The 72,089-nt window shown below is 44.2% G+C and overlaps 1 long non-coding RNA gene across 1 annotated transcript; it reads left to right on the top strand.

Moving 5' to 3' along the window:
- Positions 1 to 42,462: 42,462 nt before the first annotated feature.
- On the top strand, positions 42,463 to 56,939 carry LOC114911886 (uncharacterized). The gene is made up of 3 exons (XR_003798003.1): positions 42,463 to 42,524; positions 45,874 to 45,980; positions 56,104 to 56,939. It is a non-coding gene; the product is annotated as an uncharacterized LOC114911886 (long non-coding RNA).
- The last annotated feature ends 15,150 nt before the right edge of the window (positions 56,940 to 72,089 follow it).

Here is a 72,089-nt window from a genome sequence, read left to right as displayed (position 1 = left end):
TCAGCGACTGCTGTTCTCTTGTTTAATTTCGAATTAATTGTGTATTTGTAATATGTCTCTATTTATATGCTTGAAATATTACTGTGTGATGTGGCATTAGGTCAATTTATGCTACACATGAACCTGCAAAAACAATATTTAATTTCTGTAGAATGCCTGAAGCCTCCCCAGGAAAAACCAAACAGTAACTTACACAATGCTAACCTTACATAAAAATGACTAATACCTGCAAGCAGAAAGTTTGACTATCTGCATAGTTTTCATGGTAAGGGGGAGCATAAAAAGTACACAAGCCTTTGGACTATGGTCTGGGTTAGATTTAGGAATAGGTTAAACTGTAGGTCCAGGGTTAGTATGTGGTTTAGGATTATATTAAAGATTAGTGTTACTTTACATTTATTTATTCACCAGACGCTTTTCTCCAAATCAACTTCCTATTAACTCTATGTAGTATTATTATCCCACACACCTCATTCACCCAAGGTGACTTACACTGCTAGATACACTACTTATAATGGGTCACACATCCATACATCAGTGGAACACACACACACACTCTCTGTCACTCACACACTATGGGTGAACCTGAAGCACATGTCTTTGGACTGTGGGAGGAAGCCCATGCAGACACGGGGAGAACACGCAAACTCCACACAGATTGAGCAGGGAATGAACCCACACCTTCTCGCACCACGCAGGCACTGTGAGACAGCAGTGCTACTCGCTGTGCGACCAAGGTTAGGGCTGTTTTACTCTCCATGTATCATATATGCAGGCCAATATATGTGTTGAGACCCAACTCACAGTCCTGTAAAGGAGGGACTTTTTTCCCAAAGGATCTTGTATCCACATGTCACATCACAGTCCTGCATGCAAACTCACTACAGCTCAAGATGTAGAGATCTGGAACTGCAGTGTACATACAGGACTGTGTACATGAGACGCGGACACAAGATCCCAACTTCGAGTGCCACCTGCTGTTTTGTAGTTGTGGGAAAGTACATGATGGATGGCTGCGAGTTGTGTAGGCAGGACAAGGCAGATTAAATGGCCTCCATACGCCAAGGCCAATTGCTGGACCTCCAAAAAGAACATCTCCTTGAATCTCTAACCCACCTTACCACAAAATGACTGCAGTAGAACACATGGGGGTGGGATGGGGGAGGGTCAGAGGTGAAGTGATGTCTGGGGACAGGCAGTCTTAAACTGATTTTGAAACTTTCTCTCAGCAGGATTTGATGCTGAAGAACACACTACCATGAAAAAGAGGCCATTAGCATGGGATGAACGGGATTTGAACACATTACTTCGGCCTCATGGGAACCAGTGCCAAGGTTTACTGGCTGGGCAGCAACATAGCTGAGGAATAACAATGGGGAATACCCTCTGAGTTCATTTCGTGAAGCAATTTTTTTTTCTTCTTTTGGCATTCATTTAAGGAATGAGCTGAAAGTGACACACAGCATATATGTTCCCTAATACCAACCTTCAGGAGCTCACCGCCAGTCCAAAATGCAAGTTCTTTTCAGGTTGATTGCAATATTGAAATGCTTTCCCTTTAACTTAATTATACTTTCCCTGAACCCTCAATACCAGATGTCTTATCCGTTGTATTTTGTGAAGTTATGATCATTATTGTACTTTGCAATTTGAGCTGTGGGTGTTGGGAAGGTGAGGGCCATTGGTGTGGGTTTGATTTATTTGAGCTGCATGGCACTGTTGAGAGTTTCACCTAAAGAAAGTTTCTGTAATTGCGTCATTACCTTGACAGGTGGGCTATGAAAACAGTTTATATATTTATACATATACAGACAGCTATTCAGTGCCCATCTTTGATTAAATATTCTGTATAAATAATTTAAACAGCATATCCTCTTAAAACTCAAGGAATCATTCAAACATTTTATTTCTTCATTAAAATAGTAGCTCTTCCAGAAGCAGGGCGTTTTGGTTTAATTTATGTATTTATGCACTGTTTTTTTTCTCCAACTGTCACTGTCACTGCAGCATTTTTTAATTGTCCGATATTGTCAGGGGTGCAGACAGAATTTGGGGAAATTTATCCATGTTTTAACAGTGTAAGTGTCATTTTGCTAAATTAAATGCACCTTCTGCAATAGATTAATTTCTTTTGTAATACATACATTTTACCCCTTTTTTGCCTCCTCATTCACTGTTACTCCATTCTTGTGCTTCCTCCATGAAGTGTCACTTTGCTGAGAGCAACCAGGAGAAGAGAAACTCAAAGGTGTTATCCACGCAAAAATCACAACTCGGATTTGAACTTTGGTTTCGTACTGGAAAGCATGTCCAAAAGCATTAAGTGTCATAATGTTTAGAAGTGTCACCTTTCAATAAAGCCTGTAATCTGAATCCCTGCTGCTACTGTACCCTTGATGTACTGCACTTACATTTACATTTACTCACTTAGCAGATGCTTTTTCTCCAAAACAACTTACAATGGTTTCTATGTAGTGTTACTAGCCCACACACCTTATTCACCAAGGTGATTTACACTGCTAGATACACTACTTACCATGGGAGATACACTACTTACACTTACCCTGAACTAAAAAAATAAAATGACCCTAATTCTTAAATCTGTAAATCAGTTTCAGTAGCTTAATGTACAAACCTCACAGTGTGAAGAATTGGATATTTAATTTGGTGGTACTAACCTCTTGGCTGACTGGTACTGCAGTGAGCTGTCTTATACTTTTTGAAAATATGCTTGCTTGCTATCTATCCTGACTAATAATTTCCCAGTGTGCTTCTGTGTGCTAAACTGCTAAGACAAGTTAACGGTGTTTATGTGAGTCTTTCAATTTCTGCTGCATCAGTTCGTTTGCAGTACGTCTGTGCAGCTGCCTTTAACTGGAGATGTTGGCTCCCACTAAACTTATATGAACTGCAAACAAGAAACGTAACCCCTGCGACCCCAGACATTTTCATCCAGCCCTGAGCAGCTTCTATTGCCCAAGTCATGATTGCTGTAACTTCCAATATACTTTTCACCTTGTGTCATTAATCATTCTGAAGCAGGAAAAAAGAAATGTTGCCTTAATGGAGTGCACCCAAATTCCTCTTGCACAGGAAAATTTACCTGTGATCAATGGCGGATTGCCTCAAACTGCTTGACAGAATTTTCATTTTATAGGGAGGAAGTTGTTCTTTCCTGTCTGCACATTCCATCTTGGATCAATCAGATGGGAGGAATCCTGATATGGCGCTGAACCCAACGATGCAATTATAATTGATATTGCTTTTTTATAAGCATCCAATTACAAGTTTCTTTTGAGTTCAATAGAATGAAAAGTGTGTAAATAACAGATTTTTTCTTTTCTTTCCTGAAATGCAATAGTGAGAACATCATAAATCGAAACACCAAAGTTTCAAAAAAGCCAAATCCTTCACTTGCTGCATTTTGGATTTTTTTAATTGTATTTTGTTTTTTTGTTGTTTTACATCTTTGTTGTTTTTTCTGTTGTAACACTTCAAACGGCATCTCGTTACACTGGAAGTGATACTGTCATGCCCCCGGGAACGAGCAAAGTGGCAACACCTGTGGCCAATTAAGAAGACCCGGGAAAAAAGGAGCCCTGTGCCCACATGTCACTGCAGATTCTTACGATTGCCTTGTGCCCTTGCAGTCTCAGTGGCTTTGCTCTTTGTGCCTTGCCTGTTTTTTTTTTTCTTTGACTGCCAAGTTTGGATTGCCTACATTGTGACGTTCATGCCTAGAAATGCCTTCACCTGTTCCTGACCTTGATCTTGTCTTGTCCTTCAAACGTGGTTGCTAGAATAAAAACAACCTGCGATTGGGTCCTCTACTGACCTGTCTTCAGTGCCCATGCCTGACAGATATGATGCTTATTCTTCTTTGTTTGAAGCATTGATCAGAGTGGCTGTTTCATTCTGTTTCTGTGTAAAAGTCTACAAGCAGCTGCTCATTGTTTCCGACAGGGTTTTTGGAAGGTCCAGTATTTCTCAGAATCCTTCTGGGAAGCTAGTTTCTCCTCATGGACTCATCATTGCACTGGGCCTCTGTGTAGACAGGAATCATGTTTTGCTGGTGAAAGCAACTGATCTCTTAAACGATGAACCTCGGTGCAGCAAGTGGTAGGTAACGAACTAGGTTTACTTGAGAGTCACATGTCTGCAGCTATTTCTCTTTCTCTTAATGTAATGCATAAATTGTACTTTTGCTGAGATGTATGTTGTTTTGGACAAAAGTGTCTGCTAAATAAATAAATGTAAATGTTAAAGCACATAGAGGTGCAGCTCAGGGTTGTCTCCGTCTGTCCTGGGGGTTGTCTTGATAGGAACTTGATGATGCAGCAAGTATCTTGGAACTGGGGGCATGTGTGGGTGTGGTGCTACTCAAACCTGTTTCTCCACAGAAACACGCACATGCTGATGGAAACCGCTTGTCCTGAGAGGGGTCGCGGTGTACCAGAGCACAGACCAAACCCGCTGCACCACCATGCCCCCCTCTCCACAGAAACAGCAAAAATAATTACACACACACACACACACACACACACACACACACACTCAGAACCACTTGTCCCATACGGGGTCGCGGGGAACCGGAGCCTACCCGGCAACAAATGGCGTAAGGCCAGGGGACACACCCAGGACGGGACGCCAGTCCGTCGCAAGGCACCCCAAGCGGGACTCGAACCCCAGACCCACCGGAGAGCAGGACTGTGGTCCAACCCACCGCACCCCCAAAAATAATTACAAAAAAAACATTATTTCATACAAAAAATTATCAGCCTTTCTCCATATACTGCTGGGGTTTGAAGTCACAAAAAATTTAAATAAAAGAAAAACAACTCAGTTGCCAGATATACACAAACACACACACACATTTTCTGAAACCGCTTGTCCCAGACGGGGTCGCGGGGAACCGGAGCCTACCCGGCAACACAGGGCGTAAGGCCGGAGGGGGAGGGGACACACCCAGGACAGGACGCCAGTCCGCCACAAGGCACCCCAAGCGGGACTCAAACCCCAGACCCACCAGAGAGCAGGATCCGGTCAATGCCAGGTATATTTAATAGTTATTCTTATTATTATTATTATTATTACTACTACTACTGCCAAAAATATTTTCATAGAAAGAGTGTTTATTAACATTTAAAGTGGAATGATAAGCAGTGTGATTAGAATAAAGAGTGTGCACGGGAAGGAATTTCTAACGTATTGGAAAGCATTTAACATGTGTCAGTGCTGCAGCGTAACCACACTTCTTGCAAAAACTGGGAATTTAAAGTCTGCATACAGAAAGCACAGAGTTAAGCATCTGCCTCAAAACATGTACAGGAGAGAAGCCTTCACCTACACCATCCTTCTGGTTTTCCAGCCACAAAGACCTGAATTGACAAATTAAATTTAGCTTTTATTCATTGTATCTTCTCGGTCCACCAGTTTGACTTTATTTCTCACTTCATATTAATCAGTCCAAAAATTCAATATCTTGCCTTCTTTGATTTTACAATTTCATTAAGCATCCTGTGATCTCAACAGGTAAATTAAAGCCTAAAAATATTTTATAACATGTGGGCTGCTGGGAAAACAAGGTGGAAAAAAAAAATTACAGATGCATTCAATCAGCAGCAGAGCTGTGTCCGTGGAGCTGGTCTTTGTAGCTGAGGGGCAGAGAGTTGCACAAACCGTGGTTTCACTTGCAGTTCATTAAAAACATATTACATTAATTTCAAAATTACAATTATACTCACTGCACACAAAATTTCATGAGTGTGATTATTTATTTCCTTATTTTTTTGTCATCCATCACTTTCTGGCATTTTCCACACTAACTTTTAACCCTCTTAGGGCCAAATTAATACTAGCAGTAGGAAAAATCTGTACCAGCTGATGCTTATTTGCAATGACTGCCTGGAGAGGGTTAAAACTGTGTGATGTTAACTTATTTTTCTTGCTAATACTTTTAATTGTTTCACATCTGCTTGAAATATTTCTGCATATTGTTATGCACTTTCCAGCTACTGCTTTTGGGGTAGATTTTGTACATTATATGGGCAATATTAATGATTGCTTTATGTCCTGCAGAAAGAAGGTTATCACATGATTTAGAGAAAATTATGCACAGATTATGCATTACCCATCTGGTTTTTAAAGTAGTTTTAAATATGAAGTAAGTTAAAATTTAGAGAGAACATAGTCCTTATATTAGTTTTTGTTATTAGAAAGCTGATGATAAAAATGGCCAGAAACATTTCTATTTTGAATGAAGGAGCATGGAAATAGCTGTTATTGCTACATTTTTCCAGCCTGACATTTATGTGCTGCTTAATGAAAAGTGTGTCTAAAATTATTGGAATTTCACTGTTGAGCAAGTGGCCATTCTACAACATTATACCAGTTAACACTTCATCTGCTCGGCCCATTCAGAGAGCACCCAACTGAGCCCCGGGGTCTTCATTGCCCAGGATCTCAATCTTTCATTGTGATCACCTCGGGACCACCTCTATTGTTATGGTCCAAGTGCCAGTTCACAGTTTTTCTGCACTCTGTAATCACGCTGCAGCATCACTAACACAGAACAGGTGTTGAGTTCGGGTAATTATCTCATCCACCTTATCCACGACTGCGTTCTGAAGCTTTAATGTGCCAGGAGAAAGTCCCAGCATTACCATCATTATAATCCATTGGTCTTGTCTTACCTCAAATTTTGCTCACGTCTCCTCACCCTTGAAATAAAAACCACATATGTTAGTCATCTTCTAATTATTACCCACAGTCTGTCTGATTTAGTGTACTTATGAATTATTTGACCCTTCATGTTTTTTTTTTTCTTTTTTTGCCTCTTTATTTTTGGCATGGTCCTGTCAGGCCGAGGGGGAATGAACATGCCGAATATGGGTAATGCCAGGTCTTTTCAGTGCCTGATGCCTTGCAAGTGCAAAGTGAATGAAAAAAAACTGGGAAAAAGGCTGGTTGTCTGCTCTGTAAAGCCTAAAATTGAAAATGGCATTAACAGAGTCCATGCAGATCCATTACATTAATCAACATTATTTGGAGCTTCTTATTTAAAAAATGGAATGGTTAGCAAGAAAGAAATAATACTGTATACATGACAAAAAACACAGAAAATTCAAACCTAATCCAATGACAAGGAATGAAAATTTACATTTACATTTTTTTATTTAGCAGACACTTTTCTCCAAAATGACTTCCAATGAACTCCATGTAGTGTTATCAGCCCACACACCTTATTCACAAAGGCGACTTACACTGCTAGATACATTACTTACCATGGGTTACTCATCCAAAACTGACTCTGTTTTACAACTGAACAAGCATGAAAGTAAGATTGAACAAGCATGAAAGTAAGATTACATCCTGAAAATAAAGTTATAAAACACATGAGACAAAATGAAGAAATAAAAGATAGTAATGAGTGAATAAGGTATAAATACAAATAAGAAGCAGCACAATATTTGTAAGGGGATGGTAGATATTACTGTCTAAGAAGTTCTAAAAAAGTGACCACATTTTCCAGAGTTCATCAAAGTTATGACAAAGGCCAAATGTTAGCTTTTCCAGTGGAACAAAGTTAGATGCTTAAGTCATGCACACATTTATAGATGTAGCTTTTGCTGGGGCCCATAGCAATAAGTTGCATATTTTTAAAATTATGTCAGTAATAGAAACTAGATAATGCATAAAAGTAATCATTTCATGTCTGCAGCATTTGAAACTGTCAACCACTGGATTCTACTCTCCTCTCTTAGTCAGCTAGGGATCAAAGGAGCAGCACTAAGATGGTTTGAGTCCTACTGGTCCTCTTCTCTTCTCAATCTAGACCTCCTGCCTCAGCCCGGTCATAGCCTCCCATGGATTCAAATACCACTGGCCTCAAATACCACCTCCTCGGCGAAGATTCTGGGAGTGATGATTGATTCAAGTCTATTTTTCTCTCAGTACATCGAAGCCGCAACCCGGTCCTGCAGGTACACACACACACACACACATTTTCAGAACCGCTTGTCCCTTACGGGGTCACGGGGAACCAGAGCCTACCCAGCAACACAGGGTGTAAGGCCGGAGGGGGAAGGGGACACACCCAGGACGGGACGCCAGTCCGCCGCAAGGCACCCCAAGCGGGACTTGAACCCCAGACCCACCGGAGAGCAGGACTGCGGTCCAACCCACTGCGCCACCGCACCCCCGTCCTGCAGGTACATCCTGCATAATATTCGCAGGATCTGTCCTTACCTCACAACTGACTCTGCCCAACTACTTGTCCAGGCCATGATAACATCCCCTCTGGACTACTGCAACTCTCTCCTGTGTGGCCTTCCTGCTACTGCCATCAAACCTCATACTGCTGTCACATACCACAGGCGATAAAGTTGGCGAAGATAAAAAACAGTAAATTTCTAGTGCTCTAGGGGGTAGGAGTGAATTCCAGGAGGGGTCTATGGTGTGTAAAGAATCTCTCAGCTGTAGGTTAACCTGGATGACTGAAACAGATGCCACTTGCAGCTCCAAAGGTTCACACGGATTATGGAGATGCTGCTGCCTTGGCCTCTGCAACACCTAATGCCAGAGAACCAGCCCTTTGATGGAAAAAAATGGAAAAAATACAAAGACAGTGCTGTTCGAACTCCCAGACATCACTAATCCTCATTTCTGGAACGCTCTTCCACTTGCAGTCGTCATCCTGTTGCATTAGCCTACAATAGATACAACTGTTCACTTTCCACGTGGGAGCTTCAAGCGGAGAAAATAAAGAAGGACAGGGGAAAAAAATCTCAGGGCCCAGAACAAGGATTTATTACTTCCAGCATCATTTGCATAATTGTATGCATCTCGTGCAGATTGAAAACATAGTGTCTGCATGGATGATCAGTTCTTATCTCAGAACTGCACCACACAGATAACAAAGCAGCTGAAAAAAAGCACAGATAAAAGTCATCTCAGTTCCTACTGCGTGTGTCAAATTATTTAGGACCTAATGCTCTTTAAAGCTTTTGCAACAGTAGCATACCAGTACTTTGCAATTCTGTCATGATGGTAACCTTACAGAGATCAAGTCGAATTAAAGGAAATAAAGCAGAATTGTGACAGTCTTCCTGTTTTATTGGTTCATTTTTTACTGTTTGCGCTTTCTTTCGCCCACTGTGTTCCACGACACCGTGTTCTGTGCGTTGAAGAGGCATGTGGTCTGATGGATGCATGTGGTCAATGATGCGCATGAGGGATTCAGACTGCGCAGCTAAAACGGGGCATGCGGAGCAGAAATTATTTCTCCCAGACGCTGTGATTTTTTTGGAGTTTTTTTAATAGGAATTATGGAAATGTATGTCTTTTAAATATTTGAAAGAAAACTTGTAATTTTTCTCTGTCACAAGTTAACGTAAAAGGGAGAGCTCCTTCCTCCAAGGCACCTCCTCCATCCCTGCACTTGCCATATCCTTGCGGCCGTGTTTCAAACAGAACCACCATTTTGCTGCATGTGTGTTTGTTTAATCGCTGCTAGTCCCTTGATCTGCGCCCATGCTGGCCTTTCCCCATTGTTAGTCCTGTGTGTGATGGTATTTGTGACATCTGTGGCATTTTTCAGAGTGATCTCTGTCATACCTGTGGTGAGTGCTTGTGACATTGAAATGATGTCAAAAAGGAAAGCAATGATGAGGCCGCTGCTGCAATGCTCTAATCCTGCAAACATATCGAATCACAGAGTTTCAGAGCCAAACTGTTGGCTGTCTCTCTTAGATGTTTATGGGCAGATTTATTGGACCAATGCAAAATGTGTACCCATCAGTAAAAGATATTAATCTGAAATAGAATAACATTATATGCAACTAAAAACCTGAACAAGCCCCAAAATTTTCCACTGTTCACCCTTTCCTTGAAATTATAGTATTGTTGACATTATAGCTGTACTTATAATCTTCATTTCATTATTTAAATGATCTGATTGTATGTTTGAAAAGTGCAAAAAAGTGCCAAAATTGTATTTTGAAAAGGGATTGAAAGAATTGCCTGAATCTCCCATGTGCTTAATAAATACGCACTGTTATCTGTATTTAAAACAAAGAAAACTACACACAGCTACTCGTACTCCTGGTTCATAAGGTGAAATGGGATGGACTGCACTCTGGAATCACATATCTGCATCCAGATTTTTCACTCTGTTGGTGTATTGGACTTTTTGTATTATTTTCTGAGATATGCTTTGTTCTGGAAAAAAGCGACTCCTGAGTGAATAAATTTAAAGTCACTATTTATAGGTTGTACATAAAGGCAAATATTTGGTTTTTTGACACAGGTTTAAATTATCTACAGAGCTAGAGTGTGTCACGTCCACACCTGATGACACATCGGGAACACCTGCATATGATCAAGCGGGATAAAAGGATAACCCAGAAGCCCCAGAAATGTGGAACCTCATAGAGAAATTACAGCTCTCTGTCCTCGTGGTTGGTCCCTTGTCATGACTTTCCTGGTTTTTCGATTTGTTTGCTTTGTTCTACCGATTTCGACTTTGTGTATTCTTCCTGGGCAACAGTTCCGGCTCACCGTGACCCCGCTCAGAACAAGCGGTTTCAGCCTGTGTGTGTTTGTGTGTATGTATACGTGTGTACGTGTACGTGTACTGCTAACACCTGTGTAGTTAATGAAACACAAGTAATATTTTAACAATGTCCATATTTGAATCTCATTCATATAGCAATAAGTAATTCACAGTCATCAGTTGTACCATTTCAGCAGGAGGAATAAGGAGATGTGTGTTTGTGTAAATATTTAAAAAATTGGCTCCCTTTGCAAAAAACTGAATAAGTTGTTTTACATGTTGATGGATTTTCAACACGCATGTTTACCTCCAGTTCTGCTTTGAGCAGTTATTATGTATTTTATTATGTATTTTATTATTTTTTAGTAAAGGGTTATAGGGGATTCTGGGTTATTTTAAGATTTCTGGAGAAAGCCTTTGATGTGCCTGTTTAGTTCAGAGTATCACTATTAGATTGTGATGTACTGTATTTAAAATTCTTCTTGAACTTTCAAAGGTCAGTTTTATATTTGTTTCCAGTGCCAGTGCCTGTTGGTGCAGGGTATATAATGTTAAGTTTTACGCTGGCAATGAAAGTCCAGCTAGGTGAAATGGAAGGAATAAAACACACATTAATCAGTTTTTCTTCACATTAGAAGACAGAATGTGTCCAAGTTCTGCTGTATTTCTCTGCTAGAAGAAGGTCACCCTGGAAACATTATTAATAAACGGCTCAAAAGAAATATCCAGGTCAAATTTAACACCAAGAGCCCCAACTACTAGGGAATAAATCTGTCATCTTGTTTCAAAATAAAATTGATACTGCACACATGAGATTATCGTCAGGCAATGGTTCTGCAAAGTGAGCAAGGATCTGGAAACCGGGCACTGCAAATTCTCTGGATGGGGTCCCAGGAGGGGGGAGCTGCCACTGTACCTTTGACTGTCATATCCACTCAGCGAACTCTAATGAGTAAATGGGTAAAACTGTAACCTACATATAGAACTTTAGTCTTCTAAGCAAGTTAGTGTTACTCCATAAGTTTTCCCCTTTTTCTCATAAATTAGAGGGTTTTATTGGAACCAGTTATGATCCTGAAACCATAGTTACTGGCCTGGTGTGTGGGGAAAATGAATCTATGGAAATTATAAATGCAAACCTGAAACATTTGAGTCTTAGTTACATAAAGGTAATTGAATGTATCCATCTTTATTCATCTTATACTGGAACCCTTGGGACATATAAAGGCAACTTGATATAAAGCACATCACATTGTGATGTCTTGCTTTGATTTTCTACATGCTATTGTGATGTTAACACATAGTAGCATTTTCACTACCACACAGTGGTCTGCATCAGAAAGAACTATTTGAAATATAAAATGTAAAAAAGGCACAATGTTCCTACTTATATGGGGTAACAGCGAAAAAACAAACACGGCCTTTTGGAGTCCCGATGCATTGAGCTCCACGTTACAGAAGGATGCTATCTACACTTCAGATGAAGAAATTGCATGTACAAAGCAACATGTGGCACCCACATATGTTAAAGTAACAGTGCATAGTAATGTTTAATTTCATAGCAGCACATACACTCATACATACACATATACTCACACACAATCATACAGCACCATGCCTCAGAGGTAAAGGCTGGTTTGGAATCTGACAACTGGCAGTTTCTTGTTTGGTTCCGTTCATACACTGATGCTGAATGCCACCCGTGCCACAGTACAAATGAGCTCTGTGTTCATAAATTATGTCTTCAGACACAAAGGATCTACACCCATTCTTTGGTTTACAGACATTCAGATTATGAATTCTCACTTTTGGAAACCTAAATCTTTCTATGTTTAATTCTGAGCTGAGTATTTTTGCAGATGCAAACATTTCAGTTCACACACACACACTTTCAGAACCGCTTGTCCCATACAGGGTCACGGAGAACCGGAGCCAACCCGGCAACAGAGGGCATAAGGCCAGAGGGGGAAGGGACACACCCAGGACAGGACGCCAGTCCATTGCAAGGCACCCCAAGTGGGACTCGAACCCCAGACCCATCAAAGAGGAGGACTGTGGTCCAACCCACTGCACCACCACACCACCGCACCCCCATTTCAGTTCACATATGAGGAAACCTTCTGGTCAGTGCCACATTTTGGGCTCACAATCAGAAGTCCAGTGTTTACACCTTTCTGGGGCTCAGTATTGTGGGAAGGACCAACATAGAAATTTACATTAATTCACCACTCAGGGTGGTGTCTGGTCAATTCTTTTAAAACTAGCTAAGAAATGAGAAATTGGTTCATGCTTTTGTTTCCAGCAAGCTGGATTACTGTAATGCTTTATTGTCGGGTTGTCCATACCAGACTGTATCCACGCTACAGTTGGTACAAAATGCTGCTGTGAGAATTGTTACTAGAACTAGGAAGTACGACCATATAACACCGGTACTTAAATCCTTGCATTGGCTCCCGGTCTCTAATAGAGTTGATTATAAAATCCTACTTTTGACCTATAAGGCAATACATGGCATTGCTCCGGCTTACCTTTGTGAGATCATTAATTTTTATATCCCAGGACGATATCTCCATTCATTAGATGCAAGTTACCTTAAAGTACCTGTGATCAATAAGACCTCAGTAGGTGGTCGTGCCTTTAGTTATAGAGCGCCTAAACTGTGGAATAGTCTACCAGTTACTCTCAGAAATGCCCCGTCTATTTCTGTTTTCAAATCCCGACTAAAGGCTTACATGTTCACTCAGGCATTTCACCTCGTAACGTAATTCAACCTGCCTTGGTTGTTTATTTTATCACCTTTACAAAAATGCATTTTAAATTTTCTTAAGTAAGAAATTACTAACTCTGTCTTATCTTCTTGTTGAGCACTACCTCGCTACATAAGACCTGAGGAGGCCAGCCAGTGGTGACAGACGAATCCTGTGCTGACAGAGGATGATGTCCATCTGCCATGCTGATCGAGACGTTCCATGCCGAGCTGAGGATCCAAGATGCCATTTACCAACATTATAATTACTTGTTAAACACTGGCTTACAAATTGTTACTTTCTAGAATGTCCAGGAGGGGTGGGCAACCACTGGCCAGTGGACCCCCAGAGGTTTTTTCTCCCTCAACCTTCAGTTGGGAGTTTTTGTTCCTTTCCCCGTTGGCCAGTAGGTATACTTATAGCTCTATAATAAGTTCTTCATTATGGTAGCCATTAGTTGACTCTCTTCTTTGTTTGTATCAATTTTTCTTGCTGTATGCCTGTGTTAAAGTGCTCTGTGTCACTGCGTGAGAAGAGCGCTCCATAAAAATAAAAATAATAATAAAACTTAACTTCACTGTTTATAGCATATAAGGGGTGCGGTGGTGCAGTGGGTTGGACCGCAGTCCTACTCTCCGGTGGGTCTGGGGTTCGAGTCCCGCTTGGGGTGCTTTGTGACGGACTGGCGTCCCGTCCTGGGTGTGTCCCCTTCCCCCTCTGGCCTTACGCCCTGTGTTGCCGGGTAGGCTCTGGTTCCCCGTGACCCCGTAAGGGACAAGCGGTTCTGAAAATGTGTGTGTGTGTGTGTGTGTGTGTGTGTGTTTATAGCATAGAGGCGCACGCCCTGGCTCAGCCTTACGCCCTGAGTTGCTAGGTTAGGCTCTGGTTCCCTGCGACCCCATATGGGGCAGTCTGCCGTAAGGCACCCCAAGCGGGACTCGAACCCCAGACCCACGGGAGAGCAGGACCCAATCCAACCCACTGCGCCCCCCCCCCCAAGCTTGGGGTCCAAAAGGCAGCAATTCTAACAGTAAAGCTACCAGGTGCTTTGAGTAGTAAAGGACACTAATGGATATGAGTTCATTCTTATTTTTTTTTTTTAAGAATTGTTGTATTAAGTTTATTTCTATCAATAATTGTATATTTTTCATAAACATGTTGATAATTTTATGTGCTATTATTAACTTCTGTAAATTCAATCTTATAGCATCATAGCCCATAAGATTTTTTGAGTGAAAAAGTTGTGTGCTATTATTGTCAAATGTTAGAATTACATCAGTATTTCATCAATTGCGTATGGCTTTCACCTAAGAGATCATCCTGTGTTCAGTCCAAATGAGATACCATGTGATGCAAAGACTATGATATGGAAACAAGTAACCCTCTGTAGCGTTGATTTATTTATTTTTTAAAGCCGTTTTTGTTTTTTTATTTTTTGTATTCTGAAGAGACTGCAAGACAAAATTTAGATGTGTGGTTTAGTTTAAATCCATTACCAAACCTAAATACTTTTTGGTAACATGTGATGGGTTTTTCCAGCATTATTAGAAATGCTAAAATAGAATAAACAATAATAATTGAAATAAATAAGAAGAAAAAACATGAAATGAAGACCACAGCGTAGGATTCAGATGAGGGAAATTCACATACAAAGACAGAGGCACGCACGCACACGTGCACAGAGACTGGCTGAAGCCTCTTGTCCCGAGTGGGGTTGTGACAACCTGGAGCCTAACCCAGCAACACAGGGCACAAGGCTGGAAGGGGAGGGGACATACCTAGAATGGGTCACCAGTCCATCGCAAGGCACCCCAAGCAAGGCTTGAATCCCAGAGCCAGCAGAGAGCAAGACCCAGCCAAACCTGCTCCGCCACCGCACCCCCATCTTATACAAAGATAAAATAAAAATAAAGATTTCATCAGCTACTGTAAACAGCATCAGTGTTAGAGCTTCATTGAGCTTAATTAGGGGGTGTGGTGGCGCAGAGGGTTCGACAGGGTCCTGCTCTCACGTGCGCTTGGGGTTCGAGCCCTGCTTGGGGTGCATTGATATGGTTTGGCATCCCATCCTGGGTGTGTCCCCTCCCCCTCCAGCCCTGTCTTGCTGGGGTAGGCTTTGGATTGCTGTGACCTCCACTTGCAACAAGTGGTTTCAGACAGTGTGTTTGTGAGCTCAGTTAAAACTTTTTGCAGCCCTAAATGATTTAAACAAACTCTGACTTTGTTTTCTAACAAGTTTATGGCTTTTTAGTATAGACACAAAGCCCTGCATGCTAACAGATGCAATGTGGTTATGCTCTGAGTGGGAATGTGTCTCTGCTGGCTTATTGCTAAGAGAGCACACACACACACACACACACACACACATTTTCAGGACCGCTTGTCCCATACGGGGTCACGGGGAACCGGAGCCTATCCGGTAACACAGGGCGTAAGGCCGGAGGGGGAAGGGGACACACCAAGGACGGGACGCCAGTCCGCCACAAGGCACCCCAAGCAGGACTCGAACCCCAGACCCACCGGAGAGCAGGACTGTGGTCCAACCCACGCTAAGAGAGCATTGCTTTTGAAATATCCTCCAGAATGAACGGACAGCAGGGGGGGCGTGGTGGCGCAGTGGCGCAGTGGGTTGGACCAGGTCCTGCTCTCTAATGGGTCTGTGGTTCAAGTCCTGCTTGGGGTGCCTTGCGACAGACTGGTGTCCTGCCCTGGTTGTGTCCCCTCCCCCTCTGGCCTTATGCCCTGTGTTGCCGGGTAGGCTCTGGTTCCCCGCAACCCTGTATGGGGCAAGTGTGTGTGTGAACAGACAGCTCAACCAGGTGGCTGACCTGTGGTCTTTATTCAGTCACAGACCAGTGCTGTACCTGGAATCTCATCTTAATTCAACTCAGCCAAAATGAAGTGACTGAGAGGAGCTTTTGTGTTTCAAGAAAGCGGGCTGGTGGTGTTTCTGTTCATTCCAGATCAGCAGGCGTTGGCATCAGTTGACAGCCATGTTCCCAGTCTTTGGAGCATACAAAGGGTGCTGCACCCTGGTGGCTCCACACAGAGACATCTTTCTGAAATTTACATGCATTTTTTGTATTTGTAAGGAAAAAATAATAATTGCGTAATGTGCTGTAACAAATATTGGGACCCCGGAATTAAAAGTTTTTTCTCTCATTTCGTTAAGAAAAAATTTGATTTTAAAAAGAAATAGTGATTTGGTGTCAGATGTTTCCTCATAGTCTGGTACACTTTGTGGGAATGAACCTGTGGTTCCAGATATTCAGGACAAGGGACACAACTGAAATGCTTGTGCATGAGCCCTGGCAATTCGAGTTGAATGAAAACAGTACGGGACATTTGCTTTGGGTTTGGCCGACAAGGAACGAGGAGCAAGATAACAGGAAATGGCATCTGTCACAAGATGACTACCCACACCTTTGCTGGAATACTAATTCCACCCCTGCCAGACCATCTGCCTGGCATTTGCGGGCTCCAAGTAAGTAATAATTAATTAGCTGACATGCAGAAATTGCCGTGTTGCTGTTTCCATAGCTAAGTGTGTAAATCTATTTGCTGTTGCCTAATGAATCGCATAAGCAGTTGTAGATGGGCCTACAGTACATACCTCGTACGCACAAATTACTCGCAGATAACAAGTCCTCCAGGAGGGATGGCACTTGCGCTAAAGAGGAGCCACATTCAAGTGTTTATTCCACAGATTCAAGAGCTGAATTCCTCTCCCAACATTTTTAATTTAATGGAATGAGTGCATAATTAAAAGAAGCTGAATTTAATCCCAAAGGCACGGTGAAAATAATTCATGTGTCGATCTTGAAAGGCAATGTCACAGGTCACAGTTAAACTGCAGCTTGTATCCCAATTGCACTCCACGAAACAATGCCACACCTTCTCAGTGCTTCAAATTCACTGCATAAAAATTGTTCTTAAATTGCTGGGGATTTTTTTTGTTTGACAGCTGGCCGTCAGTGGAAGGATTGCAGCTCAAACACTGGAGGGAAAAGTCGATATCCGGATTATACCCAAATGCACAAGGATTTGAGCAGAAGAGTGTTCAGTCCCACCTGGGTTGAATGTCTTGTGCAAATGAACCATTTCCCAGAAATGCGGGAGAGACATCTACTGCCAGGCGGCTACTCTAAACAATTAAGTAAAAAAAAAACTTTTTCCCAGAAGCCCTGGGTGATGGTTTCTCAGCTTTGAGGATCATATGCTACCTCTAGCTGAGCCAAATTACTATCTCCTCCCAAAGCAGGATGAAAAAAGAATGACCGTCTTCTAGGTTGAGCCCATTGTCAATAGTAGATAGTTTATGCAAGTTCCAATTTTCCATCCTAATCAATTTCTTCAGAAGAAAAAAGCACCTCTTTCATATTTCAGTACGGAATGTGGTGGTGCAGCTGGGTTGGTGTGTGCATGCTCTCCGGTGGGTCTGGGGTCCCACTTGGGGTGTCTTGCAACGGACTGGCGTCCCATCCTGGGTGTGTCCCCTCCCCCTCCAGCCTTATGCCCTGTGTTGTCGAGTTAGGCTCTGGTTCACCGCGACCCCGCTTGGGACAAGCGGTTTCAGACAATGTGTGCGTGTGTCATATTTCGGTTTACGAAAGAATTAAGGAGTATCTGAAAGGTCCGCTGACTGACACACGCTGGAAAATGGATGGGAGTTATATGAATTTCAAGTAATTATGTATATAACTTTTTAATTCATCTATCCATCCATCTGCTATTTTACTGGATTAAACACACATTGTTCGCTCTCTAATTGTTTTTATCAATTTTTAATCACAGCGAGCTGCGCTCCAAATTGTTAAGGCCTCTCATTATTATATGCACATTAACTCGATCAGCTGTGGCCCAGCAAGAGAGGCATGTTTGTCCTTTGCCATTGAATTGGACTTGGGCTGGAGAAACTCTATTAACCACACCAATTAGCTAGCTGGGATGTTAATAACTAGTCAGCCTGTCACGCTGGACTCCAAAAATGGTGCATGTAGTCAGCACATGTGAAGTTCCCCTCTGCAGTTTTTCTTTTTTTTTAAGAAAGAGGCAGTGGAGCATGAGTAGTGGGGCCCCCAGCATTCACTGTCCATCCTTATTTACAGGGGTCTTCTATCAGGTTGGGGATTAGGGGATGATTGTGCTCTGAGCTGTTGTCCACAGGGAGAGAGTAATGGAGAGGACAGGAGAGAGGGAGAGAGAGACCGTTAGTAGTTGTGTCAGCAGTGGGAGGAATAGGTAATCGCTCCTGAACTCACTCCAGAGGAGGGAAGTGGGACTTTTCCTAATAACTACCCAAGTATTTGAGAGCTCATTGAGCTGCTGAAGACTGATGCCACACCAAAGGCAGCCGGAGAAGAGGGGGCTGGTCCGTTCTCCTCCTGGGAGTACGTTGACTCAGTGCCCTACCCCATATTCATCAGTGCCAGCTTCCTGTGCTGCCCTTGACAATACAGATAATTACCTAGCAGTGCATTGCCTGTAGAATTCATCTCTGCAAAAGATTATGCCTCTGAGATGCACTGACTCTGAACATACAGAGCTGAGGCCAACAACGACAGATGAACAATGACAGCTTACAATTGTTACTTGTTAGAATGCCCAGGAGGGGTGAGCAACCACTGGCCCGTGGACCCCCAGAGGTTTTTTTCTCCCTAAACCTTCAGTTGGGAGTTTTTGTTCCTTTTCCTGTTGGCCAGTAGGTATACTTATAGCTCTATAATAAATTCTTCATTATGGTAGCCATTAGTCAACTGTCTTCTTTGTTTGTATCTGTTTTTCTTGCTTTATGCCTGTGCTAAAGTGCTCTGTGTCACTGTGTGAGAAGAGTGCTCTATAAAAATAAATTGAAATCGAAATTGAAGAAAACTCATGGGTGGACCTGAATGTCTCCTTACATTGCACAGTTCTTAAGAAAACACAAACAAATTTCTTGATGGGCATGCCTCTCGTCATCCCGGCAGCTGTCAGCACGTGACATGGTTATGTTTATAAGTAAGACATGGTAAATGGTTGACAACTTCAATTGTCATACATGAGATGTATGAAGGACTTCCCATCTGCTCACCTTACCTTGTTTCTGGAGCAGGTGGGCTAGGGTTAGGGTTAGCAGTTCTAATCCACCATGTCCTCTCTAAATGGCCAATGTGATTAGTGGGGTGGGAATGTTAGGGAAGGAAGGTGAATGGGGTAATTGTAATAACCCCAGAGGGTTTGTATAGAAACCAAAAGAAAAACTAGTGACACAGAGGAACAATAAGCACATTGTGGGAAGAGGTAAGGTTCACATGCCTGTGCCTCTTGTTTAATATCAGCATGGCTGCAGAGAACACAGGATCCATACTAATGTAAAGTAACAAATACCATCACAAAGGATTCGCCAAGAAAAAAACTCTTTACTTAATAGTTTATTTTCTGTCTGCATTTGCTTAAGTCAAGATCAACATTTTCCAGCAGAAATGGTAGAAAATTACTCTGGATGGAAATACAAAGTCTCTGGGAAATATGAAACAATCAATTCAAGCTCATGCATTATTCTAAGTGATTTTCCCAAACACAAAACAACCCCATTCCAGAACTGGTGCCTTTCAACCAAAAAGGGGCTTTGTATAAAGTTTTTTACTTACTCCCTCACACTTACGGCACTACTGGAAATCAGAGAATCTCGGACTGCCTTTGAAACTCTCCTCACATGAGATCTGGAAAGTTTTCACTGACATTGGTTCACAATAAATGGTACAATACCTCAAGACCGAGACTCATGGTCACATCATCTCCTTTGGACCTACAAGTGACTGAACGACCTCTACTGAGTGGTCTTGCAAGATGAGCTGCTCTCCAGGAGGCTGGCACATTCCTGCAAAGACACATTGACAGACGCACTGAGCAGAATGTTGAATTCTTCTGCTGTCACACTTTAAGAATGAAAGACAGTGGGATTCAATTTCCAGAATTTCAAGAATCCTGAAGGTCTGCTACCATTTTTGGGTGAAATATTTGTGCAGCTCATCTTTGTGAATCAATTACATTGACCTTCATTCTCTGCATACCAAGTCACGTTTCTATCTGCTCACACTTATGTGATCAACAGCGTTGTGACAGCTTCAGATGTCAGTCTGACTCTTGGTTGCAAAGATAAATAAGAGCGCTAACAACAAATCAGGTCATGTCCATCAGTCCAGGAAAAGGGTGTCCTCAGTACTTAACATGCCCTAATCACAGCATAAATTAAATAATAGGAACCCATGAGCCCTTTTTTATTCAATCAAAACACACACACACACACTTTCAGAGCCGCTTGTCCCATACGGGGTCATGGGGAACCGGAGCCTACCCGGTAACACAGGGCGTAAGGCCAGAGGGGGAAGGGACACACCCAGGACGGGACGCCAGTCCGTCACAAGGCACCCCAAGCGGGACTCAAACCCCAGACACACTAGAGCAGGACTGCGGTCCAACCCACTGCGCCACCGCACCCCCCCATTAGGGTATCCATTAAATGTATAACTGATGTGTTCTGTAACTGCTGCAGAAAACCCATTGTGTGAGAAGCAGGAATGTACTGAAACTGCACCCCCCCAACTCTAAGAGGTAACCAGCACTGGTTGGTACTGAAAAATCAAGAACAAAATTATGTTGACAGGTTGAGAGATAAGCTGAAAGGAGGGTGCCTGCTATATGATCTGCATACCTTATTTCAGCCTACAGGAAATGTAGTAGATAAGTAAGTAACAAATTAGAGGCATGCATGAGCTGGGCATGCCTTCATCATCCAGAAAGAAAGTCAATGACAAACTTTACCATATATGTAGCATGCGCTTTTAGAACTATATAATATGTGTGTATTGGATGCTCAAGGAGACTCCCTAGACTGTGACACAGAAAACAGGGGACTCTCCCTCCAGCTGGAATGAAATAAAGTAAGATACTCTATCTTGGGTCCTTCGTTTGAGTAATCTCGAATTTCTTCCACAAACACCATTCGAAAGATATATATATATAAGTTTTGAGGGTCTTTGGAAAAGTCTGGATGTAGCTTATGATGGTTATGGTGGTTAGAAGACCTTTTGAAAAATCTGAATTTAGTTAGAGGTCGCAGAGGCCTAGAAACCATCAAGGTATCAACCTGGTTTTCAAAGACTGAGCATGACCCTGATGAATGGAGGCAACGTTCCAGTCCCAACACTAAACAAGTCTGGCAGGAGCAGAACAAATATGACTCTGCAGGGTGGAAAGTCACTAAAGACATCCATAGCATTAAAATCTTGGAAGAAAAACTTAACCTCGATCCATGAATTGAGTGGGTGACCTGAAAGTTTTTAATATCAATTGACAAGCGGGAGATTTCTTCATCTCATCTAGGTTAGCTGGCTGTGAAGTGGCTGCATGAGGATGGCGATGTTGGTTAATAAAATAATGATGTCTCACCGTTTGTCACTGATCTGCTTGAGAGTTTTCACTGAGAAGATTGAGTGCTACTGATCCCACACATGGTAGATTTCAAACAAAACATACTCATTGGTGAAACACAGAGGTAACACAAATTGATTACAATTCAAGCCAGCTGTGTTGTTGTTGTTGAACAAAGGTCACTCTTGGCAGCACATTTTGCTAGTTTTACTATAAAATGCAATCTTCTCTAGAGACAATTGCCTTATGGTGCAAGATGAAATATACTTTCAAATCAGAGATCAAAAACAGGTTCTTTTTTTTCCCCCCCCCTACAAAGCCGCAGTGAGAGATTCTATCCTTATGGGTTTCTTCATGATACATAGTGGTCATCCTTCATTCTGGTCATGCTATGCAGGGGTAAGAGGTCAGGTGAGCTGCCTCATTAATATTTGTTGCACTGTTGAAAAATGTCTAGTTGAACTGGTACTTGTTTAAGGCATTGTGTGAATCAAAATTTGGAGTGGCCAGGAAAAGAGAACAAGAGTAATGGCTAGAGTTCCTGAGTGTGTGGACATGGTCCATCTCACTAAAATGATGAAGCATCACACAAACATGCACACAACACTGGTGGAATCATGCCCTCTGTGCTGGGTGCTCGTGGTGTGCAAAGGTCATGGTGACGAAGGGAATGCTTTGAGGGCACCCATGTCCTAGCAGGCATAGGAGTGTTTATTAGTTTTTGAACACCTGTCTCATGCGACCTCACTGGCTAGGTGCAATTAACAAGAATTTACACCGCTGCCTGAGATCCCGCTTCCTGCCATTACCAAAATCAGAGTGGCTGGTTTCAGTTATATTATGGCATTTTCTGGACCCATGGACATGTTAATAACACAAATAGACTTGATTAAAAAACATGGACTGATCCATGTTTGCACATGGTAATTAAGATGGTTGATGACATAAATTCATGTCCTCCAGTCAATTAACTCACAACAGACCTATTGATGTCTGAAAATATTATGGCAGCTCAGCCAGCTATATTTCAGCACTGATATCAATGTGGTAAGGTAATTCACTTAAAAAAATACATTTATCTATTGTTTCTTTTCAAAGCAACAATGTTAAGCTACTTAGAATTATTTACACTATAATTTTACTGGAGCAATTTTAGGGTAAGTATGGGCAGCATGGTAGTAAAAAAAGTAGTGTTGGTGTCTCACAGTGTCTGGGTTTTGCAAGAGGATGTGGGTTTGACCCCCGCTCAGTCTGTGTGGAGTTTGCATGTTCTCCCCGTGTCTGTGTTGATTTCCTCCCACAGTCCTTAGACATGCTGTTCAGGTGGACTGGAGACTGTAAAAACACCTAGTGTGTGTGTTTGTGTGTTTGTGTGTGTGTGTGTGTGTGTGTGTGTGTGTGTGTGTGTTTGTGTGTGTGTTAAAGTGTTTCATCGGTAAATGGATGAGTGACTCATTGTAAGTAATATCTAGTGTTATGCAAGTTACCTTGTATGAATAAGGTGTGGACCGATATTACTTCATAGTGTTCATTGAAAGTTGCTTTGAAGAAAAGTATCTTTTAAATGAATAAATGTGCATTTTGGAGAAGTTTTAGGGTGAGTAGATTGCTGAAGGGTATTGCAGGGATTGAAACCTGCAACCAAAGGCAGCAGCTCATACTACTATGCTACCAGTTGTCAATAATAATAATAATAATAATAATATCAATATTTTGTAGGATGTGAGCACATTTCAGTATCTATCTGTAATCTGCAGAAGAAAATGGAAGAAGGAGTGAGGGTAGCCTTCCCTTGGTGCTTCATGTAGTGTCAGAAGGACACGCATCTAATGATCACATATCACTTTGCAGTAACTGCTTCTTCAACTCAGGGTAATGTTGAAGTGAACCCAATCCTGGAAGCATGGAGCATGAATCTGGGTACAGCTTAGATGAGACATCAGTTTATAAGAGGGAAATCACACACACAGACCTCAACTAAAAAGTACTTCATTATGGTAGCCATTAGTCAACTGTCTTCCTTGCTTGTATCTGTTTTCTTGGCTTATGCCTGTGTTAAAGCGCTGTGTCGCGTGAGAAGAGCGCTCTATAAAAATAAATTGAATTGAGTTGAACTGACACGAAATGCATTACTTGGGACTATAAAAGGAAATCTGAGTGCTCAGAGGAAACCCAAGCAGACATGCAAACTCCGGAGTTTATCATATTCAAACCCATATCCAAATCTAAAACTGTGAAGTACCACTTCTACCTGTTACACCACCTCGCCACCTTTCAAACTGATTGTATAACATAGAAATCATAGTGCAGTGGTTAGAGCTGTCACTTTGCAATTAATCATCAAAAAAAACTAAGTGTACAAACCTAACAGTGTAAGGTTCCTTGAAAAAAATGTATTAAAAAAATGGTTAATTATAAGATTGCCACGCCCACGTGGAACACCTGGGGTGCGGCACAGACGGATGTATAAAACGCAGCATCAGATCAGGAGCTGACACGGAACCTTGTTCAGCCTAGTTACTGTGATCTCCTTACAACCATTCCTCTCTTTCCTGATCCCTTAGTCCTTTCCCAGTCCCATACCCTGCTCCTTGAACCTCGTTGTCTCCTTATGATCATCGACCCATCACCTGTGTACCGACCTTGCCTTTTGGATTGCCCCCTGAACGACGTTTGCACCTCGGAGACCTTTTCCCTGTCCTGTGACAAGTTCCTCGGTTTTCCCTTAATAAAGCCCGATTTCCACTCAGCACTTGGGTCCGCCACTTCCTTCCGGAACCAGTCATGACAGAAGGTTCCGCCTATACTACGGACTCAGCAGAGCAGAACTGGCTGCAGGGGGAGCTCATGGCACGTGACGCGTGCCTCAGGCAGACTGAACAGACGCTCAACCATCTAGCAGCCGCTTTCAATGGCATGGTAAACGCGCTTTGTGCAAGGGGTGTGATCATGCCGCAAGTGCTTGTCCGTGCAGCCTCTCCTGCCTCAGTGGGACAGTCGAACGCTGCCTCGCTTTCTCTACAGCAGCAGGACGGTCCACACGTGCCCTCTCCGACCAGTTTTGACGGTATCCCGGCTCGCTGTGCTAGTTTTATATTACAGTGTGAAATCATCTTCTCTACTTTGCCCCATGTTTACTGCACAGATCGGAGCCGGATCACCTACCTCCTCTCACTGCTCACGGGCAGAGCGTTGGATTGGGCCACCGCTGTCTGGAAAACAGCACGCACTGCACCTATGAGCAGTTCAAGAACCGGTTCACCACCGTATTAGGGCTCCTGCACCAGGATGAGAATGTGAGCAAACAGAAGCATTTACATTTATTTACTTAGCAGACGTTTTTCTCCAAAGCGACTTACAATCATGGATATTATGTAGTGTTACTAGCCCACACACCTTACTCACCAAGGTGAGTTACACTGCTAGATAGACTACTTACAATGGGTCACTCAACCATACATCAGTGAAACACATTCTATCAGTGTCACTCACACACTATGGGGGAACCTGAACAGCATGTCTTTGGGCTGTGGGAGGAAACCTGAGTACCTGGATGAAACCCACACAGACACAGGGAGAACATGCAAACTCCACACAGACTGAGCGGGGATTGAACCCACAACAGCAGAGCCACTCGCTGTGCCACTGTGTCGCCCCACACTAGACCTCCAACAAGGTAACCCCTCCGTGTCTGATTGCCAGGGTGCGGAACTCAAGGGAGTAGAGTGCAGTGGGTGGGGCTGTTCAGAATTGCTGGCCAATTTTCGTTGCAGTCTGAATCCCCGCATCCACAAGGAACTGGTGTTCCAAGGAGAAAGGTGGACATTGGACTGCTTCATAGAAACCGCAGTTGCCCTGGATTACCCGACCTCGGGATCCCTGCCCTAAACCTACCCCAGAACACTCACGTCCCATCCAGGAGGGAGTTGAAGCAATGCAGCTGGGACACAATCGCCTGAGCAGTGCAGAATGCCAGCGAAGGCAGAAAGGACAGTTGTGTCTCTACTGCGGTGATACCAGTCACCTCCCTATCCGCCCTGAAGCCAAGGTGATTCTAGGGTTCCCTTGGCTCTCCTGCCATGACCCAGTTTTTCAGTGAAGTACAGGACAATTGGTGTCTTAGGGACCCAGGTGTGAGGGGGTGTGTCTGCAGCTCCCATGTTGAGCCACATCGATAGAATGTTCAGAATCTGCCCCACAGGTGACAGTTCCTCCAGAACACAAAGACCTTGCCAGAGTCTTCAGCAAGGACCAAGCAGCAGAGTTACCACCCCATCGACCTTGGGACTGTACAGTCGACCTTCTCCCAGGTACCACACTGCCTTGAAGTTGGATTTATCCTCTTTCCCGATCAGAACTACTGGCCCTTCAGCAGTACATTTCAGAGGCCTTTGCTGCAGGACTTATACATCTGTCCACATCTTCCACATCTGCAGGGCTTTTCGTTATAGAAAAGAAAGATGGGGAGCTTTTTCCATGCATAGACTATCGAGGCTTGAGTCGCATAACAGTAAAATATCCTCACCCCTTACCTTTGATCACTGCTGCCCTGGAGCACATTCAAGGTGCACAATGTTTCACAAAATTAGACCTCAGGAGTGTATACAACCTCATCCCTATTCAAAAGGGCGACGAGTGGAAGACCACTTTCAGTACCACCCTGGGTTATTATGAGTATCGGGTCATGCCCTTCGGTCTTGCTAATGCCCCAAGTGTATTCCAAACTTTTGTTAATCATGTTCTAGGGGACCTGGTCTATAGCGGAGTCTTCATATACCTAGACGACATTTTAATTTACTCCCCCACCTGGCACCAGCACATCTGCACAGTCCAACAGGTGCTGCAGAGGTTGCTGCAGAATCACCTATATGTCAAATTGGAGAAATGTGAGTTTCACAAGAAGCAGATCTCGTTCCTAAGCTTTATCCTCACCCAGAATGGCACCCCCCCCCCCCCACACTTTGCCTTTCCTGCAGTTTGGTGAGCTACAGCAAAGCTTCCATCTGAGATTCTGCGCAACAACTCAAAGGGTATCAGATGCATTGCAGAAGTGGTGATATTGATGATATTTGATCTGGCAGAAATCATGCTAATAGTGTAGGGGGGAGAGGGGGTTTTGCTGGTCTCTGCCCTCCGGCACTCAGGGAGACAAGCTGCCAGGAACTTAACAAGGGCCAAGTGACAACATTTTCAGTCCGTTCGGCAATCGGTAGAAAAGGGGAGGTCAGTCCCTTGCAACAGTACAGTTTTTTTTTTTTTTTAGAAGTGCTACCTGAATTATTTGACAGTGATACATAATTTCTAAGCAGAAATATGTCATTGATTCAACCAGGGCCATAGCTAAGGAGTTCGGGGCCCCCTGAAAAACTATTTATGTTGGCCCCCCACTGCCTTCCACCTATATCACATAAGATACGGGCATGGAGGCCATCATCTAAGGTGCCATAGGGACCCTCTAAGTCATCTTTTAAGTGGAGCTGTGGGTCGGAAGTTTAACAACATATCACTTTGACACAGTCTATTTCCTTGTAACAAAATATGGTCATGTTGTTAGCACTTTTATTTCAGTAGTTAAATGTTTATATAAATATTACATCAAAACAATGCCATTAAGCCATTAATAACTTCTTAAACATTGTTTAAAAGTCCTCAAGCAATTATTCAAGAGGAACTGATAAAATAATAATAAAAGACAAAAAAAAAGAAATAAAATAAAACACACAAAATTTTAAAAAGTACCAGCAATCTAATAAAAAGTCTTTTCAGTCAGTCTGCTGTCTAACAGCTGAAATAAACTTTCAGAAATTGAAAAGAATGCAGTCAAATATAAAATACAACCACTTAAATTACTCATTGTCTTAATTTTTGATGAAGATAATATGCTACTACATTAAATAATATTAAATAAAGCTAATAAATGTATCCATCCAAGAGAAGTGAGTTGTATCCACTTTTTCTTGATACTATTGTTATCTTGGGGTGTATGGGGTATCAGGGAGGGGTAGCACCTCAGGTGGATGAACATGTCGCACCCTCTTCAGGGCAGTTCGTCTACCTTTGGTCCCCACCTGTTGCTCGACTCTCACCTGTTGCTCCCCGTAAGCTGTTTGCATGCGACAGCGGCCACACCCCGGGCAACGGCTTCGACAGGCCGGCTAAACCAGGTGAGGGTAGCCGATGGGCCTCAAACCCTCGGTGAGTTAGGGGATCTTCACCCAAGCATGTGAAGATGGATTTCAGCGGACTGAGCGGATGAGACCCACGAAAGGTCCAAAGGTGCAATGGTCAAGAAGGCGGTCTCAGTAATGCTATGGGAGTAAACCCAGACAGAAAATCCGGAGTGGAGCCCCGAAGGCGGATGGATGTCCTTGACACCCTACCGGCAGCTCCTGCAGTCAGACTGGCATCAAATGTATTGCATTGCTCTCCTTTGGAACGTGCCAACTCGGCCGAGGGGGGGGGGGGGGTTCTGATCATTGGGCATCTCAGGACCCCTGAAATCATTGCCCAGGTTTGTGCCTTGGAGAAGTCACTCCAACGAAACAACACGGGAGACAATAGATACCGGTTATAAGTTCTTACTCGACTGGCGTAGAGAATGAATGCCAGGGATTGTCTCCAACGGTGGGAGAGATCATCGCGTCTCACTGGACAGCTACCGCCCGTCTCAAGCTGGGCAGCCCCCGGCCAATAAGGTGCTGTCCCGCCACAGTTCACCTGCCTCACTGGGTGCGTGGGGCTTAAGGCTTTCAACCCGACAAGTGGACTGAAATTAAAGCACCAGGCAAAAAGATAACCAAGAAAAACAGGGAGGTCTTTAGGCTTGCCTGCTGGAATGTACGGTCCATGCTAACTGATAATCTACAAAATGTGAGTGACGCACGGAAGACTGCCGTAATCAACAATGAACTGAAGAGGGTTCGTGTTGACGTTACCGCACTACAGGAGACAAGGCTAGCTGCGTCAGGATCCCTTATGGAGGCTGACTACACATTTCTCTGGCAAGGAAAATCAGACGGTGAACCAACAGAACACAGGGTGGGTTTCGCTATCAGAAACGGTCTCTTGCAACTGGTGGAACTATGTCCGGGTGGATCAGAACGAATACTTTGCATCAAGCTACAAACCTGTGCCGGCTGTGCTCACCTAGTTAGCACCTATGCACCAACCCTCGGTGCTTCGCCCGAAACAAAAGACCGCTTTTACGACGATCTCCATGCCGTCCTGGAACGCATACCTGCAAATGAACAAGTATACCTTCTGGGTGATTTTATTGCAAGAGTAGGAGCTAATCGGGATTCTTGGCCCTCATGCTTAGGCTATTTCGGTGTGGGAAAAATGAATGAAAACGGACAGCGCCTGCTGGAACTCTGCACATATCACAACCTGTGCATTACTAACACCTTCTTCAACACAAAACCACAGCACAGGGTTTCCTGGAGACATCCACGCTCGAAGCACTGACACCAACTGGACTTGGTGATCACTAGGCGTGCAAACTTGAACAATGTCTTCTTTACACGCAGCTTCCAGAGCGCTGACTGCGATATGGATCACTCGCTTGTGTGTTCAAAAGTTAAGCTGATGCCCAAGCAGTTACATCATTCGAAACCCTATGGGAAGCCCTGCATCGATGGAAACAAGGCACTGCATGTAGAGATGGTAAACATATTCCGTGACTGCCTTGAGAAAACGCTACCCACCAGATGCGTTACAGAAAGCGTCACCTTGAAGTGGGATCACCTAAGGGACACAATTCGTGACACGGCCTTGGCACTTTTCGGGAGGAAGTCTAGGAAAGTGAACGATTGGTTTGAGGAGTACTTTGACGTGATGATTCCAGCCATTGAGAAGAAACGTGCCGCCTTTCTGGAACACAAACGTTCACCCTGCGAGAACACCAAGCGAGCGCTGAGAGCAGCCAGAGCAGAAGTTCAGCGAACAGCCAGGCGGTGTGCGAACGACTACTGGCTCAACTTGTGTAACAAGATTCAGATCCATGCCAGCTTCGGTCATCTCCGGGAGATGTATGATGGCATCAAGCAAGCTATCAGTCCCAGGCAGAATAAGACAGCTCCTCTGAAGTCCAAGTCAGGTGATATTATAACCGACAAAACCAAGCAGATGGAGCGCTGGCTGGAATATTTCTCCGAACTCTATGACCTCGAGAGCACAGTGTCAGACACCGCTCTTGAAGCCATTGAACAGTTGCCACTCATGAGTGAGCTGGATGACCTGCCCACGGTGGAGGAACTCAAGAACGCCATGAACCACCTAGTTGCTGGTAAAGCTCCAGGACAGGATGGCATACCGCCAGAAGTCATCAAGTGTGCTAGAGATACTCTTCTGCAACCTCTCCATGAGTTACTGTGTCAGTGCTGGGAAGAAGGTGTGGTTCCACAGGATATGCGAAATGCCACGATTGTAACTCTCTACAAGAACAAGGGAGACCGAAGTGACTGTAACAACTACCGTGGCATCTCACTCCTCAGTGTTACTGGGAAACTCTTTGCTCAAGTTGTCCTCAGAAGGCTTCAAAAAATTGCAGAGCGGATCTACCCGGAATCACAATGCGGCTTCCGTGCCGGACGATCAACCGTTGATATGATCTTCTCCTTGAGGCAGCTGCAGGAAAAGTGTAGAGACAAAGGAAACCCTTGTACGTAGCTTTCATTGATCTGACCAAGGCGTTTGATACCGTCAGCAGAAGTGGGCTTTTTCGGGTTCTCGGCAAAATCGTCTGTCCGCCTAAGCTACTTAAGCTGATTCAATCCTTCCATGCTGATATGCAGGGCACAGTCCATTTCAATGGATCAACGTCTGACGCTTTTAGCATCAAAAGTGGTGTCAAGCAGGGATGCGTGCTCGCTCCAACTCTTTTTGGGGTCTTCTTCGCAGTGCTGCTGAAGCAAGCCTTAGGAAATTCCACAGAGGGGGTTTACCTACATACCCGAAGTGACGGGAACCTGTTTAACCTCGCAAGGCTTAAGGCCCGGTCGAAGGTACGAAAGGTTTTCATCCGTGATATGCTGTTTGCTGATGACGCTGCTCTGGTGTCACACACACAGGAAGAGCTTCAGCGGCAAATGGATTGCTTCTCTCGCACAGTTGAGGCCTTTGGTCTCAAAATAAGCTTGGAGAAAACTAATGTTATGGGACAAAGTACCCCTCAACCTCCATCAATCTCCATCGGCAACTACACTCTTGAGGTCGTTCACGCATTCAATTACCTCGGGTCGACCATCACAGATACCATGTCACTGGAGCCTGAGCTCAATAAAAGAATAGGAAAAGCCGCCATGACTCTGTCCAGTCTCAGCAGGAGAGTGTGGATGAATGGCATGCTCTCCAGGCATACGAAGATCAAAGTTTACTGCGCTTGCGTTCTTGGAGTTCTGCTCTACGGAAGTGAAACATGGACTTTGTATGCCCACCAGGAGAAAAGATTGAACACATTCCACCTGCGTTGTCTCAGACGCATCCTCCAGATCTCGTGGAAGGACAAAGTTACTAACAGTGACGTCCTTAATCAGGCTGGATTGCCAAGCATGCAGACCATCCTCAGGCAATGCAGGCTACGGTGGCTAGGGCACATCCGTCGGATGGATGATGGAAGGATCCCGAAAGACATCCTGTATGGGGAACTGGCCTTTGGTGTACGACCAACCGGACGGCCTCATTTGCGCTTCAAGGATGTGTGCAAAAAGGATTTGAGAGAGCTTGACATTAATGTGAACGGCTGGGAGGAGCTGGCAACTGATCGTTGCAGCTGGAGGCGGGAACTTCATCAAGGTCTGGGACGTGGCGAACAAAAGCTGCGACTACAGGCTGAGGAGAGGCGAAGACGCAGGAAGGTCAGGCTTCAAGTGGAACATATGAACAGCACCCAGCACATCTGTTGCAACTGCGGCAAGGATTGTCATTCTCGTTTGGGCCTTCACAGTCATGGCTGGCGATGCAAACCACCGTGAAGTGGACAAAACCAAGGCGCAATTCCATGGTCTTTCTAGACTGATGGATGCCAATGATTGTTATCTTAAAGAATATCACATCAGCAGCCGGCAGGTCTGTAATCCTTGTGACACGGCACATATCCATTTTTCCCACGTTATACAAACCAACTTTATTTAGTGCAAAAAGATGGGGAATTTGACCGTGTATCAGTCGGTGAGCACGTGCCAGTAGAGTAATGAGAAAATGATGTGACTGTACAGGAAGGGGGACGGCAGCTCTTATTAGGTGTCCTATTCTCACCAAAGTAAATCAGGCAGCGAAATGATCTGTTCATGGGATCCCGTCACATTGACATCCCTACAGTGCATTAACCTGTCTTGTTAAAGAAGGTCTTGATAGACTGGGATCCAGCAGTTCCCCCGGCCTCCCTCTCCTTCTTTTCATTATGTTTCTGGTACCCAGATTTATGCATTTCTTTTCCCTGACATTTTCAAAGTCCTGTTCTTCTACTGTGCATTTACATTTATTTATTTAGCAGATGCTTTTCTCCAAAGCGACTTCCAATGGATACTATGTAATGTTATCAGCCTACACACCTTATTCATCAAGGTGACTTACACTACTAGATACACTACTTACAAAGGGTCACTCATCTATACATCAGTGAAACATTGTCTCTCTGTCACTCACATACTATGGGGGAACCTGAACAGTATGTCTGTGGGAGAAAACCCACACAGACACAGGGAGGGTGTACAAACTCCACACAGACTGAGCAGGGACTGAACCCAAGTCCTCTCACACCACCCAGGCGCTGTAAGACAGCAGCGCTACTCGCTGGGCCACCATGCTGCCCTGTAACACTGTAACTTCACTTCTAACTTCAACTGTTCTCAGAGTGGCCTCAACTCTGATTGGTGAGCTTTACTAGCTGAGGTGGGACTTACGATTTTATTGGGTCCCTCTGCTGTTTGTCACTGACTGAGCTGAAGTAATTAATAACCATCGGACTAAACCATTTTTACGGAGGGGCAGAGGAGATATTTGGAAAACTTCTTTCACAAAATTACATGTTTTTGTGGGTTTCATTAAACTCTGAGGCATACAAGCTAAAGCTGTAATATATATATACAATAATTATTCAAAGAGCAGGGGCCTATATAGCATAACTACTGGATTTCGTGGGGCCCCCTGGGCAGTGAGGGTCCCTCTAATTGTCACCATCTTTCATTCCACTACCAACGGCCCTGGATCCAACCCCCACAGTCCAAAGAAAAAATACTTATATATAACAATCAGCTATATCAAGGAGGGGATTTTGTTTACACACATTAGAAAATGAAAAAAAAAGTTACATTATAGGGGTAATCCAAAAATGTGTCCCCATTGATTAATCATGTTTAATTACCCCCTTTTCAGTCTTTGTGTGTAACTCTGTTGAGCACTGCTTCTATGTTTTTCTGTAACTCTAAATATATTTCACTTATTTTGCCTTCAATGCAAATCCAAATGACAGCCCTTATCAACCTCCATGTGTTTGAATTGCATTTATTTAATCAGCTGACAATGGTTTACCCATTTAGACAGCTGGATAACTTTACTAGAGCAAGTTAGGGTGAGTACTGTGGTCAATAGTACTACAGCTAGAGACGGGATTCACACCTGTGACCTTCGGGTCCAAAAGCAGCAGCACTAACCGCTACACTACTAGCTCTCTTCTATCTTTGCTTTTTGTTAGGAAAGATGTGGGATTCATGTCACCAGCAGAGATGAAACCAACATGGCAGATGGTAATGGTTTATTTGTTTTTTTTTTAATTCCTCACACACAGTCATCATAAGCACAAGGAATAATGCATGAAATGAAAGCAATGCGGGGGGACGCGGGGATGCGGTGGCGCGGTGGGTTGGACCGCAGTCCTGCTCTCTGGTGGGTCTGGGGTTCGAATCCCGCTTGGGGTGCCTTGTGGTGGACTGGCGTCCCGTCCTGGGTGTGTCCCCTCCCCCTCCGGCCTTACGCCCTTTGTTGCCGGGTTAGGCTCCAGTTCCTCGTGACCCCGTATGGGACAAGCGGTTCTGAAAATGCGTGTGTGTGTGAAAGCAATGCAAAAGGATCATGAAATGTTAAGAGAATGTATAGTTCTTTTGCTACCATAGAGAGTTGTATAAGTTTGTAGCCATGCTTAAAAATGCATTTCTGTCATATAACACTTAATTATGCATCCACGATGTTTAAATGAATTAACATATATTACCATTCATATCCTGCAAAATGGAAACAAAGATGGACTTCTTTATTCTTCATTAAAGCCCCCTTTTTCCCCATGCATTTTCATCACTGGCGACATTTTGGGCTGATGAAAATTCTTCATTTTATTTTTCCGTCTGCTTAAAGTTTTGTTAAACAGGCCTACAAATGTCCTCCCTTGTCTTGTGTATCTGAAGGCATGAATTTCAACACATAGGGGGAATAAATATATAAAATAAATAACCAATCATGTTTTTCTCTCTGAGCTTATTAATTACCATCCTCTAGTATTTTGGATAATTATAGACAGAATAATATAATAGATGGCATGGACAGGAATATCACTGAAGACTAATAGCGAAAGAACAACTAATGGTTGTTTACAAATCAATAAGTGAACACGAACGTGCACAGTTCTGTGTGGAATGCCTTTTAAATGCAGCTGCATGGAAAGATGATGCTAATAACGTCGCTTTTCGTCTTTTCTTGGTGCTCACAAGTGCCACATATAATTACTTAATTACAGGAAACAATAACTGGCATATAGCTGGAACCCTTGCTGATACAATTAAAATAACATGTATTAATTAACTCACCTGTGCCCTTTGTGGCATTTAAACTCAGATCTCTTTCCAGGGAGAGCAGGGTTTTGTAACTGAAACATACCTTTTTTGACCCCATTTCCGTGAAGCAACTCACATCATTTAACTGATGTCATCAAAGTGTTGTGGACTGCATTTGAAGAACGTGCTGTGACTGGGCCTGGTCTCTTTCACGATTCAGCTAACTGCTGTACACTAATAAATTATCAATCCTTTGCCAATAATTCCTTGAGTTCAGGATTCCGGTGTCTCACAGTGTAAGAAGGAAGCAGATAACACTCTAGATGGGACACCAGTCCATCAAACAGCAATAACACAAAGACATGTACACTCTGGGCAATTTAAAGTTACCAATCCACCTAAAATCTATAGGAGGAAACCAGAGCACCTGGAGGACATCCACACAGAAAATGAAATCAACCAACCAACCATCAATGAAACCAACTGAGTGGAATTTTAACCTGCAACACCTCCATGCTGCACTATATTCAGTTACCATCTGCTGATAGTCAAAAGGCAATGTTTTAAACGGAGCTGCCAATCTCTACCTGCTGTATTAAGCCCTGGTGTTCTTCTTTTTGACAGGCAGGCCTGCCGTGCCCTGAAGAAAAGTCCCCTAGGTGGTTTAATGCACACTTTTCTTCTTCGTACTGCAGTACTCCAGAAAACTTCTCTCCTCACACCCCAACTTCAGTGGAAATCAATGTTACCGCCCCCCTCTTCAATTATTAGCGGCTCTGTGCCCGCCACACTGGGCAACCAGTTTTAATGGCTGCGGCTCAGACTCCGTGGACAATGGATTGATTTAAAGGCTGGGCAATTTTGGCTACAAAGGGTTTTTATTTCCCTCCACGTTCCATTAATGTTCGTTTGGGTACAAAGCAGAGGAGGAGGCACAAATCTTGCCTCAGGAACACCACAAAGGACAGAATCCAGCATCATTAGACAGTTATCGGAAGCTTTTTAATCATTCATCACTTTCATTTGACCAGTTCTTTCAATGTGGCCTGTTTAACAAATTTATTTATTTAGCTGATGCTTTCCTCCAAAGTGGCTTAAAACTGATGAACAAATTTATAGAACATGGTAATGTTTATTGTAATACTTTGTACCTTGTACCTTTTACCTTACCATCATACCTTGCTCAAAGGCACTACAGCAGGAGCAGAGACTCTGTGTCAAAAAGTCAAATCTCAGAAGCAGCAGCTACATATTGGCATGAACAGTCTCCCGGGCAGAACACACTCTTCAGGGCTTTTAAATCATGTGTATCATATATGACCATAAATGTCTGTAAAAGGGGGGGTGCGGTGGCGCAGTGGGTTGGACCGGGTCCTGCTCTCCAGTGGGTCTAGGGTTCGAGTCCTGCTTGGGGTGCCTTGTGACGGACTGGCGTCCTGTTCTGGGTGTGTCCCCTCCCCCTCCAGCCTTACGCCCTGAGTTGCCGGGTTAGGCTCCGGTTCCCCGTGACCCTGTATGGGACAAGCGGTTCAGAAAGTGTATGTGTGTGTTTGTGTGTGTGTGTGTGTGTGTGTGTGTGTGTGTGTGTGTGTGTGTGTGTGTGTGTGTGTGTGTGTCTGTAAAGGGTTGGGAGATAGTGTTAAGGTTCAAGCTTTTGCCTTCAGATCCTAAGGTTGAAGGTCTGAATGTCACCTATTGCTGTACTACCCTTGAGCAAGCTAGCTCCTGTAAATTGTTCAAGGGTATTAAAACAAACAAGAAAATGAAGGTTACCTGGCTTTAACTGGTCAGAAATTGTTAGATAGCTTAGCATTATGAAGAGAAAATCATCAGTTAAGTTAATAAATGTAGTTCTTTCCATCTGATGTTAAACAAAAGTGACAAGGATTGGTTTCCGTTATGATCTTAGGGGGTGCAGTGGCGCAGTGGGTTGGGGTTTGAGTCCTGCTTGGGGTGCCTTGCGATGGACTGGTGTCCTGTCCTGGGTGTGTCCCCTCCCCCTCTGGCCTTATGCCCTGAGTTGCCGGATAGGCTCTGGTTCCCCGCAACCCTGTATGGGACAAGCGGTTCAGAAAGTGTGTATGTGTGTGTGTGTGTGTGTGTGTATGTGTGTGTGTGTGTGTGTGTGTGTGTGTGTGTGTGTGTGTGTGTGTTATGATCTTGATTAATGCTTCTACAGTCAGTGGTGTGGTTTCATCCTGGCTCTTTTAACTAGAAAGCAGCAGCTATATCTCACTACACCACCTGAACTTAACAGAAATTAAGCAGGAAAAAAGGCTCTCCTTCTCCTTTCATGCTTTTCGTGATTGTCTCACACACACAACATGCATGAGGTACACTCTATTGCAAAATACATTTCATAACACCCATCTCTGAGCTTGTTCTGAAAGGCTCAGAAACACAACATCCTGCTTAGGTCAGGTGCTTGTTCTTGGATTGACTGAGCAGTGTTCACATCTTTAGACATTTTCTTACACAGAAAGTGAAATATTACATTAGAGTTTGAGTCACAATTCTCCAAAAAAAGAACACACATCTTCTCCAGTATACCTATGAATAAATTATGCATGTGACCACCTGCCTGTCTATAGCAGACATTTTATCTGCCCCTTTCATCTGTCAGAGAAAATTTTGGAATATAGCTACATGCCAATTGCCAAATGGCGCCAATATATTTTGAAGTCAGTTCCTGTACAGTCGCTGCGAGAAGGTTTCAATTCAAAGCTTCGATTCACACGTTTTGACCCAGCAATTACCTTCCAAGAACCTGATTTCCTGGAGAATTCAAGCAGAAACACAAACTCTGGCTCGATTTTTCATTTCAAATGATACTTCGTATAACCAGATTAGATTACAGCATTAGGTCTTACCCATAACCCAAGATTAAGTGAATAGCTGAATACATGAATGGGGTTATTATCTGGTGCACAATGAATGTGTCACGGTGAACCGGGACGGAAGGACCCAAGTGCGGGGTCGTTCGTCTGGATTCAGAGGATCAGGCAAGTTCTCGATGTCAGGGACAGGTGGGTGGTTGGTCAATTGGCGATCAGGATGAGAACGAAGATCCATGGACATGGTCGAGAAACAAAGCGAAGGGTCTACAACCGGAGAACGTGAACTGAGAGCTGGAGATGAGTGAGGAGTCACAAGGAAGGGAAGTTGTCTCTGACGAGATTCCGCAAAGATATGGGAGCTAAGGAGGGTCTTTTAAAGGGTGAGTGGTTAATCTGGTGCTGGCGCAGAGTCAGTTGTTGTTGTCTGAGATGTGGGCATGGACGTGGCAGAATGGCTCTTTGGAGTTTGGGAGTTTGTCGATAGTTAAAGGAAAGTTATCACGGGAGAATTTCCAGATTGATGGGGAAAAGATTCCGTCAGTGGCTGAAAGGCCAATTAAGAGCTTGGGTCGGTGGTATGATTCCTCATTTAGCGACAGGGAGCAGGTCAAAAGATTAAGGAAGGATGTAGTACAGGCAATTAATAGGGTTGATAAATCTTTTTTGCCAGGGAAGCTGAAGGTTTGGTGCCTTCATTTTGGTTTATTGCCTCGTATTAGATGGCCGCTAACTATATACGAGTTCTCTATATCAGAGGTTGAAAGACTGGAAAGGGTTATGAGCAAAGCTATTAGGAGATGGTTGGGGGTTCCTCATTGTTTGAGTAGTGTGGCTTTGTATGGAAAGGGGGTCTTGGAATTACCACTGACTAGTCTTGTGGAAGAATTCAAGTGTGCCAAGGTTGGTTTGGAATTAACATTGTCAAGCTCAAGAGACCCAGCGGTGAGATCGGTTCCTGTAAGTCTAAAAACAGGACGTAAGTGGGATCCACGGGAACCTGTTGCGCATGCGCAGACAGCGCTTGAGCACAGAGACGTGGTTGGTCAGGTGCAGGTAGGTAGGGTGGGGCTCGGTGCCGGCGATCGAATAAAGTTGTGGAGTAAAGCTAAGTTGCCGGAGAGGAGAAAGATGGTGACTGGTTTTATCCGCGAACAGGAAGAGGAGACAAGGCGGGTGACTGCGACGTCACATGGTGTGCAAAGGCAATGTTTGGCTTGGGAGCATGTGGAGAAACGGAAGATCAGCTGGCGTGATCTGTGGGCGATGGACGCCGGTCGTATTAAGTTTCTCATTGGAGCCACCTACGATGTTCTCCCTACTCCACAGAATCTTAATCGCTGGGTAAGTACAGAGCCGACTTGCAGTTTGTGCGGTGGTATAGCCTCTTTGAGGCACATTCTATCTGCATGTAAGGTTAGTTTATCTCAGGGAAGATATACTTGGAGGCATAATGAAGTGTTAAAATCCTTGGCATGCTTGTTGGAGAACAAGCGGGTTGAAGTTAATTCACTCCCACGGTGTGAAAGAAATAAGCTAATTTCTTCTGTGCTGGAGGGGGAGAGTGTTGCAAGTCACGCGCATGGTTGTGGTGGTACGAGTTTTAAGTGGGGTGAAGTGCGTGACTGGAAGTTGGTAGCGGACGTGGGAAAACAGCTGCAGATGCCACAGTGCATTGCGATCACGGCATTGAGACCAGATTGTGCTGTACTCCAAGGGTGCACGGATAGTGTACTTCATTTAATTAACGATACCCTTCGAAGACTCATTGGAAGATGCCTTTGAGAGGAAGAAATTGAAGTACACTAAATTGGCTGATGAGGTGAGGGAGCGAGGCTGGCAGTGCGTTATTAGACTGTTGGAGATCGGTACTAGAGGGTTTGTTGCAAAATCAACCACGTCGCTACTGTTGGTGTTTGGTTTTAGGGGTCAGTCGTTAAGAGCAGCGATTAAAAGCTTGTCAGAGGTAGCAGAAAGATCCAGTCAGTGGTTGTGGATGAGGAGGCATCAGGGTGTTTGGGGGAAGCCCACTCGAGTGGGGAGTACTCGCCTATGTGAACATCAGTGGTTTGAGTTTTGTTGTCACCTCCATATGCTGATGTGGTGTGTTGGTTGGTTGTTGGTGGTTGATGTATGGTTGGGGTGGGTTTTTTTTTTTTTTGTGGGTGGAGTCGCTGGGATTGCACTGTGGGCATGGAGGGGGATGGGTCTGGGACGCCAGATCCCGCCGTTGAGCCTTCTGGAGGTGTCGTGGGCTCAATTCAATGAAACATCAACGAAGGAAGGTGCCCACTTGACAACCCCAACGAAGTGCTCACAGTGGCTCCCGGCAAGGAGGATGGTGTTTGTCCTTGATGTGGGCTGATTTTTCTTGTGAAGGGAACTGTTTGGTGGGGTTTTGGGAGGGATGGAATACTGTGGCGTGGTTGGTTTGTGTCCAGCCCCCCTTGATTTTGGCACGAGGGGTTGAACATCTTTCCCTGTGTATTATTGTATGACTACACTACTGTTTGGGGCTTGTTTGAAGAGTGGCTCCATGTACTCCACTTTGTACACAACATTGCATCCTTCAGCTTCCTTTGAGCTGTGAAAGCAGGCCTCCTGGCTCCTCGGAGATCCACCTGCCCCGGGACTGAATTAGGATCATAGAGGGTTTCCTTACAGACTGCATTTTTGCCTTTGTACTAGTAGCTTTTGTGGCATTCAGCCAACCGTGTTCTCGTTAGGTGTAGCTCGAGGATCCAGGATGTTGGCAACTTGGGCACAATGGCAAGGCCGGTGCTTTCCAAAGCTTAAATAAACACGCAGAAAAAAATAAGTAAAAACACTGACACTGTAAATTCAGGGTTTATTTTATTTCATAGTAGCCAGTTAAATGAAACAAGACTTCAAATGTGTACCCATTATTTCAAAGAAACGAAACACAGCAATAGACATTCTATTGCACATTGAAAGCAAACGAGAAATGACCTTATCAGTTAGGTGGAATGTGGTGACCTATTAAACCTGGTTTTAAAAAGAATGCATCCAATGCAATTCAAGGAAACTAAATATCGGCATTCTGGACAATCTGGAAAACCTGACAGTTCAAACAAAAATATAAAACTGCCTCTCTGGTTGACATCATGTGACAGAATGGACACTAGTGATATTTAAGAATCAGCATGCATCAGCAACTAGTGTTCATGGTGTTGTAAGGTGCTTCTGTAGAGCTTTAAACACAGTTGTTGATGCACAGTCAATAACTCCAGTTTTCTCAATTTTAAGAGAAGTAGGTTTGAAAGAGGGGAGTTTGAGACCCTTCTTGAAAGGGATTTAGCTGCTTTGGAAGGAGAAGAATCTCATTTCATCCCATTGGAGTCAAAACTGAGAATCCTCAGATTTCTGATTTTTTTTTAACCATGTGTGAGTGGGACCGCCAAACAGCCAGAGGTGGAGGAACACAGCACTTTCACTGTGCTGTAAGGAGTGTCACGCCCTCCAGCTCGGTAATAAGCAACACAGGGAGCTGATCAGGGTCCGGGTACATAAAAGGGCAGCCCAGACCATAGGAAGCTGCAGAACCTTGTTCAGCCTCGTTACTCACTCGTGCTCCTAGTAATTGCTCCTCGCACTCGACTTCCTGGTTTGCCATGACTCCTTGCCTGTCTTCTGGATTACGTTTCTCAGATTCTCCCTTCGGACTGCTTTCGCACATCGGTTTCTCTTGCCTGTCTCCTCGACTATGTCTTCTGGATTGCTCCTTGAACAACCTTCCTGTGCTCCACACTTTTGGGTCCAGCACACCCACTCTGGGGAAACACCATGACAGAGATCAAGTCTTGTAAGTATCATAGTGCAGATCCTTTGACCATTTTAGGGCATAACCAGAGTCTTAAACTTGATATGGGCAGCTACAGGTAGCCAATGGAGAGAGAAGAGGAGGGGAGATCAATGGGGGGAACTTTCACAGTTCAAACATACTTTGTAGCACAATATTTTGTATCCGCTGGAGAGGCTAAAGGCAGAAGCCAAAAGATCATAAAGGAGAGAGTTACAGTAGTCCAGATGGGATATCACCATGACATGAACCAGGAGCTCTGTAGGGCATCTTGTAAGATAAGGGTGGAAGCTGTAGATGTCACGCAGAACACACCTGCAGGACCAGGTTACGGCTTCAGTGTGTTGGGAGAAACTGAGAGTTGAGTCAACTGTTATTCTCAGTCTCTTGTGAGAAATGTAGGCTGCTAATTAACACTTCTGTTTTATCCTATACTGGTATCTCTTAGTGAGTCTTGTCTGTCCCCTGCAACATCAGTTTAGCCATTATGTCTGCAGCCTCCTGATGACTATCTGGCCCTGATGATGACCCCTGGAGATGATGCTGGACCAGTCCCACGTCATGGATCCTTGCCACACATGTAACTCAGTGACACTTGCTGGAAGCATCCTAGGAGTAGCAGATGAGGTAAGTACTTAGGAGACCTGTTACCTTTTCCTCTTTTCCTTCAATTGAATTCCCTTTCTCTTTGTTCCTTAAATCTTTTCAGATTATTATTATTATTATTATTGTCTTTAGATGCAGTACGGTCAAGAGAGAACGCACCTGAAGAAAAACCGAGGGGGGGAGCACACATCCTTCCTGTAAAAAAAAACAAGATGGCGGCGCGGTCAGACGCAGCGGCTGCTCCGGGTCCTAAAAACGGTGTTTTAATGTCAGTTAGTCTTGTCCCCTCGTCTTCAAAACCAGAGGAAATACAACAGAAACATCAGAAAGCTATACTGCAATATGTCTACGATCGCCAGCGTCTTCTGGAAATCGGCAATGCAGATAACCATCATCCATCACCAACGACTACTGAGAAGCTAAGAGGCCTTTGTTTACTGCGGAAGCCAGACCCCGAGACCTCGGACTCGCCTAAGGCTGCTACCCGCACGAGGAGGTGCCGCAAGCGGTGTGAGAGGGGACGCAAACGCGGCAAGCGCGGAGACATACGAGCTAGGCTAAAGGCTAACCCCACAAGACCAGCTCTTCCAACAATCTTGCTGTCAAATGTACGCTCACTAGAAAATAAACTGGACCTAATTCGACTCTGCCGGACTACACAGCGTGAGACAAGGGAGTGCTGTGTGTTCGTTCTTACCGAAACGTGGCTAAACAACAACATCCCAGACTCCGCCATTCAGCTGCACGGGCTAGCATGCTACCGAGCGGACAGAGATACAGCACTGTCTGGTAAGACTCGCGGTGGCGGCTTGTGTGTATATATTAACAAGGAATGGTGTAACAATGCTGTGTTAGTGTCAAAACACTGCTCGTCGCTGGTGGAGTTTATAATTGTCAAGTGCCGACCCTTCTATCTGCCGAGGGAGTTCACAGCCATTGTCATCGTTGCTGTGTACATACCCCCTTGTGCAAACGCTAAGGACGCGCTTCGCGAACTTTACAGCGCTATCAGCGAGCAACAGACAAATAACCCTGACGGTTTTTTCATAATATCCGGTGACTTTAATCACGCAAACTTAAAGACAGTCTTGCCAAAGTTCTACCAACACGTGAACTTTGCAACAAGAGAAAACAACACATTGGACTTGGTTTATACAACAGTAAAAAATGCGTACAAAGCTGCACCCCGCCCCCATTTCGGGTACTCAGACCACATCTCTGTTATGCTAATTCCAGCATACAAACCACTTCTCAAACTTGCCAAACCAGTCCAAAAGCTTATCACAGTATGGCCAGACGATGCTACCTCAGCACTACAGGACTGCTTCCAGGACACAGACTAGAACATGTTTAAAGAGGCAGCCACCTACCATGACCACACAGACCTGCAAGAATACACTGAAACAGTGACTGCTTACATCAAAAAGTGCATTGATGATGTGACAGTCACGAAGACCATCACCACACGTGCCAACCAGAAGCATGGATGACAGCAGAGGTCCGTGGGCTGCTAAAGACCCGTGATGACGCTTTCAGATCGGGAGACAAAGCAGTCCTCAAAACAGCAAGAGCTAACCTGTCCCGTGGCATCAAGAAAGCAAAACGGTTATATGCACTGAAAATCAATAACCACTTCAGTGACAGCAAAGACACACGGAGTCTGTGGCAAGCTATTCAGACCATCACAGACTACAAGCCCCTGCCACAGGCCTGTGATGACGACACATCCCTCCCAGATGCACTTAATGAGTTCTATGCACGGTTTGAAATGCAGAATGACAAGTCTGCACACAAACTACCCACACCTCCCAATGACCAGGTGCTCTATCTGTCTCCAGTCGATGTTAGGAAGACCCTATCTAGGGTTAACCCACGCAAGGCTGCAGGTCCTGACAACATACCAGGCCGAGTACTGAGGGACTGTGCTGAACAGCTGACTGATGTCTTAACAGACATCTTTAACATCTCATTAAGCCAAGCAGTTGTCCCCACATGTCTCAAGTCCACCACCATCATCCCAGTACCAAAGAAGTCACCTGTGTCCTGCCTGAATGACTATCGTCCCATAGCACTGACCCCAATCATGATGAAGTGCTTTGAGAGGTTAGTCATGCACCATATCAAATCCAACCTCCCCAACACACTTGACCCGCTCCAATTTGCATACCGTCCAAACCGCTCTACGGACGATACCATCTCCTCCACTCTCCACCTGGCTCTTACCCATTTGGAAAACAAAAACTCTTATGTTAGATTGCTGTTCATCGACTTCAGCTCAGTATTCAACACAATAATCCCACAACAGCTCATCAGCAAACTAAACCTGCTGGGCCTAAATGCCTCCCTCTGTAATTGGATCCTGGACTTTCTAACCGGAAGACCTCAGTCAGTCCGTGTCGGCCACAACACCTCCAGCACTACCACAATGAGCACAGGTGCCCCACAAGGCTGTGTGCTCAGCCCGCTGCTCTTTACGCTGCTGACCCACGACTGCACTGCCAAGTTCAGCTCCAACCACATCATCAAGTTTGCTGATGACACAACGGTGGTAGGTCTCATCAGCAACAATGATGAAACACCCTACAGAGAGGAAGTGGTACAACTAGTTGAATGGTGTGGTGCAAACAACCTGTCCCTCAATGTGAGTAAGACAAAGGAGGTTGTGATGGACTTCAGGAAGTACTCTGTTGACCACCCCCCACTGACCATCGACAGCTCGACTGTGGAGAGAGTCAGCAGCACTAAATTTCTGGGAGTGCACATTACAGAAGACCTCACCTGGACCACCAACACTACATCACTCTCCAAGAAGGCGCAACAGCGGCTCCACTTCCTGCACCGACTTAAAAGAGCAAGTCTCCCTCCTCCAATCCTCACCACATTCTATAGGGGAACAATTGAGAGTGTGCTAACCAGCTGCATCACTGGCTGGTACGGGAACTGCACTGCAGCAGACCGCAAGACCCTACAGCGGACAGTGAACACAGCTGCAAAGATCATCGGTGCCCCTCTCCCCTCCATTCTGGACATTTTCCTTGCACGATGCTCCAGAAAGGCCACCAGTATCGTGAAAGACCCCACTCATCCCTCTCACAGTCTCTTCCAGCTCTTGCCATCAGGAAGACGGTATCGGAGCATCAGAGCCAGACTGCTCAACAGCTTTTTCCCCCAGGCTGTGAGAGCCCTCAATTGCAATCACCTTGCCACCCTCTGAAACCTCATCCACAACCTTAGCTCCTGAAACCAGGATCCACTCTCCCCCCCCCCCAAACCACCACATCACACGCACCACATGTAAACTGTTGGATACCTCCTGTGGAAACACACTCTTTTCCTTTCCATAAGCAAACCAACTGTTTTTTCTTTTCTCTATATGCACCAGACACTTTCTTATAAAACATCCGATGTTACAAGGACTTAACAAGATAACACAAATGTTTACTGTGAATGCACTACAAATCATATTGCACTATTACTTCTTAAATACCTCTGTTGCACAATATCATGTACTTGTGAATGCACTACAAATCATATTGCACTATTCCTTCTTAAATACCTCTACTGCACAGTTATTATGTAAGTACTTGTATTGTATAGTTAACTGTTTATAGTATATGTATATTTGCACTAATTTCAGATTATCGACTTAGTAAATTAGTTATGTAGGTCTAAAAGCTGTCCTTAGGTCTAGTGTTGCATGTTTATATTTATGCTTATTTTACACAGCACCGTGGTCCTGCGAGACACGACATTTCGTCCCACTGTATGTCCACACATGTAGTGGAATGACAATAAAGCTTGACTTGACTTGACTTGACTATAGCCTCCTGGGGAAATTACCCACAGACCCCTGTTCCTACCCTTTATTTTTTATTAACACAACGCTGATGCCCTTTTCCGCTGTAATATACGGGCTGGGAGAAGGGGGTAAGTGAAATGTGTGACTTGCCCTGCTTTATGTGCTCATACTGCTGAATATACTGTCAGAGGGAAATAGGGCAATCACGTCAGACAGCAGAGTTCTGATGAAGAAAGCAGAACAAAGAAAAAAATAGACATCTTTTCACCCTTTCAAATGGTGCTTATATTTTTATTACTATGGCACTTGGTATAATGGTATTACTATGGTACTCAACAGGACTCAACTCCAGGCTGCAGAGCGACGATGTCGAAAATCCAAGGCTCGGGTGGACCTGGATGTCTACAAAGAACTCTTAGCTACCTTTCACTCTGCTGTCTCCTCAGGTAAAACAAGTTTCATCCACAACAAAATACAGTCTGCAACCAAGAAACCACACAGACTCTTTGCCACCTTCTCATCCCTATTCTGTCCACCACTGCCTCCTCCAGCTTCTCTCACTGCTGATGGTTTTGCTTTGCTTTGCTTTTCAGAGATAAAGTCAATGCAATCATGGACAAGATCTTGGCATAGCTTGCCCTGATCACACTGGACCTCCTTGTGAAGTCACGCCCTCTGAAGTCAAGCCCCTGTCAAAAAACTGAAATCTCTGACCTCTTGCTTTCATGCAGAACCACCACCTTTGTGTTCGATCCGATCTAAACGACATTCCTGCAAATTATCTCCCCACAACTTTCCACCTTCATCTACAAGATCATCAACTCCTTGATCTCTTCTGACTGCTTCCCATCTGCCTTCAGAACTGCTCTCTTTTTACCTCCGGTAAAGAAACCCTCTTTGGATCCTGACTCAGTCCAAAACTACAGACCAGTCTCCTTCCTCCCTTTTCTGTTAAAAACTGTAGAATGGGCAGCCTGTAATCAACTATCTGAATTCTTCACCCACAACCACGTCCTCAACAGATATCAGCCTGGATTCTAAGCTGGGCACTCCCCCAAGACAGTGGAGTAGATTCCTGGCAGTGTCTGATGCTTTCCAGTAGGCTAGAGCGGCCTCCCTCTCTCTCCTAGGTCCTCATTCTCCTTGGCCTCTCTGCAGCATTTGACATTGTCAACCACCAGATTCTACTCTCCTTTCTTGGTCAGCTTGGCATCAAAAGAACAGCACTAAAATCCTTTGATCCAGATAGATATCAGACAGATCCTACCAAGTTTCTCAATCTGCTCCTTTTCCCCCGGCCCTGTCATCTCCTTCCATAAATTCAACTACCACTGCTACACGGATGATTCCCAGCTCTTTCTCTTGCATCCACCTGAAGCATCAGACATTTCCCTGCGCATCGCTGCCTGCCTGTCAGACATCTCTGCATAGATGTCTGATCACCATCCACAACTCAACCTCTCCAAAGCAGTGATCCTTCACCTCCTAGCTGGCCTGTCTTCCTGTCTTTATGATCTCTCTATCAAACTAGACAACTCACTGATTTTCCCTACCTCCTTGGCTAAGAGTCTGGGAGCGATGATTGATTCAAGTTTGTCTTTCTCTCAGCACAACAAAGGCCACAACTTGGAGTTGTGCTTGACTTACCAAAGTGTTCTCACATATCTCCCCTCCTCGTCTGTGTGCATTGGGTTCCTATAGCTGCATGGATCAAATTTAAGACCCTGATTATGGTCTACAAAGGCAGGAGAAAAGCAGCTGATAAATGAGTAAATGTAAATGCACTTAATTTAGACAGAAGATGCTCTCTTCTATCTATAGTTTATATTTTATTAATTTTTGCAGGAAAATTTATGTTAATAAATAAACATCCAACTACATTAAATTATTAGTGCTCACTTCACCAGTTGTCTTGAATCAGAATCAGAATCAGAACGAGCTTTATTGCCAGGTATGTTCGCACATACAAGGAATTTGTCTTGGTGACAGGAACTTCCACAGCACAGACAGAATGACAGTGACAAGACAGGTGAGAAGATAGAGTATGTGAACAAGGGACAAAAAATATTTAAAAATATAAAGTACCCAATATAGAAAAATAGTCACTAGATACAAATGCAAGGGAGTGTGAGTAAGAGATATGATGTGATAAATAGTTATAAATACAAATATAAATAGCATTATGTATTGCACGGTTTACTCTCTAGGGGAGAGATTTAGGTGTTCATGAGGTAGATGGCCTGAGGAAAGAAACTTTTCTTATGCCTGGCTGTCCTGGTGCACAGTGCTCTGTAGCGCCGGCCAGATGGCAAGGGTTCGAAGAGGAAGTGGCCTGGATGTGAGGGGTCTAGAATGATTTTGCTAGCCCTTTTACTGACTCTGGACGAGTGCAGTTCTCCGAGAGCTGGGGGGGATGTGCCGATGATTCTTCCAGCAGTCCGAACTATCCGCTGCAGTCTTCTGATGTCTGACTTCGTAGCTGAGCCGAACCAGACAGTTATAGAGGTGCAGAGGACAGACTCAATGACTGCGGAGTAGAATTGCAGCAGTAGCTCCTGTGGCAGGTTGAACTTCCTCAGCTGGCGAAGGAAGTACAACCTCTGCTGGGCCTTCTTCACAATGGAGTCTATGTGGGGCTCCAACTTCAGGTCCTGTGAGATGGTGGTGCCCAGGAACCTGAATGACTCCACTGTTGCCACAGTGCTGTTCATGATGGTGAGTGGGGATAATGCTGAGGTGTTTCTCCTGAAGTCTACGATCATCTCCACTGTTTTGAGCGTGTTCAGCTCTAGGTTGTTATGACTGCACCAGACAGCCAGCTCTTGGACCTCCTGTCTGTAAGCAGACTCGTTGCCATTCCGGATGAGGCCGATGAGCGTGGTGTCATCTGCAAACTTCAGGAGTTTGACAGAGGGGTCTTTTGCGGTGCAGTCGTTGGTGTACAGGGAGAAGAGCAGTGGGGAGAGCACACATCCCTGGGGGGCTCCAGTACTCATTGTGCGAGTTTTGGATGAGAATTTTCCCAGCCTCACTATCTGCTGCCTGTCTGTCAGAAAGTTGGTGATCCACTGACAGATGGAGGTGGGCACAGAGAGTTGGGTTAATTTGGACAGGAGGAGGTATGGGATGATGGTGTTGAAGGCTGAGCTGAAGTCCACGAACAGGATTCTCGCATAAGTCCCTGGTTTGTCCAGATGTTGTAGAATGTAGTGCAGTCCCATGTTGACTGCATCATCCACAGACCTGTTTGCTCGGTAAGCAAACTGCAGGGGGTCCAGCAAGGGTCCAGTGATGTCTTTCAGGTAGTCCAACACCAGTTTTTCAAGTGACTTCATGACCACAGATGTTAGGGCAACAGGTCTGTAGTCATTAAGTCCTGTGATTTTGGGTTTCTTTGGGATGGGGATGATGGTGGAGCGTTTGAAGCAGGAAGGAACTTCGCACATCTCCAGTGATATGTTGAAGATCTTTGTGAAGATAGGGGCCAGCTGGTCAGCACAGGTTTTTAGGCAGGCCGGTGAGACGCCGTCTGGGCCTGGTGCTTTCCTTGTCTTCTGTTTGACGAAGACACGACGCACCTCCTCTTCGCAGATCAAAGGTGCAGGAGAGGGGAAGGTGGGGGTTACTGGAGGTGTTAACTGATTCGTGGAGAGAGGGTCTGAATGGGTGTGGGGTGTGAGACAGGGTTTATCAAACCTGCAATAAAACTCATTCAAATCGTCGGCTAGTTGTTGAGTTGACACGGTGCCAGGGAGTGGTGTCTTGTAATTTGTGATGTCTTTCATGCCTTTCCACACCGACGCAGGATCGTTGGCTGAAAACTGTTTCTTCAGCTTTTCAGAGTAGTTTCTCTTAGCCACTCTGATCTCTTTTGCCAGTGTGTTTTTGGCCTGTTTATACAAGACTCCGTCCCCGTTCTTGTAGGTGTCTTCTTTGGCCTGACGAAGCTGTCTGAGTTTTGCAGTGAACCACGGTTTGTCATTGTTGTATGTTAAACGAGTCCTGGTAGGGATGCACATATCCTCGCAGAAACTGACATATGATGTTACAGAGTCTGTGAGCTCATCTAGATCGCTAGCAGCAGCCTCAAAAACACTCCAATCAGTGCACTCGAAGCAGGCTTGTAAGTCCTGCTCTGCTTCCCCAGTCCATCTTTTAACAGTCCTTATTACAGGTTTAGCTGATTTCAGTTTCTGCCTGTAGGTCGGTATAAGATGAACCAGGCAGTGATCAGAGAGCCCCAAAGCTGCCCGTGGAACAGAGTGATATGCATCCTTTACTGTGGTGTAGCAGTGGTCCAAAATATTACTGTCTCTGGTGGGACATGTAACATGCTGTCTGTATTTTGGCAGTTCACGGGAGAGATTTGCTTTATTAAAGTCCCCAAGAATGATTATAACAGAGTCCGGGTGTTGTTGCTCTGTGTCAGTGATCTGGTCGCCCAGCTGTTGCAGCGCTGCGTTCACGCACGCTTGCGGTGGAATGTAAACGCTTACGAGGATGAACGAGGAAAACTCCCGCGGCGAGTAGAAAGGCTTGCAGTTGATGAAGAGCGCTTCTAGGTCAGGACAGCACGTCTTCTTCAATGCTGTTACATCTGTACACCACCTTTCGTTGATGTAGAAGCATGTCCCACCGCCACGTGATTTCCCCGCTGATTCCGCGTCGCGATCCGCTCAGAACAGCTGGAAGCCCGGCAGATGTAGCGCGCTGTCCGGGATGGCTTCATTCAGCCAGGTTTCCGTGAAGCACAGAGCAGCAGAGTTGAAAAAGTCCTTGTTTCTTTGGGACAGGAGGAAAAGTTCGTCCATTTTGTTGGGTAAGGAGCGGAGGTTCGCCAGATGGATACTAGGCAGCGCTGTTCTAAAGCCGCGCTTTCGGAGCTTGACAAGCGCGCCGGCTCGCTTTCCGCGCTTGCGCGTCTTGGAGCGCTTGAGTAGCGCCGTTGCACCTCCGACTACAATGTCCAGCAAAATGTCAGAATAGTCGGAAACCGGTAAAATGTCGGGTGGTGTGTACTGCCGAATGTTCAGCAGTTCTTCCCTGGTAAAACTGATTGTCGGAGTATAACTAAAGACAGGGCAAACTAACAAAAACAGTAAAACAACTGTGGAGCTCCACACCGAGGCGGCCATCCGCGGCGCCATCATGCAACGCCTTATTGCACGAGTTGATTCATTGAACTACGGTGAGTTTCTTACAGTTCGAATAAGTTTAGCTTTTGGTGGTGCCACAGAGTTTAGGGCGAATTTTACCACTAAATTCTATTCAAAAGCCGTTTGATCAGTATCTATGCTCATTCCAAAATCAGAGCTTCTAATACAATCAACAGTTTTAGCAGTACTATTTTCATCAATATGCCGCATGATTTTGGTCTTACTGTGGTCGGACAGCACCGGCAGGTATAGATCAAAGGTTAATAAGTAATGATCAGAAATCGCCTCATTTAAAGGAAAAATATTAACATGATGAACATCTACGCCGTAGGTTATGACGAGATCGAGCGTATGGTTACGGGAATGAGTAGGACCATTAACAACTTGAGTAAAACAGACGGAGTTTGAGAGAGACGTAAAACTATTAGCGAAAGTATCCGACGACATGTCTATATGGATATTGAAATTACCCATCAGGATTATTTTGTCATGAGTAATGACTAAATCACGGGGTGTGGTGGCGCAGTGGGTTGGACTGGATACTGCTCTCCGGTGGGTCTGGGGTTTGAGTCCTGCTTGGGGTGCCTTGTGACAGACTGTCATGTCCCGTCCTGGGTGTGTCCTCTCCCCCTCCAGCCTTACGCCCTGTGTTGCCGGGTTAGGCTCCGGTTCCCCGCGACCCCGTATGGGACAAGCGAGTCAGAAAATGTGTGCGTAATAACTAAATCAGTTATAAAGTTATTAAATTTCTTGAGAAAAGAGGAGTACAGTCCAGGTGGACGGTAGATGAGAAATATAAATATATTGGGTTTTTACTTGAAATCTAGCTGTAGAACTTCAAACAAGGTAAAATTATTACAATTTCTCAGTGTTATTAGACGTTGCTCTCATGATGGCGCCGCGAATGGCCACCTTGGTGTGGAGCGCCACAGTTGTTTTACTGTTTTTGTTAGTTTGCCCTGTCTTTAGTTATACTCCGACAATCAGTTTTACCAGGGAAGAACTGCTGAACATTCGGCAGTACGCACCACCCAACATTTTACCGGTTTTCGACTATTCTGACGTTTTGCTGGACATTGTAGTCGGAGGTGCAGCGGCGCTGCTCAAGCGCTCCAAGACGCGCAAGCGCGGAAAGCGAGCCGGCGCGCTTGTCAAGCTCCGAAAGCGCGGCTTTAGAACAGCGCTGCCTAGTATCCATCTGGCGAACCTCCGCTGCTTACCCAACAAAATGGATGAACTTTTCCTCCTGTCCCAAAGAAACAAGGACTTTTTAAAATCTGCTGCTCTGTGTTTCACGGAAACCTGGCTGAATGAAGCCATCCCGGACAGCGCGCTACATCTGCCGGGCTTCCAGCTGTTCTGAGCGGATCGCAACGCAGAATCAGCGGGGAAATCACGTGGCGGTGGGACATGCTTCTACATCAACGAAAGGTGGTGTACAGATGTAACAGCATTGAAGAAGACGTGCTGTCCTGACCTAGAAGCGCTCTTCATCAACTGCAAGCCTTTCTACTCGCCGCGGGAGTTTTCCTCGTTCATCCTCGTAAGCGTTTACATTCCACCGCAAGCGTGCGTGAACGCAGCGCTGCAACAGCTGGGCGACCAGATCACTGACACAGAGCAACAACACCCGGACTCTGTTATAATCATTCTTGGGGACTTTAATAAAGCAAATCTCTCCCGTGAACTGCCAAAATACAGACAGCATGTTACATGTCCCACCAGAGACAGTAATATTTTGGACCACTGCTACACCACAGTAAAGGATGCATATCACTCTGTTCCACGGGCAGCTTTGGGGCTCTCTGATCACTGCCTGGTTCATCTTATACCGACCTACAGGCAGAAACTGAAATCAGCTAAACCTGTAATAAGGACTGTTAAAAGATGGACTGGGGAAGCAGAGCAGGACTTACAAGCCTGCTTCGAGTGCACTGATTGGAGTGTTTTTGAGGCTGCTGCTAGCGATCTAGATGAGCTCACAGACTCTGTAACATCATATGTCAGTTTCTGCGAGGATATGTGCATCCCTACCAGGACTCGTTTAACATACAACAATGACAAACCGTGGTTCACTGCAAAACTCAGACAGCTTCGTCAGGCCAAAGAAGACACCTACAAGAACGGGGACGGAGTCTTGTATAAACAGGCCAAAAACACACTGGCAAAAGAGATCAGAGTGGCTAAGAGAAACTACTCTGAAAAGCTGAAGAAACAGTTTTCAGCCAACGATCCTGCGTCGGTGTGGAAAGGCATGAAAGACATCACAAATTACAAGACACCACTCCCTGGCACCGTGTCAACTCAACAACTAGCCGACGATTTGAATGAGTTTTATTGCAGGTTTGATAAACCCTGTCTCACACCCCACACCCATTCAGACCCTCTCTCCACGAATCAGTTAACACCTCCAGTAACCCCCACCTTCCCCTCTCCTGCACCTTTGATCTGCGAAGAGGAGGTGCGTCGTGTCTTCGTCAAACAGAAGACAAGGAAAGCACCAGGCCCAGACGGCGTCTCACCGGCCTGCCTAAAAACCTGTGCTGACCAGCTGGCCCCTATCTTCACAAAGATCTTCAACATATCACTGGAGATGTGCGAAGTTCCTTCCTGCTTCAAACGCTCCACCATCATCCCCATCCCAAAGAAACCCAAAATCACAGGACTTAATGACTACAGACCTGTTGCCCTAACATCTGTGGTCATGAAGTCACTTGAAAAACTGGTGTTGGACTACCTGAAAGACATCACTGGACCCTTGCTGGACCCCCTGCAGTTTGCTTACCGAGCAAACAGGTCTGTGGATGATGCAGTCAACATGGGACTGCACTACATTCTACAACATCTGGACAAACCAGGGACTTATGCGAGAATCCTGTTCGTGGACTTCAGCTCAGCCTTCAACACCATCATCCCATACCTCCTCCTGTCCAAATTAACCCAACTCTCTGTGCCCACCTCCATCTGTCAGTGGATCACCAACTTTCTGACAGACAGGCAGCAGATAGTGAGGCTGGGAAAATTCTCATCCAAAACTCGCACAATGAGTACTGGAGCCCCCCAGGGATGTGTGCTCTCCCCACTGCTCTTCTCCCTGTACACCAACGACTGCACCGCAAAAGACCCCTCTGTCAAACTCCTGAAGTTTGCAGATGACACCACGCTCATCGGCCTCATCCGGAATGGCAACGAGTCTGCTTACAGACAGGAGGTCCAAGAGCTGGCTGTCTGGTGCAGTCATAACAACCTAGAGCTGAACACGCTCAAAACAGTGGAGATGATCGTAGACTTCAGGAGAAACACCTCAGCATTATCCCCACTCACCATCATGAACAGCACTGTGGCAACAGTGGAGTCATTCAGGTTCCTGGGCACTACCATCTCACAGGACCTGAAGTGGGAGCCCCACATAGACTCCATTGTGAAGAAGGCCCAGCAGAGGTTGTACTTCCTTCGCCAGCTGAGGAAGTTCAACCTGCCACAGGAGCTACTGATGCAATTCTACTCCGCAGTCATTGAGTCCGTCCTCTGCACCTCTATAACTGTCTGGTTCGGCTCAGCTACAAAGTCAGACATCAGAAGACTGCAGCGGATAGTTCGGACTGCTGGAAGAATCATCGGCACATCCCCCCCAGCTCTCCAAGAACTGCACTCGTCCAGAGTCAGTAAAAGGGCTAGCAAAATCATTCTAGACCCCTCACATCCAGGCCACTTCCTCTTCGAACCCTTGCCATCTGGCCGGCGCTACAGAGCACTGAGCACCAGGACAGCCAGGCACAAGAAAAGTTTCTTTCCTCAGGCCATCTACCTCATGAACACCTAAATCTCTCCCCTAGAGAGTAAACCGTGCAATACATAATGCTATTTATATTTGTATTTATAACTATTTATCACATCATATCTCTTACTCACACTCCCTTGCATTTGTATCTAGTGACTATTTTTCTATATTGGGTACTTTATATTTTTAAATATTTTTTGTCCCTTGTTCACATACTCTATCTTCTCACCTGTCTTGTCACTGTCATTCTGTCTGTGCTGTGGAAGTTCCTGTCACCAAGACAAATTCCTTGTATGTGTGAACATACTTGGCAATAAAGCTCGTTCTGATTCTGATTCTGATTCTGATAAAGTTATAATGTCGTAAATGAGAGCATAAGTGGTGTTAAACTAAACTAAATGTTTATTATGTAGCCTGGTCCAATTGTCCCAAAAAAAAATATTAAAAAGCACTTTTTCATGCCAGATCCGAATACTTCTTTCTTAGTCTTAGATCCTCCCGTACTGCTGGGCACATCAGGAGATGTGGTCTCTCCACCGCTTCCGGTCCTCTGCCAGCACTTCAGCTTCATTCCAGGATACACCAGTGAACTTAAGATCGTTGATGAAGGTTCAGCGCTAGGTGGTGCAGGGACAGCCCCGGCCATGCCTGGCCCCCGAAGGGCACCAGTGCATTGCCACCCAGGGAATGCAACGTCATTGCATTTGTAGAATATGCCCAGCTAGCCTGAGTCGTCATTGTGTGATTGTAACTTGAAGGCTGCTGGAATTTCTGCGGCACAAGACTTCTTTGTTGGTAATGCGGTCGATGTACCGGATCTTGAGAATCCGCTGGAAACATTGTTGGTGGAATGCATTTATCCTGCGAACAGTGTTCGCCGTTAGTTTCCACGTTTCGCGTGTGTAGATTTTGGTCGGGACGACAACGGAGACGTATAGTCGTAACTTAATCTTGAGGGAGATTGAAGCTGACGTCCAGATGTGCTGGAGGCAATGGAACATAGCCGAAGCTTTCCCAATCTGGCACTGGACATCGGTCTTGGCGTCACCATCATGACAAACGATGCTCCCCAAGTAGGTGAATTTCTCCACTGTCTCCAGTCATGTCGCATCAATGGTGATGTTGGCTGGGACGCCTACGGGTCCGGTCTTCAAGATCTTCGATTTTTCAGACCTGATACGCAGGCCGATCTTACTGGCTTCATGGGTGAGTCTCTCAGTTGCATTTTGGAGCTGGGTTTCATTTTTAGCAAGGAGGGCCACGTCGTCGGCAAAATCTAGGTATGTTAAGCGATCTTTATCCGTCCAAGGGATGCCTGCTTCAATGTATGCTGTTGCCTTCTTCATGACGAAGTTGAGGGCAACGAGAAAGAGGATCGGTGAAAGGATGCAGCCCTGGCGGACGCTGGTAGTGATCTTGAAAAAAGCTGTGTGCCCTGCGTCGGTCCTTACGCAGCACGAGGAGTTAAGATACAGATTCTTAAAGACAGTGATGAAGGCTTCTGGGACGCCATAGACCCGGAGGATCGCCAACAAGTCTCGATGGATAACTGTCGAACGCCTTTTTTAAGTCGATAAAGTTGATATAAATTGCATGGCGATATTCGACACATTACTTGATTATATTTCGTAGGGTGAAGATCTGCTCGCAGCAGGAATGGCCATTACGGAAACCCGCCTGCTCTTCTCGCAGCCGTTGGTCGACGGCGTGGCGCAGACGACGTAAAAGAACAGCGCAGAAAGCCTTCCCTGGAATCGAAAGGAGCGTGATGTCTCCCAATTTGTGCAGTTGGTGACATTGCCTTTCTTGGGGAGCCAAACGATGACGCCTTTTCTCCAATCCTCGGGGACTTTCCCCTGGCGCCAGCAGATGTCAAATAGGTGGGTCAGCTGTACGGCCAGGGGCTGACCACCTGCTTTCAGGAGCTCTGGGTTGATCTCATCCAGTCTAGCCGCCTTATTGTTCTGGAACCCTTTGATGGCCATCTTCGTCTGTTCGATCGAAATATCGCCCATGTTGACAACTAGGTCATTATGCGCCTCTCCTACGGTGAAATCGTACGTGGCAGGTGGGTCAAGTTGGTTTATGATGTCTCGAAAATGTTTCATCCACCTTTCGTCCTGTTCAGCTATAGTTCAGGAGAAGCTTTCCATGTTTGTCTTTAACTGGGATGTTCGAATAGCTCAGTGATCCCGTGAGCTCACTAATGATTTGGTAGAGCGTTCTGGAGTCGCTGCTGTCCACTGTGTCCTGGGCCTCCGCCCCCTTCCATAGGAATCAGTCTTTCTTGTCTCGACGACATGATTGACTCGACAGTCGAAGTTGGCATATACTGTGGTCGCGAGGGCTCGTTCATTCCCAGCGTCAGCCTGATCCCTCCGTTTCATTCTTCGTCTTTCATTGATCAGTTGCCATGATCCGAATACTACGCAAAATTAATTGATAAAAATCAGAAGAACCCTCGCATCCTGTTTAATACCATCACTTACTTAACCAATTAAACACAAAGATAAAAAATGTATTTCTGCTACCATTACTAATGATGAATTTGTCGTTCCTTTAATAATAAATTAATGAATATCCGCAAATCCATAGTGCCCTCTAGTTCAATTTTAGCCAGCATAAGTGCTTCTGATGATGAGAATATTAGTTGTCTACACCATCTCAGTAGCTTTGATGGAATAACTGTAGAGGAAATTACCATGCTAATGGTAATGGTAAACAGCACTTCATGTATTCTTGTTTAAAAATCCTTGTTAATGTATTTATGTAGTGTAGCACCACCCTCCATTTCACCTAATTATGAGGGTGGTGCCCTGGGTTCTAATCCAACTAAGATGTATAACCCAACTCAAGTATTTCAATAACGAAACAAACAAATTTATTAAATTCTCCAAACCCCATAAAACCCAAAGAAATATTCAAAGTTGTTGTCCCACACACAAAACACTAACCCCAAACTCCCAACACATGAAAACGAATGCAACAACCAAACGAAACATAAGTCGAAAACACAAACTTCTTCACACACACGTAGTACACTCAATATCTTGCAAGCAACGAATAACCTCGGTACTGCACACTTCGACACACAACACACTAGAAGTTTCTTACAGAACCTTCTTTTCTTGTTTGCACAATATCAATAATAATGCCTTGAATACACTGGAGTATTTCTAACACACGTAAAAACACCCTCGTTGCAGGCCTGGACGCAGCTGAGCTTGTGTGCGTGGAGACCCAAAATTATGGGTCACTTCACTCTTGCGAGCAAAGGGGAAAAAAAAAAAAACGCAGTTTTAGTTTACCTTATCCCCCGTCCACTCGCGTTCGGGGCGGGTGAAAACTCCAGCGATGCCCAAAGAACTTCACGCGTTACCAGTAGCACGAAGCGCTATCGGGTTCTCCTCAGTCCTCTTCCATCACACGGCGTAGCAGTTCGACGAGACGGGCTGAAAACTCGTTGCTTTAACTGGACATCTCGTCGGACCATGAGGATACCACAGAAACTTAAACCCATCTACACAATCCACACGAAATGATATTTTCTCTTTGGTTACTCTTCCAGCAACCAAGAAAATATCACCTCCTCACACTCTGGAGCGCTCTCTCGAACACCTCCTTCTCTCACACTCCTCTGCACCTTCTCCCTCGACCCTTCTAGAAAAGTCTAGAAACTTTTCCCATTCGTTCCATCTCTCTGTTCTCTCATTGGTTCGGCGCCAAATCAAACCCCCCAATCAATTCACAGTACGTGCAGAACTGGCATAACGTGTAGGTTGCACCTGTTCCAAAAAGTGTGATATAGCTTCACCCAAACTATATCAATTCCAAGAAGCCCTATTCAAACCCCCAAAACCAAACACACAAACCAGTAGCACTACAGGGCTACAGTAGTTAGTTATTTAAATACCAAGCCTGTCTTTTTTAAAAACAATTATGGCTGTATCCACTGAGCACATTATTCTTGACTGTGCTAAACATGTTTGTATTCAAAGCAGTTTGGACAGCTTACAGCTTTGCCTATTTTATTTATTAAACTGAATTTATGCACTGCAGCAGCTTTGGATTATTATTTATTTATCTTCTTCATGGATGAAGAGTCCCTTGTTGGATTTAAACCAGCAAAGTTCTGGTTTGGAACATATCTCCTTAATCCATACCTTACCGGTCACCCTAATGCTACACCCTACATTCAGTACACATTCTGTCTTCTTAAACAGCAGATATCTTGACCACTTCTCTTGTCAATCATGGCAGTAAACTCAATTACTGCCCAGCTCAGTGACACAGCAGAACATGATGCTCATGAATGGATTTCCAATGGGCCTCCCACCTGAAAAATTCTGCCGAGCTGAGGTGGGTATGCTCCTGGCTAGACCCCACTTCCAGTGACTGAGTCAGTGTTATTCATCAGGTGGGAGATGGCCTTCTCTGTCAGCCCTTCTCTGTGATGGTGACAGAAAGTCTGGGATTCCACCGCTAATGTGGTTCAATGAGGTAGAAACCTCACTGATGGGGAGCATCAGTCATGTTTCTAGTATCTGTTTGCTTACCAGACAGCTTTGTCCAGCACACCTTATGCTTAAGCACTGCTGCAGCATGTGAGCATTTAGCAGTATGCACAGTGCTTACCTCGAGATCCCAACAGCAGGTACAGTCTTGGTATTAAAATTTGCCACCTTCTAGTTCACAATCCTGATTTTTCACCATCATGCTGTTTCAGTGCTGCTAGCTCCAGATTGCAGTTTGCACTTGTATAAGCTGCAAAGTGGAGAGACTATAACCAGACAATGACTGTAAGTTGCTAACAGGATCACTGAGCTTTTAAAATGAACTTAAAGCATAGAGCATGTATTTCTTTTATTGTGTCCATTGACAAACATTATGAGAAAAAAAAAAAAATTAGAACTAGAATTAGATCAACAGCAACGTTTCACTCCACATGGAATAAGCTATGAAATTCTGATTTATCGAATCACTAAGCACTATGGATCCATGGGCTTCATGATCCTTACTTCTAATGCAAGCAAATACCTTTTTTATCCCCTTGACAATCAACAGCTGGAAAGATTTTCAGCAACATTAATCACATGGTAATAAGTGGATTTGTTCATTTCCTTGGGGAATTCCTCTGCCAAAACATATCAGAAATGCTGACTGACAAAACTGTCAGAGGGCTCATCGTCTTTCAATTAGACACAATTAAAAAGGTGGCAAAAAGGAAGTCACAATGGGAAACAACCGACACATTTCCAGAGGGTTGGGAGGCAAAACTCCCAAAAGCTAAACTAGTAAGGGTATTAGCAGAAGTAATAGGAGCTTGCTCAACTGCATACTGTATATTACAAGAACTTTGATTAGAAGTGGAATGTGGATTAGCATGGAATCAGGCGGAAACTGGAAGAAAAAATTGCAGTAAAGTCAGTGTAGAAGAGACTAAATGGTTTTCATAATTCTTAAAATTTCACAACCAATTCCAGATGAAGACCATTTGCAACTGATAGCTGTAAAACCATGTTACTCAATTTATTGTCTGACTTACTGAAATTATTTAAATTTAGCAAAAAAAAAGTGTCATACAGTACATTAGTTAACTCATAAAAACTTCCATTATTGAAACAGAAATTGTAATTCAAGAAATCTCTCTCTCCCTCTCCCTCACACACACACATACACACACAGTGTCTACAACTGCTCACCCCGAGGTGAACCAGAGTCTAACCTGGCAACACAGGTCAAGAGGCTGGAGGGGGAGGGACACATCCCAGATGGGACGCCAGTCTGCCTCAATCACCCCAAGCAGGACATGAAACTGAGACCCATCACACAGCAGGCCCAGGCCAAACATGCTGGCCAGCAGGCCCCCCAGTTCAAGAAATCTGTCATGGTCGCGTCAGAGGGAAGCGGCGGACCCAAGTGCAGAGCGGTAATCGTGGTGTCTTCGGGGAAATCCAAGAGAGGAGGTCAGAGGACGGGCAAAGGGTCTTCGAGGTGCGAACGTCGTAACAGGGAGGATCCAAAAGGCGAGGTCAGTGTGCAGGCAAGAGGTCGATAATCCGAAGGAGGCAGTAGATCGGGGGAACAAGGGACGGGTTCGGGGAAGGCGTTCAGGAACAGGAAATGGCTGGAGAAGGTCGCTAACGAGGAGGCAGATCAAGGTTCCGCATCAGCTGGTTGTCCGACGCAGCCTTTTATGCTGCGGTCTGCGTTGGGTCACAGGTGTTCCGTGTTGGTCCGAAGGTGTGGGCGTGGCAAAATCACAATCTCATTTTAATTGCAATATTTGCCAAAAGAAAAACACACCATTCCAGTCCTTTCTAGCCAGTCATATTATTTTTTTGAAGACTTTCCTATGATGGGTAATACCTATGCACAGGTTCAGCACTTAAATGAAAAAGGTAATACTGCAAGCAGCATGCAGGCATGTTGTGCTTAATTTTCTAGCACTCAACATTATTTTAAAAAGCATACAAAATGTAAAAGTGACACAATAATAAATCGCGATGTCACACTGCAAAGCTTGCTAGGATGCCAACCATCACCTGGTTTACTGAACCAAGTAAAATAAAACTATTTTACCAAAGCAGTAGCTATGATAGAAGCAGCTACATCTGTAAGGTCAATAAGAGATGCAGCAATATAAACACAATTTCTTACTGGATATATAGTCATGGAAACAAGAAATACTGGTTAAAATAAGTAAAAAGAAATTCAGCTTGCAAGGGAATAAAATATATCAGCATGTCGATGAAGCTTGTCATAATAATGCAAATTGGATTTGGGAATTAAGTTTTCCCTTTCTCTAATTATGAAACGCCACCAAACTGTATTGAGCTAGATGATGATAAATTTCAGTTGTACTCTGAGAGCCTCTTTGGATATAAACAAACTACCTGTTTTACTCAAAACACAAATTCGTAACTTGTGAATTTATAACAGTACTTAAATTTCAGCAGCATAACAGTAAAAGCTTCAGATGTGGTTAGTATAATGTCACAACAACGAGTGGAACACAGGTTATAAGCAATAAAATCATAAACATTATTTTTAATATCAACAATATTCTGTCTATGCCCTTAATAAGTTTATTTGCAAAATTTATTTAATAGAAGAGAAGTTTAAACATGTACTGAAAGAAAAACCAACTAGAGTTTGAATCAAATTAAGTAAATATTTTGAAGTGTTCAATTTTGAGAAGGAAGATGATAGTTATACTGCCAGTTTAGATGGGAAGAAATGGCAATAGATCTGCTGAGGAGTAGTTGCTGTGACCTTGTAGAGGTTGTTGTGGTCTTGTAGATGTTGTTGAAGCCTCATAGAGGTTGCTGTGGCCTTGTAGGCACTTTTGACATCTTTCAGATGTTGTTTTAGAGGTTTTTGTGGCCTTTAGGTGTTGGTTATGTATTCTTTTAGAGATTGTTGTTACCTTAAAGAGGTTTTGTGTTCTTGTAGGAGTTGTAGTTGCCATTTTCAAATTGTTGTGTTTGTTTCAGCAGGGTCTGTAATGTAAATGTAAATGTCTGGATGGAACAGTACCGTCAGCATGTGCTAATATTGTCAATTTTTAAACTCCTGGCTATGTTCTCACACATTTATCTTTTCCTTGTTTTCATTTGCCTTTGGTACAAGGAGTGGTGTATTATTAAACATGTTTAGCCATATTAGTCCTCATCCATAACAAAGGCGACAGTTTCCACTTCAATGCTGGCATCACTGTTCTAAACAAAATAGTATCTTCTTACTACAGGTTGTAAAACATTTTTGAAAAGCATGATAAAGAAATAAATGCACTTTCATGTTTGCCTTTTTTACTGAGAATTTATCCAGAAATAAAATGAGAATAATACACACAAATGAACTGAATCAAAGGAGAGAACAGAGACATGGCAGACCTGTGGTGATGATAAGCTTGGAATGGAGACATTACTCTGTTGTGACAGAAATTAGGTAAAATTGGTGTTTCCTGGCAAACATTTCGCCGAATAGTGACTGGTTCTGGACCTGCGTGTTCCCACCTTGTGCAATTATTCAGCCATAATCAGTGCTCCCATGCAAACAGCCATCAGACTCAGCAATCTAAAGGGCTGAAGGCATCCGTCTGAAAAGCAATGGAATGCAAGGATGTATCCCTCCTCCTGTGCCTCCTGTTGCGAAACCATGCTTTCCTGAAACCATGTCCGCCATTTGCTGTGGGCAGCATTCTGTAAAGCTGCCCACTGCCTCTGTCAAAAAGGGCAATTTTTATCATGTCAGTTGGAAGACAAAGGAATGTGATAGAGAGAATGAGAAAAGGTACTAAAGATTTTCTAGGAAAAAAATTTCCTATATCTCTCACAGGGCACACAACAGTCAGTATTCAGATAATAGCATTAGCAAAGCAAAGAAAGATTTCGAGGAGAGTTACTGCGAAGTCCACCAGTCTGTACACTGGACTCAGTTTAAATTAATATTTGTCCAGTTAAATATTGTTCAACACATATGTGGCAGTTTCCTTCTTACTGTTAACCTCTCATATTATTATTAAGCATTATTTAGCTGGTACCTTAGTCTAAGGTGACATACAATGTTAGCTGTAGAACTACTCTTTATCAACAAGCATTATTTAGGTGAGACATCTGTCAAACCTGACTTACCATGTGAGGTTAATACACTAAGCTACTTAGACTGATTTACTCATTCATCTCACACACACACACACACACACACACACACACACACACACAAAGATACATTATGGTACACGTTATACATTACACAAGGTGCGCATTATACGTTATATATGCAAAATCTAGAGTTACCAGTTAAGCTAAAATGTATGTCTTTCAACTGTGGGAGGAAACTGAAGCACCCACCAGAAACCCATTCAAACACAGAGAACACGTAAACTTCATGCAGCCTGAGAGAGGATTGAACTCAAGTCTAAATGTCACATCGCTGCCATCCAGATGCTGTGAGACACCACTACTGTCAGCTGAGACACCCATTTTGTTATATATGAATTTATTTAAAAAGGTAGCATGGTGGTGCAGGAAGTAGCACTGCTACCTCACAGCATCTCGGTGGCGGTTCACCATGACCCAGCTCAGGATAAGTGGTTTTTAAAATTAAATGGATGGATTTTCCAAACACCAATGTCCAATATGAAAAATCGAAGGTTTCTCCTCAAAGCTAAATACACTGATATGGTAAGCACATGATCAATTGTAAGTGTAGCGTCTGGACGGGAGTCTGACACGGACGCACGTTGCTGTTACGTCCAAACCCGTACGAAAAGTGAATTGACCCCAAGTGCAGAGAATATGTAGAAGTGCACAGTGCAAACTGTAAAGTACTAGGTGGAGGTGAAACAAGGAATGCGGGAGAAAGAAAGACTCAGCGTATTTGCACACAGATGTGAAGTGAAAAGTGAACCTGTGAGTAGGACTGGAACACGGAGATGTGAGGGGATACTGAACTAGAACACTGGACCAGAACTGGAGAACAAGAGGCAGTAGATAGGATGGGCACTCGGGATGGGAACATAAACACCTAAGGAAAAAGCTGTGGGAACAGGGAACTACTGATCGGCACAACAGAACATGCTGATTAAGAATCCACAACCTGCCCTCTGCCACTTGCTCCTTTTATACCTCAGCAACTCTCAGATTGTGAACAGGTGTGTGGATCTGAGCTAGCAGCACTGAGTGGCTCCTCCTCTGGCCTGTAGGGGTATTATCCCTGGGGGCTGTGACAGTAAGTACTGCTGTGACTGATGCCCTTCAGTTATTCACTGACCATCCCACACTGCTCACAGCTGAGAACCAGACTACATGTTCACAACATTAGCATGTGAGCATGTACCAACCTTGTAGAACACCTTGAGGGAACTGACTGGAGAATGAGCGAAAGTGAGGTGGCAGCCTCATCTTCCATTCATTCACAGAATGCCTCTGACACTGGATCACTAGGTTCAAGGCTCTCCTAGCTCTGCTCATGGGAGATTAGCAGTCACCACACTCAACCTCATCTGTGCCTCTTTTTTCTTCAGCCATGACACACACACACACACACACACACACACACACACACACACACACACACACACACACACACACACACCATCTGAACCGCTTGTCCCATGCAGGGTCATAGGGAGTCAAAGCCTAACCCAGCAACACAGGTCATAGGGCTGGAGGGGGAGGGGACACACCCAGGACAGGACACCAGTCCATCGCAAGGTACCCCAAGTGGGACTTGAACCCCAGACCCACCAGAGAGCACGACCTGGACCAACCCACTGCGCCACTGCGCCACCGCGCCCCCCCTCCAGCTATGACATAATAACAATTTTATTTTATCACATTCATCAAAGAGTCTTTTACTTATTCCAGACCACACACACTCTTTCTGTCCTTCATTTCTGCTCAGACCCACAGAAGGAAGATAAAACAAGATTGCAAGCAGTGACGGATCATCGTGGAACCAGTATTACTCCTGGCAGAGCCAGGCTTCCCTAGCCTGTCAGCAAATAGATTATGAATTTTAACGGCAGTGCTATTGTTCTGCACAACTTAATGTGCTTTTCAGTTTTAATGAGACCTTTAGGATTACATTCCATTGCAGAGCTATACATTTTGCAGGCACACACAAATACACGCACAAACATGAAGGTAAAAACATTTTGTTCACATTAAAAAGAGAGACGGTGGTGGGCAAAAATGCACTGTGGGGTTAGGGCTTGATTTTGTGCCGGTGCAGTAAGCAGCAATCAATTCCAACTGCAGTTTTATATCAAGGGTGAGTGGACCTGGTGTATAGTGCTGGTAATCAGATACAGGCTGGCACACGCTCCCAATTAACTCTCACATCAGAGCCGGGCCTGAATCCCGCCACAGCAGCATTTCCCTCCAACACATTGCCGTCTGACAAAAAATACACATTTCAGACTCTGTTAATAAAAAGAAGCTACTTTGGTTTCTTTGAAAGCTGCTTTTTTTGTCTCTTTAACTTTATTATTGTTTCATGTCAGTGCTCTTGTAAGTCATTACTGGAATTAATGTGCTATTGTGCTGCTATGGCATCGCTGATCCTTTGGGGACCGTGTGGACGGCATCTGGTTTCGCACCCTCAAGGAAAAGTGTCTCCTTGAGCTGTGAGATTGTTTATCTAAAATAAAGCAGTGCTCTGCCAATGCAGCTCAGGCTGTGGTATAAATTGAGGACAACACTAAGACTTCAGTGCTGCTTTTATGCCATAAGATAAATATGCTTCTGTTGCCATAACAACCTGACATTTAGGTGGAAAAAATAAGAGAGAGAACTTAATTTCATACTTTCTTGACTGAAGTCATTCTGGTTCACTGTCAAGGTACACAGTAAATAACCATGTTTTCAAACTGTAGTTTTCACAACATACTTTACTGATGATGTGTCAAGGCCAACACAACTATACAATATCCAGACATTGACTGAGTAGAACGTTATTTAGCATAGCACAGGCTTCAGATACATAATATACAGAGACAAGTAAAATCTAAAAATAGATGGCAGAACATACAGTTTGAAGAAGCATTAGCAAAAGATTGTGTGACCCTACAAAATAAACAAATAAGAGGTACCTGTATTATGAAAGCAGATATTAAACCACACAATGGAGAAAGAAGGTGACACTCCTCCAGATACATCAGATTAATGTGCTGTTAAAAATATTCAGTATACAGAGGAGTAGGGAAAAGAAGGTGTGGCTGGAAGGGCTATCAAGATAAAAATACCAAATTAATTTCCTCACAAATAGACTCAAAATTTTTATTTTGAAAATCTATCACAATGATTTATTTCTACTTTTTGGCAGAAATTATCAAAATTTGTATGGAAACAAGCTGAGGAATTAACATATTTATAGTTTCAGAATCAGAATCAGAATCAGAATCAGAATCAGAATCAGAACGAGCTTTATTGCCAAGTATGTTCGCACATACAAGGAATTTGTCTTGGTGACAGGAACTACCACAGCACAGACAGAATGACAATGACAAGACACAGATGAGAAGATAGAGTATGTGAGCAAGGGATAAAAAATATTTAAAAATATAAAGTACCGAATATACAAAAAAATAGTACAAAAATAGTCGCTAGATACAAATGCAAGGGAGTGTAAGAGAAATGTGATAAATAGTTATAAATATAAATAGCATTATGTATTGCACGGTTTACTCTCTAGGGGAGAGATTTAGGTGTTCATGAGGTAGATGGCCTGAGGAAAGAAACTTTTCTTATGCCTGGCTGTCCTGGTGCACAGTGCTCTGTAGCGCCGGCCAGATGGCAAGGGTTCGAAGAGGAAGTGGCCTGGATGTGAGGGGTCTAGAATGATTTTGCTCGCCCTTTTACTGACTCTGGACGAGTGCAGTTCTTGGAGAGCTGGGGGGGATGTGCCGATGATTCTTCCAGCAGTCCGAACTATCCGCTGCAGTCTTCTGATGTCTGACTTCGTAGCTGAGCCGAACCAGACAGTTATAGAGGTGCAGAGGATGGACTCGATGACTGCGGAGTAGAACTGCATCAGTAGCTCCTGTGGCATGTTGAACTTCCTCAGCTGGCGAAGGAAGTACAACCTCTGCTGGGCCTTCTTCACAATGGAGTCTATGTGGGGCTCCCACTTCAGGTCCTGTGAGATGGTGGTGCCCAGGAACCTGAATGACTCCACTGTTGCCACAGTGCTGTTCATGATGGTGAGTGGGGATAATGCTGAGGTGTTTCTCCTGAAGTCTACGATCATCTCCACTGTTTTGAGCGTGTTCAGCTCCAGGTTGTTATGACTGCACCAGACAGCCAGCTCTTGGACCTCCTGTCTATAGGCAGACTCGTCGCCATTCCGGATGAGGCCGATGAGTGTGGTGTCGTCTGCAAACTTCAGGAGTTTGACAGACGGGTCTTTTGCGGTGCAGTCGTTGGTGTACAGGGAGAAGAGCAGTGGGGAGAGCACACATCCCTGGGGGGCTCCAGTACTGATTGTGCGAGTTTCGGATGAGAATTTTCCCAGCCTCACTATCTGCTGCCTGTCTGTCAGAAAGTTGGTGATCCACTGACAGATGGAGGTGGGCACGGAGAGTTGGGTTAATTTGGACAGGAGGAGGTGTGGGATGATGGTGTTGAAGGCTGAGCTGAAGTCCACGAACAGGATTCTCGCATAAGTCCCTGGTTTGTCCAGGTGTTGCAGAATGTAGTGCAGTCCCATGTTGACAGCATCATCCACAGACCTGTTTGCTCGGTAAGCAAACTGCAGGGGGTCCAGCAAGGGTCCAGTGATGTCTTTCAGGTAGTCCAACACCAGTTTTTCAAGTGACTTCATGACCACAGATGTTTCACAGAGTTTCCATCTCATTAGAGAATTGAAAAGGCCAATCTGAGGATTACGGTCTAAGGATTCTGTTTATTAACTAGATTCTTCTGAGTTCTGGCTGTTTGGTGATCACCATGGAGAAGGGTGTCGACCTCTGTCGATTGAACCACAGTCTTTAAATGTATTTGAAGGAGAAGATTGGTGTTTTCTCAAACTCAAACAATTGGATCTTCTTTGGCAAGTGAAATTCCACAGTCCTGAGGAGAGTCTGGAAGAGCTGACTGAAGTAGCAGATATATGTATAAACTCTAGCACACTGTATGGACTGAATTTCTGAGGGTGAGGATATTGAGTCCTACTTTTCCCAAGGCTTCCACATCTTTTTTTTTCATTTAGGAGGCAAGAAAGCTTCAAAGGCGAAGGGTTTGACGTCTCCTGTTAACGCGGCGCAATACTCAGATGCACTAAATGCCGTCCTCCTCCTTCTTGAGCCTTTGCCCTGGATTCAATTCCCTTCCTCCTCTGTACCAGTTCTTCATTTCCCTTCAGTACGTTCCCTCACTTTCATTTACAATTTCAGCTTATTTTTATAAAGCTTTGTAAGACAGAAGGTGGGGGATTGTAGCACACATCAACACTTGCATCTGGTTGCCATGCCTCCTTAACATAGAAGTCCTAGTTGCCATGACTCCCAGTTTTCAGATTTAAACCTCGACTTCACGGTAAGAAGATGTTCTCTGACATTAACAGAGGAAGATCATAACTAGAGACTCTAGTTCTGAAGTTTGAGTAACTACCACACATTTGACCTTTATTTAATCTTTTCCCCAGTCTATATTCCAGGTTTCAAGTTTATTGACATTGGTACAAGTACTGTGTACAAATATCATGAAATTCTTCTTGAATGCTTTTCCACAGACTATGGACAAAAACAACAGAAATACTGCACAAAACAAAACAATCACAATGACAGTGAGTAATGCTAATAACAATAACAACAGTCTTTTATTTGTCATGCACCACAAGGCAAGAGACAGAAAGTAGGACCTAAGTGCGGGATAATTCTCTTGTTCATCCAAAGCGCAAGGTGAAAGATGTGCTTGGTGACAGGCATGGGTCAAAGAAATGAGGGGTGTACCTTGTTCTGGGGGATGTCCAAGATCAGGTTTGTAGTTCAAAGCGGTGGTGGAAGATGAGGGAGTCGAGAGTTGGGGGCAAAAATTCAGGGCTAGGATGGCAAGGATTGCCAAACATTCATATGTGTTGGTGAGCACTGGTAACGTCACCAGGCATACACCATGTGCACTCTGAAAGAACAATAGAGCACATATAACTCAGACATAAATGGCAATAACAACAAAGCAGACACAAAATCACAGAAAGCAGACTGTTAATAAATTGTTCTGAAGTAAGCATTGGACAGCTGAACAGAAAAAAACAAAAAGATGAGCCTGAGGAAATACTGGGAAAATAAAAGCATGGGTTCCAAGTAGCTGGGGAGCAGTGGCTGCCCAGCCGTCTGGGCATTCCAGCATGTGTCTCTGGGCTGGGTGGGGTTCTTCTGTGGCTGACAAATATAGTAGTCGGTTATATAACGTTAAGTCAAGGCACTATAAATTAAAGCTACATTGCTAATTCATCACACCGATATATCACAACATGAATGGACTTACACAGGATATAAGCAAATCAAGGAGGCAGTTAGCGGCACAGCGCATTTTTGGGACCTTACACAGTGAGTAGCCCTATTGTCTCACAGTGTCTGGGTGGTGCAACAAAATGTGGGTTCGATCCCTACTCAGTCCGTGTGCAGCTTGCTTGTTCTCCCCATATCTGTATGGGTTTTCTGTGGATGCTCCGGCTAAGACATCCTGTTTATGTAGATTGGTATCTCTCAGTCACCCGTAGTGCAGGAGTGACAGAGTGTGTTTCACTGATGTATGGATGAATGACCTTCAACAATACATAGTGTTCATTGGAAGTTGCTTTGGAGAAAGTCATCTGCTAAATGAAGAAACATAGTAGATTGCTCTGTTGCCGTTCCCCTGAACTAGTCTCACATTAGATTCCATCAAACGTGTTGTCTAAGAAACATCAATTCAGGTTATTTCAAGTTGTTTTTTTTTTTTTCTTTTTTGCTTTTCACCATATCAGGTAAATCAAAAATGCCTAAAACTATGAGAAGCCTTTCTGCTTTTCCCTAGTAATTAGAAAAGAGTGTGTTTTTCTCGAGAAGACAAAAAAAGCACAATGAAGCACTGTCATGCTTTAATTGTCCCCTTTGAGACACACAGAGGAAAATGTAATCCTGTGAACTCATGAAAAATCACAGGGAAATAATGGTGGAAAAGTGCCTTTAACCGACAACAAGATATTGTTGTCTGATGGGGCGACTCGGTTCCATGACGTTCTTCAGAGGGACATTAACAGGGAGCTTAATCCCATGCATGTCACAATACAAGAGTCTGGAAAAAAATGTAAAAAAATTAAATTTATGCAATGACATCCTTCTACTGAGGATAAGCTTCAGTAACATTTATTACTATTTATTCATTTATTAATATTATTTGTTCATTCCAATGAAACAATATTATGTATGCATATAATGGGCCAATTCTGAGATGTACAAAAAAGGGAGAATATAACAGAAAATATCATTTTAATAAGGAAAACTCTTCATAACACCACATATGTAAAATGTGCTATATTAATCAAAATAAATTGAATGCATCTAATGCACAATATTGCATTCTGTATAGCTGAGTATTTCACATGAAACAAAAACAGAGTCATTTTTCAGGGGAAAGAATTGAAGAGTGGTAACAACAGAGTCATCTCTTCTTCTTCAGCTTCCCAAAAGTTTTCACATTGACGTTGAGCAGTGGTACTTGCCTCCCAACACTGAGCTGTCTGGGGAAGAAATTACTCATCCAAAGCACCCTTAAAGAGCCTTGGAACAATTTTATCGTCAATTAATCACAACGTTCACAAAAAGGACAATGAATCATGCTTAATGGCACTTTCTTTAATGGATACTACGGTTCAAAACAAAATGCCATCAGATGTATGAAATGCCAGGTGACAGTGAATGTGAACTGAAACGTCTTCATAAGTTCCTAGTTTCACCCTAGCTAAAAAATATGTACAGTAAAAAAGAAAACAAGTGGAAAGCTTTTAGACAAGGTCTGTGAGGTTGATTACAAGACCCAGTGGTGATTTCTAAAGTCATGACCAGAGGTGGCTTGCAAATGTAATCAAGGAGACATTGTTGTAAGGCAGGTTACCTAGCAAAGTGGCTAATAGTCTTGTCAGTCAGGATTTCTCCCAGAGAATGAGAATGGTGGGAGAATGCAGATGCCACCCGGACTTGATCATCATCAGAAAATGGGAAATAACATGGTGAAGAAAAGGGTAAGAAAATAGCGAAGCTGAAACATATGGACCCTATAGAGAAGGATCATTGATGGACTGATTGGTCGCTGTTCCAAAAAGTCTTTGTTTCAAGGTGTTCAAGGTGATCTGTATCTTCCAGTACATCATATCTTATCTAGTCATCCACCTGGCTGGAATCTATTAGGACATAAAATGGGCTGGAAATCTTAACACACACACACACACACACACACACACACACACACACACACACACACACAGTGGCTGAAACTGCTAGTCCCAAGTGGGGTCGCAGGAAGCCAGAGCCTAACCCGGCAACACAGGGCGCAAGGGACACACCTAGGGAGGGACGCCAGTCTGTTGCAGGGCACCCCAAGCAGGATTCGAACCCCAGACCTACCAGAGAGCAGGCACAGGCCAAACCCGCTGACAGTGTTCTGGCCTGACTTCATCCAAGATCTATCTGTTTGTTTACCATTTGGTGTACTAAAATGTCTCCTCCATTATCAACCTTCTCTAGATGAGACAACACATTTTATTTAGCTGTCTAAGTGACAGCTACCCACATTCAGACATTAAAAGCAATGCTGTACTGTACTGCATCAAATGCAACCTGGCTGTCAGCATGTAGAAGAAACAGTGGCATGACTCTAACTGCTGCAGAGCAATTCAAAAACAATTTGTACATATGTGTTCCCAGGGATAGAGTCAGCAAGATGCTGCTGCCAAGGCTGATGAGCTCACTGACAGTGTTCTACATGGCGTATGCAGTGGGAGTCACTGAGACACATACACATCCTGTCCTTCCTTTGGAAGACTACCTATTAGATTCACTTTCCCTCCAACACAACTTATCGTTAAAAAGGATGCCTGTGTTAAAGCGCTCTGTGTCACTGTGTGAGAAG

This window comes from Scleropages formosus, chromosome 11 (genome assembly GCF_900964775.1).
Source record: "Scleropages formosus chromosome 11, fSclFor1.1, whole genome shotgun sequence".
Taxonomy (NCBI): Eukaryota; Metazoa; Chordata; class Actinopteri; order Osteoglossiformes; family Osteoglossidae; genus Scleropages; species Scleropages formosus.
The sequence above is the reverse complement of the archived record's forward strand: the minus strand, read 5'-3'. Positions and strand labels throughout refer to the sequence as shown.